Genomic DNA, 52,196 nt, shown 5'->3' with positions numbered 1-52,196 from the left:
TCAATGACGGAGACGGTAAAATTCTTATTATAACCAAGCTAGTAAATAAGGTAAAAATTTACGGGTCGGGATGTGACACTTCCTATTTATGGGAAACCCTTTTTGGGTGCCCTTAGTAAATTGGTTGATGTGTTAAAGGCATGGAAATTGTTTATGACTTCGATTATCGGTTGAGGTTTGGTTTGGAACCGAAGGAGTTTAGTTGCGAAGTTAATCGAAAATGACTATTAATTTCTGTTGGTCAAACGTGGGTCAAGCCTGGTCAATTCCTAGTAGACCTAGGAGATTCTAATCAAACTAGGAAGAAGTTGAATCGATAATTATTATGGGATCCGGTCTGACCGATTTGTTCTTTTGTTTATTATCAGACGTGGAGTTTGGCATGAATCTAATAAGCTTAACCCTAGAAAGGGTAATGGGTTAGATAGAAGAATTTTGAGTTTTATATTTAAGTATTCTTTTTCTGAAATTGAAGTTTGGTCCTAAACATGGTTATTGTGCCAGGATTCGAGGAGACCTCACTGGAGTGTATATTTGGATTTCGTCGGGCTTATGCGCAGAGTAGTGAGTGGACTTTGGTTTTAAATAATATGCATGCTATGGTTTATGGATGGACAATTAATTTTGTTGGAGCATTTGACGTCATTTTAATTTTGACGATTTTACTTCTCTTGGAGAGTTACCGAAAATGGGATTTTCGGTGAATATAAATATGTATTTATAAGGAGAGTATGTATATAAATGCTAGCTAGCCATATGTGTCTGTCCACCTTAATGGCGTAGTATCTAGCCGCATTATGGTGTGATGTGAGCGTTGGACGTGAGCGTAGTAGCCCTATATGAGTGTTTAATTCATATAGGGGGTATGGGCACATATTTATACACCCGTCTGTCCACCTTAATAGCATAGTGTAGCACCGCATTAAGGCATGACGTGAGCGTTGGACGCGAGAGTAGTAGCCCTATATAAATCCATACAATTTATATAAGGAGTATGGACGTGTGTAAATATATACATATATATTGTAGAGCTTGAGAGGCTAGCTCGATGTTTTTCTGAGTTGAAAGTTTTATCGTTTGAGGCATGCATTTGCTTCTCTTCGGAAATTAAATTGGGAAAGCATAAAGATATTTATTGCTCGTTTCTTTTAAATTTACTTTTGTCCACTTACTCTAACGTTTTCAAATGTTTTCCCCTGGGCCCTTCGTTTTAAAAATGCCCAGTATGCAGGTTAGCATAGTTAAGGTCGGGCGTATATGGAGAAGAGGCATATTCAATAGTATAGCTTTCGCTCATTTTTATATTTCTAGTTCCTTTCCTTTCAAATAGAGTTGCTCGGAACTGTGGTTGTTGGTTATGAGATTTTCTTGTTAAAGTTAGTAAATAAATTGGGAGATGTTATGATTTGGGGAGCACGAAGGTTCCAGGAGTTTAAGGTTGGATTTGGATTTTCAAAAGTGTTTGCAGGTATTATTAGGAAGGGTTGTCCATTTTCAAGGGAGGTTTTGCCGAATTTTCAGTAAACTTTCCTTGGAGGTGGTCCCCGCAGGATTTACTTCGGGTTTCAGGGTGAAATTCAGGGTGGGTCCTGATAACTTCGAGATCTAAACAGAATGCTAGAACAATTTGATAAGAGCATTAGAGACTTTGATCTGCCTGAAATGACAAATGAGCAAGAAGAGGGTCTGGGAGTGCTGAGGTGTATTGAAGATGAACTTTCTGTTAATGTCCCTCAAGAAGATATTGATGCAATTGGTCGGCTCAACAATGACCAAATGATCGCATTCAACACCATACTGGATGTGGTCGTGAGAAAAGAAACTACATTATTATTTGTTGATGGTCCTAGAGGAACTGGGAAGACGTACCTATACCATGCATTGTTGGCAAAGTTAAGAAGCATTAATCATATAGTCCTAGCAATTGCTTCATCCGGAATAGCAGCAGCTATCTTGCCCGACGGGAGAACAGCTCACTCTAGATTCAAGAAAAACAGTTTGCACTGGCACAATTGGTACGAGATTCCACTGCAATCATTTGGGATGAGGCACCTATGACAAATAGACATGCCTTTGAAGCACTTGATAGACATTATGGGCGTTGAAATTCCGTTCGGTGGAAAAATAATGATTTTTGGGGGTGGTTTTCGTCAAGTCCTTCCTGTTGTTCCTAAAGGAACGAGGTCTCAACTGATTGGAGCCTCCATTGTGAGATCAGCATTTTGGGCACAAGTAAGGATATTGAGATTGAGACAGAATATGAGATCCATAAATGACCACCAATTTGCAGAGTTTCTACTTCGTGTTGGTGATGGGAGTGAACAGGTCATCAATGACGAAATTGATGACCTGTTCACTCCCATCACCAATCATGCCAATTATACACAACAGATACCCATTCTTATCCTAATAAACAACTTCATTGAACCCTATTAAACCCAGTGGAAGTTTACTGCCCCCCAGTAAACTTTTACTGGGGGTCAGTAAACTTCAATACACTATGTCCCTTTCATAATCATGTCAATTATACACAACAGATACCCATTTCTACTCTAATAAACAACTTCATTGAACCCTAGTAAACCCAGTGGAAGTTTACTGCCCCCCAGTAAACTTCTACTTGACAAGAGTAAACAACAATACAGTATCTCCCTTTCATTGTCATGCCAATTATACACAGTAAATCTTTGAAAGAAAATCTTAAACAAAACTAATCTTAATCTGTAACAGTTATGACTAGAGAAACCCTATAATTTTCATGTTTTCATATTCATGGGTTTAGGGTTTAGGGTTTTAGGGTTTAATTAATATGGGTTTTATACCCATAAGCCTAAATTCAATAAAATTCAAAATGTACCTGTTTTTATGGTTTTCCCGAGCGAGGTCGAGTGAGAGCGATTGAAGCAGATATCGAAGGCGATATTCAACCAGAGAGTGACGCCGAGCGTGAGCGATTGAACGTGATAGCGACGCCGAGATTGAACCACAGATCAACTTCGATCGACTGAGATTAGGGTAGAGAGCGATTTCCTGCTCAACTGGGATTTATCTGCATGCGGAGAGCGACGGAGTCGACAAATATTTAACGAGAGAGCGATGTGGCCTGATCGATGGAATCACGGAGATCGTGAAGAACCCTAAACCAGAGATCGTTATCGAGTGTTAGAGAGAGATAGAGAGAGTGGGAGAGGTGAGAGTTCGGTTGATCGTGGAGAGTGGGAGTCTGGGAGAACGTGGTAATTTTTTTTTTTTGAACATCGGAGAGAACGTGTAATTAATTAATGCGATAAGGGTATAATATTAATTGTTAGAAGCGTTAAAACATTAATATGGGTTACTCAACAGTTTTTTCATTGAAATGGGCTTTAAAATTCTTGTTTTTTAGTAAATGTTTATTTTCCCAACAAAGTGTGTGTGTGTGTATATATATTTCTCTTGCTTTATTTTATTCACGATTTTTTGATTATATATTTTTGTTTCCTGTTATTATAGTGTACAACATGGACAAGAGCTAGATGCAATTAGAGAGGGGGTCCCCAGTTTATATGAGAGGCATTTTTTATTTTCTTGAGTTCGTGCGTCTACATAGTCCTCCAGACAAAGTTATTCACATATGTCCGTGCAACAAATGTCTCAATCGGACATCAGTAACATATGAAGACATGTATTCTCACTTGGCACTAAACGGTATTTGTCCTAGTTATACCACATGGATATGGCACGGCGAAAATCAACTTCAAATGCCTACACTTGCAGAAATTCAAGCACAACATAATCAGTAGGCATGATCTTCCAATGCTAGTTACGGGGACCCTGCTGTGATGAACCTCTTAAACGATGTCTTCCCGTTCGCCGTCTCAGGATATCAGCAAAATGTTGTTTATGACAACGCCCCTGACACGTTTCCTAATGTCTCACACGTTGACTACAGCAGTGATTATGATAAGTACAACAGGCTTGTACGGGAATTACAAACCCCATTGTATCCTGGCAGTGAGCATACTGTGTTGGGTATAGCCATGGAGCAAATGCAGATAAAAAACAAGCGGGGAAAGACTAACGCATGTTTTGATGACGATATTGCACTTATGCAGAAAGTGCTTCCTAAAGGTAACTGTTGTCTAGAAAATTTCGACAAGGTAAAAAGCATGTTGGCTGACCTCGGTCTTGATCACCAGAAGATAGACACTTGCGTCAATAACTGCATGTTGTATTACAAAGACAACAAGGATGAAGTTGAGTGCCCACACTGCTAAGATTCAAGGTATGAAGCTTCCACTTCATCTAAGGAGAAAAAGCCCGTTCCTAGGAAGGTTCTTCGGTACTTCCCGTTGGGTCCTCGTTTGCAACGTCTGTACATGTCTTCACATACGGCCTAACAGATGAGATGGCACCAGGCAAGGCACCAGGGAGAGGAGAGGATAGATCCGGATAATCTCACACACCCTGCAGGCGGGGAGGCTTGGAAGCACTTTGACCGTTCTTTTCCCGAATTTGCTGGAGACTGTCGAAATGTCAGACTCGGACTTGCAACAGACGGATTCAATCCTACTGGAAACATGAATTTGTCTTACAGCATTTGGCCTGTGATAGTATTTCTCTCCCAACATGTGTATGAGGAAAGAGTACAATTTCCTTACGCTTATGGTTCCAGGGCCATGTTCTCCAGGAAAGTGCTTGGATGTGTACATGCATGAGACCATTAATTGACGAGTTGCAGGAGTTATGGGAAAATGGACTCCCTACTTTTGATAGGCATGGTCAAACTTCATTCATGATGAAAGCAGCTGTTATTTGGACCATCAGTGATTTTCCAGCTTAAGGGATGTTGTTTGGCCAACAAACTAAGGGGTACAAGGCTTGCCCGGTATGCATAGATGACGTCAATTCTAGTTGGCACGCCGACAAAATTTGTTTTTTGGAATCTCGTAGACATCTTCCCAAGGATCACGAGTGGCGGTGGGATGCTGATGCATTTGATGGGACTGAGGAGCATAATCCGAAACCCCCAGGGAGGTCTGGTGAGTGGATTTTGGAGAGGCTTAACCAGCACTGGTACAGATATTTGAGCACGAGTAAAGAAGTAACTGACTTGAATCCTCCCACGCCTGATGAGTTTAAGTATTGGACGCACAAAAGTATATTCTTTGAAAAGTGTATTCTTTGAATTGCCTTATTGGTCGACCTTGAAAATTAGACACAACTTGGACGTCATGCACATAGAGAAGAATGTTTGTGACAGCGTTCTTGGAACAATTCTGAATCTCAAACATAAGAACAAAGACACCCCCAAAGCCTGTGTTGATCTTAAGATGATAGGTATACGCCCCCAGCTATGGCTAGTAGAGAGCAAAAAAACCAAAAAAGCCATAATGCCGAAAGCAGGCTACACAGTCCATCCTCAAAATAAGGCAGAAGTGTTTCAGTGGTTTGGAAACGTTAAGTATCCTCACGGGTATGCAGGGAATATCGCTCGATGTATTAAGATGGGGGAAAATAAGATTAGTGGGTTGAAGACTCATGACTGTCATGTTTTGCTGCAACATCTTCTTCCCGTGGTCATTAGACCGTATTTGCAGAGTGATGTGGTTGACACGTTAGTGGCTTTGTCAAAGTTCTTTCAGAGGATATGCGCTAAAGAGCTTAAAAAGTCTGACTGTTTCGGTTCATTGCAAGAAGAGATTGTGTACATCATATGCAAGCTGGAGAGGATCTTTCCCCCATTTTCTTTGACATCATGATTCACCTCATGATCCACCTTCCCGAACAAGTGTTGCTTACTGATCTGATACAGTATACCTGGTGCTATCCAAATGAGAGGTATGCACTCATATTTATTCTAATTAATCATCCTTTCAGATTAAGATAAATGGTATTTTAAATATTTATTATAAGAAGGTGTAAATACTTGTGACACCCTGTAGTTTACACCTAAAATCAGTTTTGTCCCTCACTTTTTTTTAAAACTGGTATACCCCTATACTTTGAATTCTCGACTGATTTGCCCTTTTCCCAGCTGGTTATGACTGTGACATGCTCATTAACAGTCTAAATAACCCTTCACTCTTATCTCTTCTAGCATAGTAATAGGGCGCTTAGACCTTGCTCTCAAAACCCAACCATTGAAGCTCTCACAAGCATTGTTAATGAGCATGTCACAGTCATAACCAGCTGGGAAAAGGGTAAATCAGTCAAGAATTCAAAGTATAGGGGTATAGCAGTTTAAAAAAAAAGTGAGGGACAAAACTGATTTTAGGTGTAAACTACAGGGTGTCACAAGCATTTACTCCTTATAAGAATTGCATATATATTTGTTTTGCAGGCAACTGGGGGATTTGAAGAAGAACAACAAAAACAAACGTTTCCCTGAAGGGTCGATCATGGCGGCATACATTTAGGCTGCAGCGCATATCTCAATGATGAAGACACAGTGGGGGAATCATCTAGAGCGGGTAGTAGCCGGCAATTCAATCTATCAGTTGTTTCCAATGATGGTGAACCGTAATGATGAGATCAAAGAGGCTTATTGGTGTGTCCTTCAACATTGCGAAGAAGCCGAGCAATACTTCAAGTCCCATTTGGAAAGGCAGTATGGTAACGAAGTCATACACAAGAGAGATTTTCCTGATTACTTCCCTATTTGGGTACCTTTCTATAGATATGTATATATGATGTTACATAAATTAAATATATGTTGTTTTTTGATGTTACGTAATATAAATATATATGATATATGTTACATAAATTAAAGATATGTTGCTTTTTGATATTACATAATATAACAACGTTGGTATTAAAATTGTTACAGATAATGCACATTCAGCAGCAGTTTCTTGCTTCTTACGACCCGGAGTTGCACTTGTTGGCTGGAGGACCCCAAAGCCACAGAGTTCGTGCTGGATGTTTTGTGAACGGTGTTATGTTTGTGACGTCAGAACGAGATGAAGGCCATGTCACCCAAAATAATGGAGTCATGGTTAAAGGTTTGGGTTTCAACTACTACGGGGTTCTTGTCAGTGTCATCGAACTAATCTACAGCAACCGTATGCCAGTCGTGTTGTTCAAGTGCAAATGGTTCAATACTGACCCAACTAGACGGAGGAGTACAATTCTGGATCGTGGCTTGTTATCAGTGGACTCAAACAGTGTATGGTATGAGAATGAACCGTTTATTCTTGCCACTATGGCGAAACAAGTGTTTTATCTTGATGATCCGGCTATGAGTGAGGGTTGGAAAGTGGTGCTGGTGATGTCACATAGGAATATTTGGAGTGTAGCTACACTGGGATGGGATGTTGAGAGTGGGCCAAGTGAACCAATAACAACTGATCAACCGAATGAACCATATCAAGAGGATTCTCCACATGTAGTCCTTGATACTGAGGACATTCATGTCAACAACCAACATGTTCCGGTTATCATAGGTTACCTTCCAGTTACACCATCTGAACTGAACTCGCTACAACCTCGCATCCCCAATCATGATGATGACAGCTTCATAGATGACGAATACATAGAGGATGATGAGTATTCTGACCAAACTGAGAAGGATGATGATTCAGACGACTCAGATTATCATGAGTACGATTAGTATATATTACGATTATTGTACGATTAATATATAGTATGATTATTCGGATGACTCTGATTATCATATGTATTTTTAAATTTATAATTAACCACTAATTATATAATATTCATGCAAATTTTCATTGTAATTTTTAAAATGCATATATATATGCATGCTTTTTTAAGTACGAATACTTACGCAGAGTTATAATTGGGTTTGGTTTGAAAAGTTACACGAAAATGCTCAGATGCAAATATAATAAAATTGTGGAAATTTTTAATAATATACTTAGTCGACGGAATTTGAATAATTCGTCGCCTAATACTCTTAAGGCGACGGAAAGTGGACTTTCCGTCGCTTAGGATACCCAAAATATTAGTCACATTTTAAAAATTTTATGTTACTTAGGCGACGGAAATTATATAAGTCGTCGGCTTGGTAAACCAATGCGACAGAAAATACATTTTCCGTCGTATAGGATCCCAAAATATTAGGCGGGTGAATTTTGCGCCTTTTTTTTCCCCGAAATTTCGTATTACTTAGGACACGAATGAATGTCTTGGGCGACAAAACCTAATTTAAAACCTATACTAACTCCCTCGCGCAATCCACAATCCCTAATTAAATTCACACCCACAATTCCCAAATCCCACCAGAGTCGCGCCACCAGAGCTGCGCCACCATACCCCATCCACGCATCGGCCACCGATTAAAGTGCGCGCATCCACCCACCTCCTCCACTCATTGCCACCGCATCCACCCGCCACTCCGATCTCTCTGCTCTCACCTTCTCACCGCCGCTACGATCTCTCTGTTCTCACCTTCTCACCGCTGCTCCTTTTGCAGGTCTGTATTCTATCTCTTCTCAGATTGATCTTGCTTGTTAGTTCTGAATCGTAAACGAATTACGTTGATCGTGTTTTATTATTATTATTATTATTTTTTAATTATCCAAAAAAAAAAAACGCAATATCACATTGTATCTTCTGCTTAAGTGGCTCACAGCTTTTGTTAGTGTTTTCTGTATCACCAATGCATGAAGTCTAATAAAAAATAAAAAAAGTGAAGAAATACAAGTGGTTTGATCAACCTGTATGCTTTTCTATAGACATTTTTCATAATCTTTATCTATTACTCACTCATTTACTAATAATTGTGTGTTATTCATGTGCAAGATATGGTGATCATGGGGAAGAGGAAGGGCCGAGCCACTAAGGCCAATGCTTTGATGGAGTCAATACGGCAGAGCGTCGGCTCAGCTAGCAGTAGCAGCCATCCTAACCCCATGCCGGCTGAGACAATACCACCAAGGGCTCCCCCCTTGATCGTGCGGCGCCCTACAGTTGACAGTTGTTCAACAGGATCACAATCGGCGTCTGTAACCGCACCCGAATCTGCAAGATGCATCGTCAGCAGCGCTCGAATCAAAGTTAGAAGCCAAACAGGTAAATGTATTAATTTACTGCCCCTAGTAAACTTCTACTGGGGGTCAGTAAACTTCTACTAGGGGTCAGTAAACTTCTTCTGGGGGTTCGTAAACTTATAATGGGGGTCAGTAAACTTGCAGTACAATATGTCTCTTTCATTTTCATGCCACTTACACACAACAGATATCCTCTTGTATATTAAGTATCATAATGTATTTTCACATGTTAATTGTAGCTCCGGCCCCGAAAAAGAAGCGGGGTTTTTGTTCTGGAAATAAGGCGGAGGATATCGTTCAACAAACAGGGCAGAAAATCAAGCTCGCGTATTGCCCCTGTGTAAAAGGCCCTAGCGTGAGGGGGATAAACAGCTTGGTGACACATGATATCGGTTGCGCCATACGGAGTCTGGTTGGAATGAGGGCAAGCATGTTCTACGACCTTGATCAGACTGAGAAGTGGAAGGTGTGGAATGCAATGTCGGTAAGTAACTGAAAAGTATATGAAAAGTAAATTTACTTAATTACATTTGTTTGATAACATATATATGATTGCTTATGTAATTGGAAGGCATGAACTTACTGAATTGACATCTCTCTGTTGATAAAATTTCATGTCTAAGGATATGTTTGCATAAGGAGTTTTCTTATAAAGTGAAAATGTTAAGGATATGTGTAAAGTGTGATTGAATATGTGTAAAGTATTGTGTGCTTATATGAATTGAAAGATGTGTTTTGTGATAATAATTGGGTGTGTTAATTTTTATTTTATTTTTTAGTGCTTAACATGGGAATTTTTGATTTATTTCTTACTTAGCCGAAGTACGAGTGGGATGAAAATGATGAGGCAATGTTCAATTGGATACTGATGAGAGCACAGGAGAGGTACAAGGACTGGAAGTACCAGTGCCACAAAGCTTATCTGAAGGAAGGGTCCTCTGGTATGCCTTCAGATTTCATTGGGAGAGAGGACCAGTGGGACTTTCTATGCCAGCACTTCGAGTTAGATGCATTTTTAAATTACCTTCATTGTTTTTTATTTTTATTTTTAAATTACATTCATTATTTCCCTTGTATTTTACTAATCTATTTAACATTTTTTTGTGTATATATTAGACTCTCCTTGGCAAACAAGCGGAACCGTGGGGAGAAGACTATGCACCACCACACGGGGTCTTCTCCTATCATCTACACAATGGAGGAACTCAGAATACAAGGGGAGCAGCTTCCAATTATCAAAGGTTTTGAAAAGACCTATGTCAGGGCCGGTGATGAAGATACGACCAAGAAATATGTAAGTGTCTTTCCTTTTACTTTATGTAAGCTTAGCAAATGCTTCAAGCATGTGTAAATCTGGCTATTGGTATATATATGAGACCATTAAGTTGAATCTAGGCACTGTCCAATTACAATGTCATGTTTTCTTGCTTCTTCCAAAACAAAAAAGAAGTGTTATTATCATTGTCAATAATTAATATGTATAGTTTTAGGGAGCAATAAAGTTGTTTACTACGGAGCAATTAATAAAGATGTTTATTAGGGTATCTGTTCTGTTGTGGGCATGAAACTGAAAAGGAGATAATGAATTGCAAGTTTACTGACCCCTAGTAGAAGTTTACTGGGGGGCAGTAAACTTCTATGGGTTTTCTAGAGAGCAATAAAGTTGTTTATTAGGGTATCTGTTGTGTGTTGTGGCCATGAAACTGAAAGGGAGATAATGAATTGCATGTTTACTGACCCCCAATAGCTTCTCTATTTATTATGCAACTAGTAAACTTTATTATGGAAACTTTATTGATGTATTTTAAATGCATGCAGAATGACATGGTTGATGAGGTCAATAAACGAAAGGATGCATTTAAGGAACAACACCCTGACGCGACGGAGGAGCAGATTATGGAAAGTGTTCAGTCCTAACAAATTGAGGTGTTGGGTACAGTGCTCAAAACTTGCAAAGGAAAGGAGATCAGAGGGATGGGACAAGGAGGCGAGCGAGACTTGAGCCATTCTTCAAATGGTTCCACTTCACATAGTCGTCCTCCTAGAGTTGATGAGCAGCAACTCCAAGAGGTGCAGCAGCGCTATGAGCACTAAAGGAATCAGAGGATCGTGCCCAGCAGCAGTTAACAGAGGTCCAGCAGCGTGCCCTACGTGCTGAGTCTATGTATAGTGCTGTGCTGTTCCAAGTTGCAGCCTTATATGAGCACCTAGGTATGCCACCTCCTCCTCCTCAACAGTTTCCTCCTCCACCTCCAGATGCTTCTTCTCCTCCACATGTTTCCCCACAAAACAATGATGATCTAGGCGATAATATAGAATTGGACAACGGACGGCCTTAGAATTATTGATTTTGTAGAAGATTCATAGTTTAGCTACATTGTATGAACAATTTTCTACCTAGTTAATTCATTAATTATTTTGTATATATGAATAATATTTGTCCATCTGTGATCAATATATGAAAAATGGTCCAAATCCAGTGCTTCCGGTATATATGTATCTGGATGTGTTTCATTATTGTTACTGATTTGTAATTTTTGGAAACAATGAAACCCAAAAAAAATAAATAAATAACAAAATTCAGTGTTTTTTCACCCTAATTAAAATCTCTTAGGCGACGGAACCAGAAACCTTCGTCGCCCAAGATATTTGTCTTGGACGACTAAAATAGTAATCTTCGTCGCCCAAGATAAACAACCGAAGCCACAGAACAGTAACATTCGTCTCCTAAGATACAATACCTAGGCGACGGAAATACTGGCATTCGTCGCTTAAGATAAACAACCTGTCCGACGAATACAAAGATCAATCGTCGACTAAGAACAGTTACACATAAGATAAGACCGATAATTCCTGTTTTAGAACTTAGTTCAGGGTTCGCCTCAAAACAATAAAATGCAAAATAGAGTAAATAAGAAAACACAACAATTCACAAACAATCAAAATCATAACTGAATCCTGCAAAAAGGATAGTTAAAGAATTTCACTAAAAATCACACATAAAATTAAAGAATCTCCTACATTAAGCATAGTTCAGGAGATACTCAAAACAAGGAATTTAAAAGACAACAATTAAGAACAATAATAAAACCACAAAACCAATACTTTTACAATATACATGTACCCATGAGTCCCAGATACCAATAAGGTATCTCCCATAACCAACAACAAACACATGTACCCATGAGTCTCAGATATTAATAAATACCTCTCATGACCTACAACAACAATTTATGTACCCATGGGTCCCATATACCATAAGGTACCTCCCATGACCTACACCGACAGACGGACTACAGCTCTATTCCTAACCGTAACCAATCACCCGGCTAAAGGCTTGGAACCCAGTTTGACTGTTCAATATCAAATCACAAAATAATAATAGCATCATAACTATAACCAATCACCCGATTAAAGGCTTGGAATCCGGTTTGACTATTTAAACAACAAATCACAATAGAGTAAAATCATCATAACCGTAACCAATCACCCGATTAAAGGCCTGGAACCCGGTTTGACTATCTAAACCATAAATCACAATATAATAAAATCATCATCAACCAACACAAGGAGCACATCATAAAAATTATATTATTCCACATAGATATATTTATACAAACAAACATATACATTCCCACAAGAATAATCTATCAATAGCCAAAAACATTATGATCACATGAAACTTAAAAATAATCATATAATAGGAAAACTTGTTTTAATTTACCTATGAGCCGTTGGCGATTAAGCTCATATATTTTAAAACAAACAAAAACATAATTTTTAAATTATAATCATCATAATCATCATAATCATCATAATCCTCATCATCATCATCATCATCATTTTATCATCATAATCATTATCATCATCACAATCTTCATCAAAATCATCATCACAAACATCATCATCATAATCATTATCATCAACACAATAATTATCATAAATCATCATCAATAAATAATTCATCAATAATTGGTCCCAAGTGAACCTTAGTGAGATGTTACTCACCTAAAAATCCCGCTGCGTCTTCACCAAAAACACCAAGAACAAGCTCACTAACAACTCCACAAGCTACCTAATTAGCACAAATTATTACCTTAGTAACCACTCAACAAGGATCAAAGTACCCTTAACCAACCCTTAGCCTAAAGGTTACCCAAAGGAGGGCAATTCTTCCTTCGAGACCTCCCGCGGTCATTGGACACTCGACAACAACCATGCTGCCTCCCAGTTCAAACTTTTAAAGTTTACAACCTAACTAACACAAATAATAACATAGCACCAAGATGTAAAACCTTATAAACACTTAGCCTTTACACACTAGCAACTACAAGGACTAGCTAACACAGCAACCAAAGCCTCTCACACTGCCCAGACACGTGCCGCCACAGGCGGCGGCGAGTGAGCCCCACGCGCCTCCACCAACTTCAAAATTTAGGGAAACTCACAACATGAAACTTGTAGAACACATCAAATGGAACACTTTTCATACCTGTGGCCAAAGCCAATTCGGCCGGAAAGAGGCCGGAAACGTCACCGGAAAGAAATAAGGAGCACTTTGAACTCAAAAGCTCAACGCTTCGAATTGGGCTTCAAGGCTGGTATCATCATGCTTAGAAGGACAAGAACTTCCAGAAATGGGTAGCCTCAAACCTCGATATCGCAGGAATCAGTCGGAGCTTCACCGCCGGCGGCAGCAGTAACTTCCGGGCCTTGCTGCGCCGTGCACAATGCTCCATAGGGTGTGAAGCTGGGATGAATAGAAAGAGGGGAGTGAGAGCTTTCCAACGATACCAAGCACGCCCAAATCCGTCGCTGGATGGCCGAGTTATGGCCGGAAGAAGTTTGAGGGTGAAAATGGAGACGGGAGAGAGAGAGAGAGACTGCATGGGTCATTCTGCAATTTTAGGGTTTCTGAAAATAACCCACACAATTTTCTATTTATACACCTTCCAAAATCGGAAACTATCTTCCTCTGACTATAACTTTTTCATACGACATCCGTTTTAGGCGTGCCGCGTGTCTACAAACTCGTATCGTCAAACTCTATAATTTTCATGAAGGAAATTTTTGAAAATAACTTATGGAAAATAAAGTCAACTTTTGGCCTCTTAAAAGTCAAAGCACCTTAAAATTTACTCTTAAAACTTCAACTTCGCACAACTAAAGAATTTCCACAAATAATCCTTCATTAATTTTGGAAATAATACAAGAAAAATAATATGAAAATTTGGGGTATTACATATCTGAATTTTTTTTTCAAGATAGGGTTGTCTATTTTCAAGGGAGGTTATGCCGAATTTTTCGGTAAATTTTCCTTGGAGGTGGTCCCCGCAGGACTTACTCCAGATTTTAGGGTAAAACTTGGGGTGGGTTTTGACAGTCTTTGACGCGCCTACTTTCTGCATTGAAGCTTTTAGCGTGGTGGTTGACATCATGCACATGGGGTTGTTGGGCTGAGTTGGCAGCTGGGTGAGTGGGTTGACTGGGTCATTTTTTGGGTCAATCAATTGACCTACAATCTCACCCAAACCTAAAGTGGCATGGGTCAGATTTGGAGCTAGCCCATTTTCATGGGTGGAAGGATATTTTTTAAAGCTGGCTCATTGTTTAGGTGTAAGTGACCTCGGTTAACAATTTTAGCAACAGGTGGATATGCTTTAAGGATTGAAAATGGGGCTGGGATTGGTTCTAGATTGTAGTGGAACTGCACAAGTTTGATACCCCCATAATGTTAGTAAACATAAATTTGAAGAAGAATTGGAATAACTCCCTAAGGATTCATTCCCTTTTCCCATTTGTTCTAAGTCAGAGATTGAAGGATGGGTAGGGCTCCATGTCATTATAGTCAGCATTCGTGATTACTGATGGAGGAAAGGGATGATGCGAGCATCATCAATAAAAGTTGGTGCCTATTCCAATACTTGACCCGTATGTTCAGGTTTCTAGGACGTCGTTTGTCTTGGTGGCGTATTGTGACAACGGTTGATTCTTTCGGCTCTAGCGTGGTGTGTCGTGGCAGCTGTTGCGTGGGTGTAGTAGTGCGTTAAGGGGTTTGAGTGCAAACTTCTTTTGTTGGGCCTCAGGCTGACTTTTCTCTTGCCTCTTGGCTTACACTTTAGTTAATTTTTTAAATAACTCCATATGTTTTTTACAGAGCAATACTTGTTAATACGTTGCTAGTGTAATTTTTTTTTTTTTTTTCATAATATAAAACTCTATTAGAAGATTATAAGGATTATATAAAGTACAAGAGCCACAAAGAAACCGCAGGATCGCTAGTGAGTATTGCTTGTCTATTTACTATGGTTTTTCATAGCTATCGACTTGTTTTCTTTTAGCGAGCGCTAGATATGTAATTTTAAGGACACTAAATATGTAATGACAGATTTACCCCTATGTATCACAATGGGATCTTCCCCACCTCTTATCTGTCTTGCTAATGCTAGCTTGATAACAAGGGATATGTAATGTCTATTTTAGATTTTAGCTTAAGTAATGAGAACTATCTCTCCATTTTTCAAAAATAAATAGATTAACAAAGATTATCCATGTGCTAAAAAAATGTGTATCTTCCAAGGGAGTTCTAGAAATTTCCTAGTAGAACGAGCAAGTTAATATCAATAATTATATGTGGATGACGCACCTATCCCTTAATCAACACTACAACGTTGAGATGAAAGTTAATTTATAGCAAAAGTTAACTCATCAACAAAGACGGTTCCAAACCAGCAATATTTAAAGACAGGGCTACAATTTTATTTTATTTGTATTTTTTTTTGATAAAAAGAGGGCTGCAATTAAGTGAAATTTTAGGGTAATGAATTCCACACTACCCATTTTACAATCCACACTTTATGTTTTTCTTTTTAGTAATTTAAATTTTGTCCTTAGTGATTTGAACTTTTTTCTTGTATGAGTATGTTAACTAAAAATGGAAACAGAGAGTGTGGATTACCATTTCACTTTCCAAATTTGAGTAAGGATAGGGTGTGTTAATGCATGTCGACATGTATCAACTCTGTCCTAAAGTTGTAAAATGAGTCATAAAGTTAGTAATATTAGTCCTCAAAGTTGTAATATGAGTCATTAAAGTTATAAAAATTTAGTTATCATGTGTTCTTAAAGTGGTAATCGAGTCCTCAAAGTTTCATCAACTTTTCTTTTTCACTTTGAGGACTCAATTATCACTTTAAGCACACATTTTACCACTTTAACAAACATATGAGGACTAATGTTATAATTATGTTTTTTACAACTTTAAGGACTAATATTACTACTTTGAGGACTCATGTTACAAATTTATGACATAATTGATGTATGACATGTATTAACTCATTGTAAAATTTTCTCCTAAAATTTATTACAAGTCACTGCTAAATGAACAAATACAATTAGACTCATATAATAAACAAGCATTTTTTTTTGTTCTATTCTTTTTTTTCTGCCAAGTTGAGATGAAAGTTATTTTATAGCAAAAGTTTGGCGAGAGAACACTTTCCGAACCTAATTTCTAAGTGCACTATACATGCACTTGTTCGATAAGTACAGAAGTGGTCAGATCCTTGAGCATGCCATGCTGAGTAGTGTAACCATCTTCATACTTGTAAACAACATCCATAACACATGCAAAATTAAGAATTCGAGTCAGCAGTGGCCTTGAAACATCATTAGGAACCAGGAACGATTCGCTTATCTCCTTCCATGCGTCACTTACTTTACTACGCAATTCGATTATTGTTTCTTCTTCTGTGGCTCCAAATTCTTTCATGTAGCACTCCACAGCTGATGCAACATGTCCTCTCTTTTGCTCAAACTACAAATGAAGACACATAAGTACGACATGATCAAGATTAAAATGCAGAGATTGAAATTGTTGGCGTGAGTCACGCACCCTTATGGTGCTACGAATGTACATATTATATTAGTAATATTAGTTTCCTAATAGGTTACTATGTATTTTTCCTAATAGGTTACTATGTCTCATGTATATTAACCATATTCTTAGGGATGAATGAATTATCAAAAAAATCCCTATCATTTCTGTTCTTTGTGACTTGGTATCAAAGTCGAGATCCTCTCGAACTCGGTTTGATTTTTTCCGCTGTGAATTCAGTTTTTTTGTTGATTTGGTTGGCGTGGTTCGTTTGGTCAAGTTGGTGATTTGGTATCTCTGTTGGTCCCTTTGTAAATTGATTTGTAATTTCTACAAATCAATTGGTCCCTTCTGTTGGTTTTTCTATTAGTCTTGGTTGGTTTCTTGCGAAGCAGTTAGTTTCATCCTTAATCATTAGTTTGTCCTATCTTTAATATTGAGACAGTCTGCACATATTGGAGGTTATTTGGGTTTGCTACAAAGTTGTAGGTTTCCCGGAAAAAAAAAAAATTAAAGTAGAAGAAGAAAGATGGTGGACTTGAAGATTATCGATGGTTCAGAATCTAACGTTACTTCCAACAAATCTGGTTGGAGAGGAAGCAATAACATTGAAGGACATGGAGGTCGTGTTGGTCCAAGCGACAAAGCGGCAATCTGATTGGTGCAAGAACCTGATTTCAGTGGCATTAAAGGGCAAGATCCTTCAACAGGTAATATTTCCTTGACTAAGGAAACTCGAGGTAAATTTGGTGTTGCTTTACATATTTCTAACTTTACTGGTGGAGATACATGAATTATTGATTCCGGTGCGTCAGACCATATGACGTATGATAAATCTTTCTTTGTGTCTATGTCTTATCCTCCTATTTCTCATTTCTCTAATGCAAATGGTGCATCTTTTCCAGTCTTAGGTATTGGGTCTATCCAGGTAACACCATCTATTTTTTTACATGATGTCCTTTATGTACCCTCATTGTCTCATCATCTATTATCAGTATCTCAGTTGAGTTCACAAAATAAGTGTTCTGTGACCTTTTATCCAATGTATGTTGTTTTTTAGAATTTGTGCAGTCGGGTGATCATTGGCAAGGGAGACCTGAGGGGGAGACTGTTTCATTTAGATTGCATGTACGCATGACAAGCACAAGCACCAGAACAACCTTTGGCCCTGACATTGAGTTTTGACGGTTGAGTGAGTTATGGCTGTGGCACAGGTGTTTAGGACATCCATCTTTTGGGGTAATGAAAAAGTCCATGCCTTCTTTGTTTTTTGGAGTGAGTCTAGTTTGCATTGTAAAACCTGTGCTTTGGCTAAGAGTCATAGGTCTAGCTATCCTTCGAGTTTTCATTCTAGTAGTTCTCCGTTTGAGTTAATCCATTCTGATGTATAGGGTCCTTCTAAAAATTCTACTCTTTCTAGAATGCGATACTTTGTGTTATTCATTGATAACTTTACTCGATTATCTTGGGTAGTTTTGCTTAAGTCAAGAGCATATGTTTTCTCTGCCTTTACAGCATTTCATAACCTTGTTCATACTCAATATGATGCTCATATTAAGGTCTTTCGTGCCGATAATGGGGGGGGAGTTTGTCAATCATTTTTTTCGTGAGTATTTCCAACACCACGGCATAATCCATCAAACTTCATGTCCATAGACATATGAGCAAAATGGGGTGTTTGAACAGAAAAATCGTCACCTTCTGGATATGGCTCGGTCTCTTTTGCTAAGTGTTAATATGCCGAAGTACCTTTGGGGAGAAGTTGTTTTATGTGCTTCTCATCTTATTAATTGCCTTCCCTCTGCCCCTCCTTAAGGTCGTGTCCCACTTCAGGTCTTGTCTAACTATGTTTCTATCCCTTCAACTAATAGTCTTCATGCTCGTGTCTTTGGTTGTGTTGCTTATGTTCATCTCTATAAAAATCAAAGGTCAAAATTGGATGCTAGGGCTCTTAAGTGTGTATTTGTTGGGTATGAATCTCATCAGATAGGCTACAAATGTTATCATCCTCAGTCCCAGAGGTTTTATGTCACCATGGATGTTACTTTCAGTGAAGTTGTATGTTATTTCTTGCCTCCTGTAACTCCTCGTTAGGGGAAGAGGTTTAATTATTATGAAGATTTGTTTGTTGGACAGAATAGGAGTGTGACACCAAAAGTCACAAGGGTGGAATGTGTAGCAATAGAGCTTGAAAAGAATGACAAAATTTCACCAAATGGTCAGCCCAACTCTACAGATCAGTCATCCGAGGTAGAAACAGAAAACAGTGGAATCAGTGACGCACCGTATCAATCTGACTGTCCGGTTAGAGAAGAATCTTTGGGTAGTGCTTTACCCAACGGTCAATTAGATCCAGAACAATCCGACCGATCGGCTAAGGAAGTGATTTCAGACGCTGAATCTAATGATGTGTTGCAGTCTTCTAGCGGTATTTTAAACAGCACTTCTGTCTCTCCCTCTTCTTCATTGGTTTCACAAGCTGAATCACACCCGAGGTATGTCCTAATCCTTGTTTTTCTAATAGTTTTTTGTGTCAAATAATGTTCCAACCAAAATCTTGCCTAGTCGTTCAACCCATGGTCAGCCTCCAAAACATTATGAACCTACTCTAACTGTTGAGGCTAAATATCTAGTTGCTAATTATGTGTCTACCCATAGGTTGTCTAAACCATATGTAGCCTTTGTGAATCAATTATCTTCTGTGTCTCTTCCTAGTAAAGTGCAGGATGCTATGAAGGATGAAAAGTGGATGCAGGCAATGAAAGTTGAGATGGATGCTCTTGAGAAGAATCATACATGGGAGTTAATGATATTGCCACCAGGGAAGAAGACAATTGATTTTCGATGGGTGTATACTATGAAATATAATTCTGATGGTTCCGTAGATAGGTACAAGGCAAGGTTAGTAGCAAAAGGCTACACTCAGAAGTATGGGGTAGATTATGATGAGACTTTTGCGCCTATGGCTAAAATAAACACAATTCGGGTACTTCTTTCGTTAGTAGCTAACATTGATTGGCAGCTGCAGCAGTTTGATGTTAAAAATGCGTTCTTGCATGGTGATTTGCATGAAGAAGTTTATATGGATTTGCCTTCTGGGTACAGTACTTCTACCGGAGAACAGATGGTGTGTAAGTTGAAGAAATCTCTCTATGGTCTGAAGCAATCTCCCAGAGCTTGGTTTGGACGGTTTAGCAAGTTTATGAAAAGAATTGGATACCATCAGAGCAACTCAGATCATACTTTGTGTCTTTAACATCGGTGTGGTAAGGTGATGATAGCCTTAATTATTTATGTAGATGAAATGGTTGTGACAGGTGATGATAGTGAGGAGATACAGAGGTTACAAGTACAATTGTCTTTTGAATTTGAGATGAATGATTTGGGTAGTTTAAAGTACTTCTTGGGAATTGAAGTTGCTCGTGGAAAAAATTGCATTGTTTTGAGTCAAAGAAAGTATATTCTAGACTTGTTAGCAGAAACATGTATGCTTAACTGCAAACCTGCTGATACTCCTATTGAGCAGAACCATCGGTTAGTAGAGTATTTAGATAAGGTTCCTACGAATAAAGCAAGATATCAAAGGTTAGTTGGTCGGTTGATTTATTTGTCTCACACTAGACCATACTTAGCCTATGTGGTTAGTGTCACACCCCGGTTCTTAAGTTATTTTACGGTTATTTACTTTGGTATCATTTTGGTCTTTTACCGTTTTAAGTAACCGTTTACTATTTTAAGACTCCAAAAGTTGACTTTTTCTTCCGTTTGGAATTTGAGAAAACTTCATTCATGAAAGTCGTAGACGACATTAATACGAGTTCGTAGACATGCTATGCGTTAAATTTGGAGTTTGCATGACAAAGTTATCAATTAAAAGGGTAAACATTAGTTGGTAAGGGGTAAATTTTTATTGGGTTTTATTTTGTGGGTGTTTTAAGTGTTGGACCAAGTGTGGAGAAGCCCAACACCCACATTCTCTTTCTCTCTCTCTTCTCTCTCTCTCCCGAGCCTTCCCCGAGCTCTCTCTCCCGTCGAAAACTTTCCCAGCATCGTCCGCCGCCGTCCGGCCACCAAAGACCGCCGCACCGGCCCCAAACGGTCGACCGTTGACCCAGCTCTCTTCTTGGACTGGTGGGAGCCACCCTAGCGCCGCCGTGAGGGAGGAAGAGCTCTTGGAAGCTCCGGCTGCGTGGTGGAGTCCCGACGCCAGAACTCGCTCCTCCGGCCACCATCTCCGGTGATTTTAGTCCCATTTGGAAGTGATCTTCATGTGTAACATTTCCCTAGAAGGTAATGATCCAATTCGAAGTGTGTAGGAGGATTTTCGGGCTAGGGTTTGAATCGGGGGATTTTTGAATGTTTTGATTTGATTACCCTAGTTAAGCTTAGAATTTGACTAAGTGCTAGTTATGAAAGTTGTTGTGCTTGATGAGAGGATTATTCTGTTAAATTTTAGGAGGCAATGGACGCCACCGGAGTACGGTTGCCGGCGGAGCAGGCGGCGGCGCCGCCACTTGGACGTTGTTTTTCAGGTTTTGGGTTTGTTATAATGAGAGGAGTCTAATGAAGTATAGTTTGGAATTTTTGGAGGAGTTTTAATAAGGTTTGGGATTTTTAAAAGATTAAGGATTTTGCCGGTTATTAGAATGAAAATCCGGCCGTTGGATTTCCTTGGTATTTATTATAGAATGTTAGAATTGATGAATTAAGGTTGTGGTGGAGTTTGGTGTGAATCCAGCGAGTTTAACCCTATTAAGAGTAGTGGGTTCAACGGAAGAGAGTTAGATGTTTTTATTCACATATTTATTTTCTGAAATTGAATTTTGGTCCTAAGTATGGTTATTGTGCCAGGATATGAGAGGACCTCGCTTGAGTGGCGATGCGGGTTTCGTCAGGCTTAGGCATAAATCTGCGAGTGGACATTTTTGGTTTTGAATTAATATGCATGCATAATTTTATAAGTTGCCCATTATATTTTCCAAGCTTAAATTGTAATTTCGGCTTAGGTAATGGTTTTTGAATTTATTTGATTTTGATGCATTGATTAATCTTTGCCATGATTTATGGAATTTATTTGAGATTGACATATTGGTTATATTTTCGATAATGAACTTATGGATTTGAGCTTGGGTTAGAGATTTGGTATTTGAGTTTTGATATTTTTTATGATTTCCGGATTTGAGATTATATCCAGATTTGCATATCGCCTGGTTTTCAAAAGATGATAATTATTTAAGTTAATTATTTCTTTGTGCATTTTAACGTGTGGGACACGTCGTTGAATTTAATTAATTTTTTTGCTCTTTGAATTCTTTGAGTACGGTTGGGAATCGTACTTATGCTTTAATTATGAGTTTTGGGGAAACTCACATGGATATATGTGTCTTTATTTATGTCATACTTGTCGGATAATATATTACTAATGCTAGCATATTGTTCCACCTTTCGAGGCGATCTGGCTTCCACGTTTTAAGTGGGGTTACTCAAGCCCTTTCCGCTTTCGGGTGATGTGATGTAGTCGACGACATCACGCAAGCCCTACACCCTCTCTGTTATCATAACTTGAAGGTGTAGGGAGTATGGGAGTACTTTTGCTTGGGAGGCACCCGAGGCTGGGAGGCTCACTTGTATAGCTATAGCTGCTTCTTATTTAATATTTATTGTCTTGACTAGCGAGGCTAGTCCATTTTTTCGATATTTCATTTTACAAAGATCTAAATATACTTTTAATGTTGTTCTTGACTAGCGGGGCTAGTCCATTATTTTGGGATTTTCTTTATGAAGGTTTTATCAACACTTGCATGCCACAGATTTCTTGATTACTGGAAAATGGGAAAGTAATTAAGTTGGGTTAGTTATTCTGCGATCAGTTACTTGATTATTTTTCGTCCACTCACTCTAACGTTTTTAAATTACTTTCCCCTAGGTCCTTTGGTTTTAAATACCCAGTTTGCAGGCTAAGCTTAATTGAGGTTGACCGTACATGGAGTCGAGGCATAGTCAGAGGCTGCTTCCGCTTATTCTCTATTCATTGTTTTTCTTTCATTATAGATATGCTCTGATAACCATTTGAGATAGTTATTTGTTAATTAAGGCTTGTTGTATTTTTGGGAGATGTGTTGAACTTGAGGAGCATGAAGGCTCCAGGTGTTGAGGCTGGTTTGTTTGTTTATAGAAGTGTAAGTTGGATTTTTCAGGTAAGGGTTGTCCATTTTCAAGGTAGATTATGCCGAATTTTCGGTAAATTTTCCTTGGAAGTGGCCCCCACAGGATTTACCTCGGGTTTCAATGTGAAATTCGGGGTGGGTCCTGTCAGTTGGTATCAGAGCTTAGGCTATCCGATTCCTATCACTACCTCATGTACTTGGTGATACTTAGTGTCTATAGAGTGATGGTCCGACCACGGTGGATCCATTAGCATTATATGCATCAGATGCTAGGTGTTTATTAGGTATATGAGGTAGTTGTTCTTGTCTTATTTATGAACTGTATTGTGCCATAAATGTCTTCATCTTCAAGACTATACCTCTGTACGCCGACCTCAAAGGGTATATTCCGAGTAATGGAAAGGTAAGTGATTTGCACCTTTCCTTTATGCTTTATTGTGGTTGCGAGATTCTGAGATCAATTATGAGTTGGGAAGTGGCCTGTATTTATGATGTTCCTTTGCTTTTACGTAAGGAGTTGTTGGACTATGATTAAGATGTAAGTTGAGCTCTTATGTGGGTATTAATGATAGAGAATGATTGAGAAATTTCTAAATAAGATTGGTATTGGGATAAGAGATATCATAGGGAGTTAAGTTGTCTTGCTTTGAGATAAAATGTGGAAACCCATTGCTTGAGCAAATAAATTGTGGAGATTAATTGATGTGTTATGTGGGGCTATTATGCGTATCTTTCGAAGTTTATGCATTGAGGTTTGGTTTCTGGGTCTATTTAGGGTTGGTATCTGTAATGTGGGATTGGCCCTCTTACTTATATTGTGTTTTTTTTTATGTGTAAGAGGCTTTGAAATGCAATGGTAAAGCGGATGCTTGATGGTTGTGGTTGCTTTGACTTTACGATAACAGATGTAGAATTTAGTACATGATGTCATTGGGTATTTGTGACGAGTCAAAAAATTTAATAAGTATCTACAATAATTTTCTGCTTACTCATCTAAATTGCTGGTTTACTATAAATATATAAATATGTGTTTATAGGTATAATTGTGATTCTACATATATGTGTTCTTTGTTTGATTTATTTAGTTAGGAAAATTATCCTTAGCCCATAAATTAGAACTTAGCCCAACACCATTTGACCCGACCCGAGCCCAAACTTAATAACCTTTCTTTTAGCAATCCTGTCGCAGATGGAAGAACAAGAACACGCGACATGAACTCAAACCTTTGTTTTTCCTGTTCATCGTGTTCCTCTCAACCCAGAACATTCTTGATTCGAATCCTTGATCAAACTCATCAGAAACCTTGCTAAGCCGCCCTCAAACCCAGATAATATCCTAGGAAAATCTTAAATATTAGCAGCCGACCATGCCAAGCAGGAGGTGTCAAATTCTCAGAGCTCGATCGATGTCTCCTTCAAGCTATTTTGCAGGAGCTGGAACCCTAGGAGCTAGCCTAGAGGTGGCGGGTCTAGGAGCTAAACGGGTAAGTACTCAGTTGAACAAATCGATTTTGCTTCATGTGTTCATATCTTAGGGATTAAGTTTCTAGACTCTATAAATAGTTGTTTTCAGTATTTTGGAGATAGGTCTTCTAGCAATCCTCATACTTAGAGTGAGGGAGAGATACCTTGGTGTAGGAACTCAGGTGTGATTCTATTTTGGTTTGTTTGTGAAATTGGATTGAGATCACTTTGAGACTTGTGTATGATTATTTCTTTGATTTGAAAAGTTCTCTGATTTTGTTGTTGTGAGAAGCTGTGTGTGGTAAGCATGATCATTGAATTCCTTGGTTAGCCAAATCAGTTCTCTATTGTAGAAAATCAAGTTATGCAGTGGCTGTTGTGGTTAGGATCCCAGGTTTTGGAAACTTGCCTTAAAATTTGAGATAGACTTGTATCAGCAAATTTTTTTAAAAACAAAAAAACTAGAGCTGTATCTGAAATTCGAAATTCCATAAGTAATTGTAGAAAAATCCTTCTTGTGTGATTCTAGTTCCAAATTGTTCTTTGGGATGTCTATTTCAAATGTTGTGAAGACACCATCTTTAAATTCCCAGCCAAACTATGTCGTTTTTAGCCTGAAAGTTTACTGGACAGAAAGTCAAGAAGTTATCTTGTGATATCAGAATTTTGTTGTTTTCAGTTGCACTTTTTGTTTCTTTGTAATCTTTGTTGTTATGCAATCGTAGAGGTATTGAATTTAGAATATTATGTTTGTGATTTGATTATGAAAGCAAAGGTAAAAATTAAAGGTTGAGGATGCTCAAAACTAGCTATAAGATTTAGAACTACTTTTATTGCTTCTTTGAGTAGTAGTGTGTTGTTTGAGTAGGTTCCTTTACACTAAAAGTCTATGATTTCTGTTTGTTTAACACCAAAATGTCTATAATATGTATCTAGAAGTGTAGTTCTGCATATAGTACATGGTTTTACTTTCAGATACTTTAAATAGGCTTCTAGCAGAAATTTTCCAGAAAAAAAAACTCAAAACTGAAGCTGAAGTTTGGAAATTCATAACTAATTGTAGAAAAATCGTTTTGGGGTGATTCCAACGCTCATAGTTTCTTCTGTTTGCCTGCTATAAGTCACTAGAAGACCTCGAAGTCAAATTATGAACACTTTTGTACAGTTTTCAGTCTGTTTGTAACTGGTACAGAAAATCATGTTTAAGTACAGAAATGTCACACCCCAATTTTCGAAGGATAATTTTCAAAAATTTGGGCATGATATAACTCAAAAATAAGACTCCAATACCTGCTCAACAATCCCAAACTAAACCCAAAAGCTGGAAATATATATATATCAACAAAACTCATCACTGAGTTATACATTATATCTCCTTAATTACATTAACTTCAAAAGTCTAAGAAAATAAGGACGCTCACATGCGCTTAAAAACAAACTGAATAATATACAATAAAATGTAAATCATCTAAAACCCAGCTACTATGCCTCTGCTTCAACCCTGCTGATCATTATCTACAGGTCTAACCCTTACACCATGAATTGGTGCACCGGGTTGTAAACAACAAACCCGGTAAGCTAAAAACCTCGTATGAGTAACTCTAAAAAATAATTCAATCCAACATCACATAAGATAAACCGGTAATTCCTGCTTTAGAACTTAGTTCAGGAATCCCCTAAAACAAGAATAATCAAAAGAGAGTAAATAAGAAAACACAATAATTTCCAAAACAATCAAAATCATAAGTGAATCCTGCAAAAAGGATAGTTCAGAAATTTAATTGACAACAAATAAGAACAATGTTAAAACCACATTTTCAACACTTTTACAAATAACATATACCCATGAGTCCCAGATATTAATAAATACCTCTAATGACCTACAACAACAATTTGTGTACCCATGGGTCCCAGATACCATAAGGTATCTCCTATGATCTACACCGACAGACGGACTAGAGCTCTATTCCTAACCGCAACCAATCACCCGGCCAAAGGCTTGGAACCCGGTTTGACTGTCCAATAACAAATCACAAAATAAAAATAGCATCATAACCGTAACTAATCACCTGATTAAAGGCTTAGAACCCAGTTTAACTATTTACACAACATTTCACATAAGAGTAGAATCATCATAACCGTAAGCAATCACCCGATTAAAGGCTTGGAACCCGGTTTGATTATCTAAACCACAAATCACAATATAATAAAATCAACGTCAACAACCCAATAGCACATCTAAAATTATATCATTCCACATAGATATATTTATATGCACAAACCTAGATATCCCCATAAGAATCATGCATCTATCAATAACCAAAAACATTATGACCACATGAATCCTTAAAAATAATCATATAATAGGAAAACTTGTTTTAACTTACCTATGAGCCGTTGGCGATCAAGCTCATATATTTTAAAACAACAAAAAAAACATAATTTTTAAATTATAATCATCATCAAAATTATTATCAAAAATCAATCATCATAATAATTATCATCATCATCATCCTCATAATCAAAATCAATCATCATAATAATTATCATCATCATCATCCTCATCAACAAAATCAATCATCATAATAATTATCATCATAAACAATTGGTTCCAAGTGAACCTTGGTGAGATGTTACTCACCTCGATATCCCGCTGCGTTTCCACAAAACACAATAGCCAAGCTAAACCACAATCTCACAAATCACTTAAAATTACACAATTAAAAACCGTAATAAAAACACAAGAAGGATCAAAGTACCCTTAACTTAAAGGTTGCCCCAAAGAAGGGCAATCCTTCCTCCAAGACCTCCCAAGGTCATTAGACACTTAACAACAACCATACTACCTCCGAGATCAAACTTTCTAAGTTTCCGACCTAACGAACACCATGAACAACTTAGCACTTAAGATGCAAAAACCTAATCAACACTTAGCCTTCACACACAATCAACACACTAGCAACTACAAGGACTAGTTAACACAGCAACCAAAGCTCTCACACTGCCCGGACGTACTCCCACGCGTCACCACAGGCGGCGGCGGCGAGTGAGCCCCAAGCGCCACCCCCAACTTCAAAATTTGGGGAAACTCTCAACATGAAACTTGTAGATTGAAGCATGGAGAGCAACTTTAATACCTGAGGTTTTAACCAATTCGGCCGGGATCGGCCGAAAAAAGCCCCGAACACCACACCGAAACCAAACTTCCAAATCTGCATAACCGGGGTTCAAACACTCAAAAACCTGATTCAATCTATGCCTAGTCATAACCAGAAGGAGGAGAGGACCAAAACTCACCTATGGTTGCCCCTTGTCGCCGCCGAAAGCGCCGGTTTTTCGGCGAGACAGCAGCAGCTCGGCCGCTCCGTGGCGGCTTCTAGGCGGCGAGACGGCGAGCAAGACTGCCCTAGAAATGGAGAGGGCGTCGTCCAATTTGGTGGCCGGATGAGGGAGAACTCGACCGGAGAAGAAAAAGAGTGTGGGAGGGTCGGGAGAGAGGAGAGAGAACCTAGAACTGGCTGCTGCAATTATAGGGTTTTCAAAAATAATTCCCACACATTTTTCTACTTATACCATTTCCAAAACCGGAAACTAATTTTCTCTGACCATAATTTTCTCATACGACATCCGTTTTAGGTGCGCATGTCTACGAACTCGTATCGACAAACTCTACAACTTTCAAGAAGGAAGTTTTCGAAGATAACTTACGGAAAAAAAAGTCAACTTTTGGCCTCTTAAAAGTCAAAACACCTTAAAATTTACTCCCAAACTTCAACTTCGCACAAACTAAAGAATTTCCATATATAATCCTTCATTAATTATGAGAATAATACAAGGAAAATTTATGTGAAAATCTAGGGTATTACAAGAAAAGTATGTTTTTGTAAAATACTGTTTTGGTACTTTATTTCTTGTTTCAGCAGTTTAGCTTAGACTTTTTAACTAATGATTCATCTTTTATTAGGAGCTTGAAACTTGAAGTAAGATCCGGCAAAGGTAGGAGGAAACTTGGGGAACCTCAATACTTGCTTTATATTTTGTTATGTGAATTACTTCTTTCTGTGAAATCGTTGCTTTCTTGTTGTATTCTGTTCATAATGTGGAGTGGTTTTTCATTTGTGGCATAAGGAAGTATTAGTGCTATGCATAAAGCACTTTGGGTAAAGAAGTTAAAAATTTTACTTTTGTGTAGTTGAGTCCATATCCTCAGCAGGAACCATATCCCAGGTATGCCCATGATGCGCAAGTAGTATAGGTTATGAAAAAGGGTAATTCGGGATTGGCGAAAGGGGAATGGGCAAAAGGACTAGCAAAAGGGGTTATGTGAGTGAGTGGGAGATAGTTCATGTAATTAAATACTCCAAGCCACCCTTGTGGTAAAAATACATGGTATGGGACATGTATGCTTGAAGTATTTTGTTGTATGAACTATATGGAGCAGATTATACATATGCATACATGTTGTCTCTTTTGACTGGTATTGTATTGTTTGAAGAGGTTTTGCCTCCTATTGGGCTATTTATGCTCACCCCTTTAAATATTTTGCAGGTAATAAACAAGTTGTTTGAAGTTGGTTTCTTGCAAAGATGTTTTTTTAATTTCCTGTAAAATATGTGTGCTGTTTGCTTTCCCTTAGAATAAAATATAGACTTTCATTAGTCTATCTTTGTAAGCTACTTTATGAACTACTTGGAAATAAAGAGTGATATTTCAGTTGAGTATCAATGTGTTCTTTTCCAATTTCTTTCATATTCTATTTATGGAAAATTTATTCCATATTTAGAATATGAGTTATACCTCAAAAAAAAAAAAACTGAGGTGTGACAGTATTCTAATTGTTACCTGAGACTGTTGCGTGGAGATGTTGAATTTATTTTGTTTTAAACAATATGTTTGTGGTCAGATGATTGAACTTGGGGAAATGAAGTGGAGAAGAGGGAAAGCACAGCTTTTGTGTGTAGATCTCAGTTTTGTCAATAGGTAAAAAGAGTTGTAGAACAATTCTGAATATGGAGACTGAAGTTGTAGAGATTGATTGGAGATGTGTAGATGGGTGTCCATATTTATTTCAAGCGCCATTGTTTTGGGTTAGTTGGTGTAAGCCTTGGACAAATTAGAGTTTGGAAGCGACTCGTTTCAACTTAGGTCTTTCGACTGTGGTAGGAGATTACAGACGAACTTCTATCGTCTAAAGGTAATCTCAATCTTCGATATCTTTAGTCATTGGTGTAAGCAAGGTTGAAGTTGTAGATTCGAAGTGGTGATTGGTTAGAAAATCGTGGTATCGAGTTGAATGATTGTTAGGAGAAGAGTGTCGGGATAAATTTGGATTGGTAATGTGTATGATGATACACACAAGGATAGTTTAAGCAGTGTAATTAGGGTTATTGATCTTGAAATAATTGTTTTTCGCTTTAGCTATTGTTAGTAGCTGATACAAATAATTCCTAAGAGGATGAGTGAGATGTGGATCTTGAGGTAGTCTTTCCCACAAATGTAGCTTCTGATTGGAGTATTACATTGGTGAAATTGACTGGTTCGGACATGAAGTGGTTGCCGAGGTTTTATCAGGTTCGAGCAATCCCATGCTTCCACTTGAGCATTACGCAGGCGATGATGTGGTTGACGCACAGTCTTAAGAAAGAGCATGCGACCATCAATTCTACGTTGCTCGAGGGTTAGCATATGAACTTAGGTGATTCGGGGTGTCTCACTTATATGAAGAGTGTGACTTGTTGTTAGAGTGCGTTTTTAGACCCCCAGATTCTTTGAGGTAACTACTGGAGCAGCGTGGCAATCGATGAGTATCATCGATGTCCTGGGGTGTGCTAAGACCGACTTGTTCTTGATATAAGTAAATTTTCGACATGAGTTGTAGAGTCGGGCCTTGCAAGGTGTGGTTCAACTCAGGATTGCCGATCATCATATCTTATCGAGAAAGGTGTTCTAGATTTTTGTACGCATTCGTACAATTCGGCATTCTACGAGGAGAAATATCTTTGGCATTAGCAGTTTCAGCGACTTGAGCATTGGATTCCAGTTTTGTGCTTTCATCTTCCTTGGACATTATGGACCTGCGTGATCAAGCTAGTTGGACCTAGCAATTAAATAGAAGAAAGGAAATCACTTTGTATCATATGGGGGCAACAAGAGAAGACTATATAGTGTTGAATGATAGACTGCCAACATCAGCTGTGCTGACACTTGAGTTGACGTTAGAGTTAATGCGGGATTTTTCGTAATTTGGCAACTATTATTTGCACGATTCATTTATGGGACTTCGACATTCGTTAACGATAACGAGGAATTCATGGGCAAAGCTTTACTTAGGAAACGCAAGTTGGTTTTCGTGATCTTTGGCATCTTTAGCAACGCATAATTATGCAGAAGAAGTATAACACAACGACGATTTTTCTTAACATTATGCGTAATGGCGGGGCCGTTACTTCAAAATTCTTGTTCATCGACTTGAGTTGATACGTAGTCACTATAATACATGATAATACGTGAGAAGTAAGTCATCAATTAGTGAATTTCCAATGGTGATCCTTAGATTTCGTTGACTGGCGTGAGACTCACTATTTTGATTTTCCTCCGTTCGATAAACTGGTATTATTAAGGTGAAGGTGATAATTGCAGACATATGTGTTGCGGTAATAGCAACGTAAAATGTTGCCGTAAATAGTGAACAACTCATCTCTTCTTATTCGTGGAATAGGTACTATAACCTAAAGACTAGTCTGCATGTAAGTTTGAACAAACTTGGTTCGTACGAGGAGATACTCGTAACTTCTAAAGTATCGTTATACGCCAAGTCATCGTATAAAGAATTTCCTCATTTTTGGAGGTGTCAGTTTCGGATATGTTGATCGATTTTGAGGGTGATATTTTTCTTGTGCTTGTAAGTCGTTGGTGGTGGCAACTGTTGAATTTATTATTGAGGGATGAGATTCCGATGATTATTATTGGTTGGTAATGATTAATTCGCGGGGCGTATTGTTGGAAATAATAATATGATTGGCTGGTGGTATAGCTTTAAGGAAAAAGATTCTCGATGACTCGAGAAATATTTTTAGTTAAAGCTTGTCAGTTCATTGGCATAAATGGTAAATAGTGGTCGGTCATGTTAAATGTTTTTCTTGTGATGAGTATTCATATGTGATTGTATTGTGGTGGGACCACTTTTGATCCATGTAGGACCTGGGAGGTCATTGTTGTATGGATATGATTTGAGATACAAGAGATATTCAGTATAGGGGTTTGGTAACATAGATCGCATTAGCATAATTAGGCGACAAGGGAGATATTCGCCAATCAACATAATGATTGAGGCCAACCACATAGGTGGTGAAGGTCCAATTTTGGTGTGAACGATTGAGTTCTGTCTTGATTAGTTGGTAACGAAAGTAAGATGGTTTGTGAATTAAGAAAGTTATTGACCATATTGACTTGGCAAAAGTCAAAGTCATCTGTGTGATTTGGGGTTGTGTATCATAATAATTAAGATCGGGCAAGCTATTCAATTAGTGAAAAATAAGTCAAGGAGCAAAATATATTGTGTGAGCGGTGCCATGTGGAACGTTGGCAGAGTATTTTAGTTAACCCTAAGTTCGAGATTTGTTGAAGCATATGTACTCCCATTGGGTTTGGCAAATAAGCTATTGATGTGCCAATGAAAGTGGAAAAGAATTCGGTTAGTTGTTTCCACAAGTGAAAGGGGTACTTTGTGGTAGAAAAAAGTTTGAAGAGCACTAATAATGGGACAATTTAGTCTAGCGTTTATTGGAGTCTGGGGTGAAAAGAAGTAACCTCTACCCCTTTGCACGATTTGAAATTTTTATAAGGAGGGGAGAATTGTCACACCCCGGTTCTTAAGTTATTTTACGGTTATTTACTTTGGTATTATTTTGGTCTTTTACCGTTTTAAGTAACCGTTTACTATTTTAAGACTCCAAAAGTTGACTTTTTCTTCCGTTTGGAATTTGGGGAAAATTTTTCTCATGAAAGTCGTAGAGGACGTTAATACGAGTTCGTAGACATACTATGCGTTAAATTTGGAGGTTGCATGACAAAGTTATCAATTAAAAGGGTAAACATTAGTTGGTAAGGAGTGAATTTTTATTGGGTTTTATTTTTTGGGTGTTTTAAGTGTTGGACTGGGTGTGGAGAAGCCCAACACCCACATTCTCTTTCTCTCTCTCTTCTCTATCTCTCCTGAGCCTTCCCCGAGCTCTCTCTGCCGCCGAAAACTTTCCTAGCGTCGTTTGCCGTCGTCCGGCCACCAGAGACCGCCGCACCGATCCCAAACGGTCGGCCGTCGAACCAGCTCTCTTCTTGGACCGGTGGGAGCCGCCCTAGCGCCGCCGTGAGGGAGGAAGAGCTCTCGGAAGCTCCGGCTGCGTGGTGGAGTCCCGACGCCGGAACTCTCTCCTCCGGCCACCATCTCCAGTGATTTCAATCCCATTTGGAAGTGCTCTCCATGTGTAACATTTCCCTAGAAGGTAATGATCCAATTCGAAGTGTGTAGGAAGATTTTCAGGCTAGGGTTTGAATTGGGGGATTTTTGGATGTTTTGATTCGATTACCCTAGTTAAGCTTAGAATTTGACTAAGTGCTGGTTATGAAAGTTGTTGTGCTTGATGAGAGGATTATTCTTTTAAATTTTAGAAGACAATGGACACCGCCGGAGTACGGCTACCGGTCGCCGCTGCCGGCGGAGCCGCCACTTGGAGGTTGTTTTTCAGGTTTTTGGGTTTGTTATAATTAGAGGAGTCTAATGAAGTATAGTTTGGAATTTTTGAAGGATTTTTGGTAAGGTTTGGGATTTTTAAAAGAGTAAGGATTTTGCCAGTTATTAGAATGAAAATCCGGCCGTTGGATTTCCTTGGTATTTATCATAGAATGTTAGAATTGAATTAAGGTTGTGGTGGAGTTTGGTGTGAATCCGGCGAGTTTAACCCTATTAAGAATAGTGGGTTCAACGGAAGAGAGTTAGATGTTTTTATTCACATATTTATTTTCTGAAATTGAAGTTTGGTCCTAAGTATGGTTATTGTGCCAGGATATGAGAGGACCTCGCTTGAGTGGCAATTCGGGTTTCGTCAGGCTTAGGCCTAAATCTATGAGTGGACATTTTTGGTTTTGAATTAATATGCATCGATAATTTTATAAGTTGCCCATTATATTTTCCAAGCTTAAATTGTAATTTCGGCTTAGGTAATGGTTTTTGAATTTATTTGATTTTGATGCATTGATTAATGTTTTCTATGATTTATGGAATTTATTTGAGATTGACATATTGGTTATATTTTCGATAATGAACTTATGGATTTGAGCTTGGGTTAGAGATTTGGTATTTGAGTTTTGATATTATTTATGATTTCCGGATTTGAGATTATATCCAGATTTGCATATCGCTTGGTTTTCGAAAGATGATAATTATTTAAGTTAATTATTTCTTTGAATTTAATTAATTTCTTTACTCTTTGAATTCTTTGAGTACGGTTGGGAATCGTACTTATGCTTTAATTATGAGTTTCGGGGAAACTCACATGGATATATGTGTCTTTATTTATGCCATACTAGTCGAATAATATATTACTAATGCTAGCATACTATTCCGCCTTTCGAGGCGATGTGGCTTTCACGTTTTAAGTGGGGTTACTCAATCCCTTTCCGTTTTCGGGTGATGTGATGTAGTCGACGACATCACGCAAGCCCTGCACCCTCTCTGTTATCATAACGTGAAAGTGTAGGGAGTATGCCCGAGCCTGGGAGGCTCACTTGTATGGCTATAGCTGCTTCTTATTTAATATTTATTGTCTTGACTAGCGACGCTAATCCATTTTTTCAATATTTCATTTTACAAAGATCTTTATATACTTTTAATGTTGTTCTTGACTAGCGAGGCTAGTCCATTATTTTGGGATTTTCTTTATGAAGGTTTTATCAACACTTGCATGCCACAGATTTCTTGATTACTGGAAAATGGGAAAGTAATTAAGTTTGGTTAGTTATTCTATGATCAGTTACTTGATTATTTTTTGTCCACTCAGTCTAACGTTTTTAAATTACTTTCCCGTGGGCTCTTTGGTTTTAAATGCCCAGTTTGCAGGCTAAGCTTAATTGAGGTCGACCGTATATGGAGTCGAGGCATAGTCAGAGGCTGCTTCCGCTTATTCTTTATTCATTGTTTTTCTTTCATTATAGATATGCTCTGATAACCATTTGAGATAGTTATTAGTTGATTAAGGCTTGTTGTATTTTTGGAAGATGTGTTGAACTTGAGGAGCAGGAAGGCTCCAGGTGTTGAGGCTGGTTTGTTTGTTTATAGAAATGTAAGTTGGATTTTTCAGGTAAGGGTTGTCCATTTTGAAGGTAGATTATGCCAAATTTTCATTAAATTTTTCTTGAAAGTGGACCCCACAGGATTTACCTCGGGTTTCAGGGTGAAATTCAGGGTGGGTCCTGTCAGTTAGTGTTGTCAGTCAATTCATGCATAATCCCAATGAGACTCATATGGATGTTGTGTTTCGCATATTGCGGTATTTGAAGTCTGCTCGAAGGAAAGGATTAATCTTCTCCAAACATAGTCACTTGGATGTTTCTGGGTACATAGATGCAGATTGGGCAGGTAACATCACAGATCGTCGGTCTACTTTTGGTTATTTTACATTTGTTGGTGGTAACTTAGTAACTTGGAAGAGTAAGAAACAAAATGTGGTGGCTCGTTCTAGTGCTGAAGCAGAGTATTGAGGAATGGCTAGAGGACTTTGTGACATGTTGTGGTTGAGACATTTGCTGAGAGATTTGGGGTTTAAACAAAGGAAGGCTATGCCTCTGTGTTGTGATAATAAAGCTGTAATTGAAATTGCACACAATCCTGTTCAACATGATCGTACTAAGCATGTGGAGGTAGATCGATACTTCATTAAGGAGAAATTAGATGAACAAGTCATTTATTTCCCATTTGTCCCTACAGAGGAGCAGTTAGTTGATATTCTTTTTCAAAGGCTCTCTCAGCTAAGGCCTTTCGTGACTCACTTGACAAGTTGGGCATTTGCGATTTGTATGCGCTAACTTGAGGGGGAGTGTTGGCATGAGTCACGCACCCTTGTGGTGCTAGGAATATACATATTATATTAGTAATATTAGTTTAATTCCTAATAGGTTACTATGTATCATGTATATTAAGTTATTAACCCTATTGTTAGGGATGAATGAATTATCAAAAAATTCCCTATCACTTCTATTCTTTGTGACTGAAATAGGTGCTGTAATCATATATAGAAGGAGAAAATTATGTGGTATAATTGTGTATGCAGGTACCTTGTGGGAAACTAAGTCGTCCATAAGTCGGGCAACAACTGCAGACCCTTTCACAGGTTTGGGATAAGTGGCCAACCAGTACGTCAAATGGGTCTTGTGTAGTAATTTCTCCCATGGTAACAAAAGTGGTGGTTATAAGCAGTGGATAGCCTGAGGTCAGTGATGATAGGGCAATATAATTCATCCATTGTCGGTATGTATTTCTGGTGGAACCATTTGGCTTCAAGATAGTAACTTCTAGCTTGCAGTTTCATCTATATAGGACACAACCATGACCAACTCAAATTATAATTATTCACTAACCACAAAATTTTTCTTTTACCGTAAATTAAACTGTGTACACACAGTTGTAGCTGTGAATGTGTGCATCTGTACTCAAACGTAATGGATGTATCGAACTTACAGCTTCTCTGGCATAGTGGCTCAGATACAACTTCCTCTCCTTTGCAAGCTCTTCTTCAACTTCAGTATACACGTCTAACGGTGCCTTATAACAGACTTTCATATAGTTTGGCAGTGCATCGATGACACTAATATCCCACCTAACCATATTCATATATTAAAGTAAATAAATTTAGCCAAAATAACATACAATTCTAACTTCATTGACGAACCCTAGATTATTATTTTGATGAAATTAACCCTTGACTAGTTCTAGCTAGCTTCAATTTCAATACTGCTTCTTCACTACTGGACGATCGATCAAGTTTAGACAAGGTAGCTGCAAATGAAAAGTAATTTCAGATTGGTAATAGATCGTAACCTCTCAATAGCTTCAGTAAAGAGCTCTAGTTCTTTGAGTGTGCCATACAAGTCATAAATGTCATCGAGAATGGAGGTCAGGGCAGTAACTTTGCATAAAGTCCTATTCAGGTTCAAAGCAGATTGATAAAGCCCAGCAGAAGTAAACCTCAGTAACTCTATCTCTTGTAAACGGCAGCTCAGTTCTCACATCCAAGTCCTTCCATCACCTACAATCAAATTACATTATTGATGAAGGATAATGTGTAGAGACAAAGAGATAGCAAGAGAATCATCATCTTATTCATTGATATGAGCCCTTTATATAGGGAATTACACACTACCAATATGGTAAGGATATGAATACATAGATCTAGTCTAACTACATATCATATTGGCATAAGGCCAAGGCACACATAAAGAATATCTAGAAAGATACAGAATATCCTAGAACACTTCTCCTTGTGCCGCGCGCTGATATGCCGATGGTGCTGATCTGTTGCCTCGTCAAAAACCTCGTCAAGTCACAAAAACCCTGTGGGAGAAAAACTGAACCTTGATCGTAGGAGAAAAAGAGTACAATGCACCCTTCACATTTGATAGTGACATGTATGTATGTGCTAGACTCCCCCTGAAGTTCACACCTCCTCCTGATCTTTACATCAATCATAGGGCTCTTCCTCATTTTTACTAATCATGAAAGTTTCAACAATTTAGCATATCAATGCTCTTTAACATGTCTTCAAATATGGCATTAGGCAATGATTAACTAAATCATGCCGTATTGTCCTCAAATGATCTTTTACAGTTAGATCTTGAGGAGAAGGCCGTTTGTGAACTCAAAACATAAGTTTGTGCAGGAAATCAGATTTCTGCGCAGCATGACCTTCAGTTAGTAGAACAGTTGTAACTTCCTTTAGGAAATACATATGAACGAACCGTAAACGGTTTTGGAAACTAGACTCATTTAGCTTTCCAACCGCATATTACACACATTCCGGTTCGTCAGGAGCTATTCACAAAGTCCTGTCGAAGTTGACTGTTTTGCCAAAATCAGATTCTCGGACAGATTCGTCCTACTTTACAAAAACGTCCATAACTCACTCAATATGACAGGTATGATCAAATGGTTGGTGTCCCTGGAAATTAGACACATAGACCTTTCCAATGGTACCAATTTCACCATTTTCCAGTGAGTGAGGTTTCCTGTAAGTCCCGTGGAGCTTGACCTACAAAACTTGGCATCATGTGCCCAATGACCTATCTCTTTGTTAATGCTGGATCGCATCTTTCCATTAGGCCAATCAACTAAGTTGATATCCATCAACGAAAGGTAGTTCGATAGTAGACTCATTATCCCACGTCCTCATGTACACTAGTGTAATACTTGTAGAGATCTCTATATGGATTGGATTTAACATTAAGGCGTCCCTCAACGATAATCACAATTTAGACTCCATGAGACAGATTTGAGTATCACTGATCAATAGATCAGGTTGTGCCAAGGTCGCTTTCTTCCTAGTGCGAGAAAGTATCAAACCTAAGGGCCTCCCTCCTTTTAGGGAGCCACAGGGGCTTGTGACACCAATTTTGCCACTATATGAAGTCACCATATCACCATCTATGTTGATGGCGTCAAGACCAACTCCTTTTGGTCGCGCCATGTCCTCTTGATAAAACATCAATCCTTGCAGACATATTTGCAGCATGTGATCTCGTCATTTTAACACTTTAAGCATTTGAGATCAAGATGAGACTTAGTGGGGACAAACCACGACAATTCACGTCGTTCCACTTGAACATTTGTGTTCTTATCTCCCCTAGCTCATCAAAGTGACCATCCGTAATATAGCGGTGAAAGAGATCGCTTGACAAGGTTTCTACATATGCGGATTATAGGTGGAGGTTCACATCCAACCTAAATACTTATTCATCTCAAATGACTCATCATTGTGCGTAGTGGTAGTGCGATTTGGTACCTAGAATAAACATCTAGCTAAGCTCAAGGATTGGAGATCCGTTTCAATCCTGCCGAGCTCAAGGATTGCAATTTTGTGTCAATCCTGGTACACAGTCACGAGCTGTAGTACAACAATATTCAATGATGGTGGGTCGTAGATGAATAGTAAAGCTGCATGCAAATATTGCATAGCCCCAAGACGCAATAGAAAGATTGGTGCGCATCAATAATGTTCGAGCGACAAGCTAAAGTTGCATGGTCATAGCCTCGGTGAGACTATATTGCGTGTGAACATGGGGTACAGGACACTTCAACTTACATCCCGATAAACTTCTTTAAAGAATGGGTAGTGAGCCCGTAGAAATATAAGCAACATAAGCAGTAGATAATAGTGTAACACGTGACCAGTGTGTTAACACTTCAACCAACACCATAAAGCATAAAAAGGTATCCGCAAGTTGGTTGTATCTATCTACATAGTTTGATGTAAGAATAGAATGTTCATTTTTGTGTCATTTAGCGTAGGAGGGTCTCACTCCTAATTTAACTAAAGAATAGGCTTTCAAAACAAGCAATGAGCATTGCAGGGGGCCAATGCGACATCGAGGGAAGGCCGGTGCATCTCAATTGCTTGAGGAATTGATCAGACGACCTCCAAGAAGTTGGAGTCATGTTCAGGTGACGACAATGTCCCCCGGGTCACTACCATGCTTCATGATGATGCTTGATCTCAAATGTCTTCGTTTTGAGCGGAAGAATAGATGTCCATGAGAATTTCTCAAAATTTAGACCATTATGTCTCTTCCAGGATGACCAATTTGGTCAAACCAAAGCCCATATGAGTCGGTGTCCCAAATATCATCTTTGGCGACAACATGGGATTCGATATTCGAATCGTAGTGACATACAGTCTACTAGATTGACTCATGAATTTCTCCAAGATGCGCTTCAGTCCGCATTCATGAGAAGGTATACACAAAAGAATTCTTGTTCATTCTCACAATGTGTTTTCAAATGAAAACTATTAGCATGAATGTCTTTAAAGCTCAATATGGTTCGATTGCCTCTCAATGCATAGAGGGTATTTGTGACATTAATCATGGTGTCATGAGGCATCAAGATTCAAGCTAAACCGCGTCCTTGAATGACCGGTATGATTCAATCATTGTAGTCACAAAAGATTTACAAAGGCACAAAATCCAAAGATAGTTGCCGGTTCCTTAGAATGTTGTGGATAGTTCCACTATCTGCGAAGCACTCAGTGCCTCGATGAGACATATCTACAAGAAGGAGTAGATAGGTGAGTTAATAGTTCCACTTGAACCATTTAGAAGGATTGAAAGAAGCTACGAAAAACTGCAATCCCGAGAGTGCATAAAAATTTCCGCGCAGAATGGCCTTTGCGCACTAAAACAGCCATAACTTCTTTGTTCAAATAGATATGGACGAACCGCGAAAAGTTCTGAAAACTAGACTCATAGATCTTTCCAATGATATAAAGCTCACTGTCTGGTTCGTCCGGAACTGTTCACAAAGCTCAAACAAAGTTGACTGTCAAGAAGGGACAGATTGCTGTTTTTCGCAGAATTAGCATGTGCGAAGCTACGAAGCTTGCAGGTTGCGTGTAGGCTTTTGCCTTAGCCAAAAGTGATGTGTGTATGATCAAAACCAAGTCCTTTCGGTCGTTCTAAGGTCGTAAACTCCATGACTAGTTAGCAAAAACTCCCTGACATGAACATAAACTAATTCAGAGGACCTAGACGATTTGATCATGATGATAATTTTCCGGTTTTGATAAGTCTTCAACGTCTTTTGCAAGACGGTAATTGGTTTAACAGCGTAGGGGGATCCAAAATCAAAAGGTTTTGGTAACTCCAAGTCAGTATGACCAGGCATGTCCGTTGAGGGTCGGTAGTGCGAGGCACACTTGAAACCACTATCTCCTTAATTTCAAACAATTCTAAGACATCACACTAAGCTTGGATGAGCCTAACTGAACAATTGATGATGAAAAATCCACGAAAGGGTAGAAGACTTAACTGGAAACACGTTAGCGATCCTTCTTGAGGATACAAGGCCGTGCGTCATCTTCACTTGGAAGAGACCAAAACGGCGCAATCTAACCATGTAGATTGTAAATATGCCATGCTTCTAAGGACAATGTAAAAATGTACATCTTGTTTGTAAATCAATACAAACCATAAGAGGAGAATAGTTTCATAACTTCAAAAAAATTCTCAAGGCATTCATTATTGCTAATGTGAGTATATCAAGGTCTCAAATAGACGAAGGACATTGATACAACACCTTAGTACATATAGCTTGGAACGAAAATCAATGTCTAGCCGATGACGTCAAAGTCATGGGTAGCTAGAGCAGGATCCAAATCTTTGAAATTCGCGATCATGAGGATGACGTTCTTGTCCTCATATTGATTTTCCGTACCTTTTTGTATGCAAACACAATTTGAAGGAGTTGGACAATTTTGAACCAGTGATCCGAAGATCCACAACGGTTGCATTGTCATGAGCTGACGTGAGTAGTTTTGACAAAATGGTGTCTAGACCAGGAGTGTCGTTATTAGAGCCAGTGACACCTCCCCCTCTTTTCTAGACATCGGCACGACCTTTTCTGTCGTTGCCATGACCCATATTGTTGTCCCCACATTAGGGGATAATCTCAAATAACTTTATCATATTAGCGTACACTACCAGAAGAAAGGCTTTAGCCGACGAAAATAAAAAAACCAGCCCGACGAATTTTTTTTTCGTCAGCTATGGTCAACTCTGAATAATTTTTTTCGTCGGCTATAGTCTGTGAACTTTAACAGACGAAATTTTAAAAGTTTAGCCGACGAAATTTTTAAACTTTAGCCGACGAAATTTTTAAAATGTTAGCCGACGAAAAAATATAATTTCGTCGGCTAAAGTGCCTTATATTTGCAGATCTAGACAACAACTCATCTGAGAAAAAAAAACTATACGTAGAACCTTCAAACGCAAAAAAGTTGTGAAATAAGATATGACCAGAATGGTGAAATACGTCTACGGTTGAAAAATCACAGTATTCCGGTAAAGTCTCGGTGCCGATAGTTGACTTACCCTTATTATTCACTATGCTACAGATTTGGCATTTGGTGTCTGATTAACTATTTTGATACCTTTCCGGAAGCGTAACGGCGCTACGAGTCAAACTCATCGCTTATGCCATGATGTATAGGCTTTTTTGGCCATCCGAGTCCGTTTAGGGCTTCAAAATGTAGTTTTCTTATTTTCGATTAGAGTTGACCGTTTCGATCGAGCCCTTAACGTTGAATTTTTTATCATAGACATCTTTCATCATAATGATCATATCTGACAGTCGAATTTTGGTTTGTGAATTTTAGTCATCGGAATCACAACATGTCTACTATTTACCGTTATTCGGGTTTATGGGGAGCCCTATCGTCGGAAGGTAAATGTCTCAAAATTTTTATATGGGCAGTTGCGTCTCATCTACGTGAGAGTTTTTTGTGTGGAAGGTTTGACCAAACTACGTAATATAGAGGGAGATATGAGCGTTTTTATGTGATAAGTGACGATGGATTATGGTTGACCGTTTCAATCGAGCCCTTAACTTTGTCGGATCCAGTTGAATTTTTTACCATAGACATATTTCGTCATAATGATCATATCTGACGGTCGAATTTTGGTTTGTGAATTTTAGTCATCAGAATCACAACGTGTCTACTAATGTTGTATAACTTGTTTAGTAGGTTATACAACTTTGTGAACCAACTCTATATAGGAAGCAAAATTATCAAAAATCTCGTGAAATAAGATGTGTTCAGAATGGTGAAATACGGCTATGGTTCAAAAATCACGTAAATCGGGTAAAGTCTCGGTGCCGATAGTAGCGGTTAACCTTATTTACCGTTATTATTCCCTATGGGGAGCCCTATCGTCGGAAGGTAAATGTCTCAAAATTTTTATATAGACGGTTGCGTCTCATCTACGTGAGAGTTTTTCGTGTGGAAGATTTGACCAAACTACGCAATATAGGGCAAGATATGAGCGTTTTCGTGAATTTATAGACTTTAGCCGACGAAAATATATGAAAAGTCGTCGGCTAAGGTCAAAAAATTTCAAAATTTTTTAGGCGGTAAACCAAAGTTGGAGGAAAATTTTCAAAGGACTTTAGCCGACGAAAATATATGAAAAGTTGTCGGCTAAAGTCGAAAAATTTTCAAAATTTTCAACCAAAATTTTTTGGTGGTCAACCAAAATTTTCAAAAAAGTTTAGCTGACGAAAATAAAGAATTTCGTTGGCTAAAGTTCTTTATATAAGCGAAGATGGATGGTAAGAAGTCTATTATCTGCCAGATTTTCTTCTCGGCCTAGCTCCGCCGTCAAGCCACCGGAGACCGCCACACTTGTCCCAAAAGCTTCGCCGTCGTCTCTACTTCATTGCTGGATAGGTGGTGCATCAAGTGGCGCCGCCGTGAGGGAAAAATCGAGCTCCAAAACTCCGCCGGTTCGGATTCGGTGTCGATCGAATTTCTCCTTCCTTAGGTCACCATTTAGTGAGTTCTATATATGGATAAGTTGAGTTTGATTAGTACTACATTCCCCTAGAATTTCGTAGCTCGATTCGGTGTGTGTGAAGAGAATTGAAGATTTGAAGTTTTTAGGGTTTAAAATTGGGGATTTTTATATTTTCAGTCGATTGACCTGTTTAGGTTTAGAATTGAGCTTCGACTTCTTCTAGAAAGTTGTTCGAAATGTTGAGAGGAAGATTTTATCAAATTTTGGTCGTGGTTAGAGGTGGCCGAAAGTTTCTGCAGTTTTTTTCAAACCCAGCAACTTTAGCCGACGATATTTAAATACTATATTCGTCGGCTATAGTTATTTTTTAATTTTTTATTAAGGTTTAGCCGACGAAATATAGTATATTTCGTCGGCTATAGTTATTTTTTATATTTTTATAAGGTTTAGCCGACGAAATATAGTAAATTTCGTCGGCTATAGTTATTTTTTAATTATTTATTACACACTTTAGCCGACGAATATCTTAATTGTTTCGTCGGCTAAAGTCTGGGAAAAAAACCGACGACATGTTTTTCGTCGGCTAACTGTGGGACTATAGCCGACGAAAAAAAAATTTTCGTCGGCTAAAGTCATCACCGACGACCTTTTCCTGACGACACTATAACCGACGAGCCTTCGTCGGCTAAGATCTTAGCCGACGAATTAAGATAACAGGCCGACGAAAATCTTTCGTCGGCTAAAGTGCTTGTCCTGGTAGTGGTATATACAATTCTCGTTTGTATGATCAAAATCAAGTCTCGTTGGTAATTCCAAACCAACTTGGAGGACCTAGAGAACTTGATGATGATTGAATCAGCTAAAGATTATGGATCATGATGCCACAAAAGATCATCGACAATATGTAGTAGGGCTGGGCATGGGACTAGGGGTGGGTTCGGTTTGATTCGGTTCGGTTTTTAGCCTAAACCGAAAACCAAACCGAAAATAAAGTTCGGCCAGGTTCGGCCTGGTTTTCCATTTTTAGATATGTCAAATCGAAAACCAAACCAAACCGCCGGTCCGGTTCGGTTTCGGTTTTTTTCGGTTTTTTTTTTTTTTTTACTTAAAACTTTGTACCTGTAAAATTTTATGACCATGATTTAACTGTAACCAAAAATTAACGGCTCCTCCACCTTTCTTGCTTTTACCATTTCAAAACACTACTAACCAAATGTATACAAAAGAAATCAAAAATTTTAAACACAAAATAGTTTGAATGTCCATAGTTAAAGTCCATACATCTTAAACATAAATTATAAAGTTCATACTCCATACTTCCATATGGTAAAACTCAAAAGTCCATAAAACTCAAAACTCAAAAGTTCATGCAACATCATCTCATGCTCGAAAATATGTTTGCTTCATTTTAGGAGGCAACATACCACTCTTAACACTTTGCACATGTGACAATGATAGCATCTCCAAAATTTCTATATGAACAAAAAACAAAATAGAAAAACAGAAAATTAGATAAGAAAACCATATATGTAACATAAATTAAAAAGAATTTACTCAAATCAAATAATAAAAAGAAACTATTACAATTACCTCTTTCCGCTTCTTCACATATCTCAATCTCCTCACTAGTGGGCACATGATGTAAAGCAATAGTTTCACCTCTAAGCCAACTTTGTGTACATATCAAGGTTTTCACCATTTTTGGACTTAGAGAGCTTCGATGTGGATTATTAACCCTCCCACTAGTGCTAAAAGAAGATTCCAAAGGTATAGTAGACACCGGAATAGCTAGAATATCTTTTGCAATGCGGGCCAATATAGGGTATTTGGAAACCCCATTCACTCTCCACCAACCCAACAAGTCAAACTTTTCAACATCTCCTTCAATAGCATCACTAATATATCTATCAACATCATTGTGTATGATCTCGGCTTTCATTGCTTTTCTTTTCAACTCCTTCTCCTTCAATTTCCTCTCAAACTCGGTAAGACCCGAGAAAAAAGAAGGTTCAACCTTAACAATAGATGCTTGAGACCCTTCAACCCCTCTAACTTCATTTTCCTCCGCTTCATACACTTTGTAAATGTCACACAAAAGAGTTTTCACATCCTTTGTGACAACTTCCACCCTTTGGTATTGATCTTCCTCCCCATAGACAACCTCTAAATAATCAATAAGCATCTCAAACTTTTTCCGTGGATCAAGAACAAGAGTAAGAAACACATATTGATTCAACTCATCAAAATCACCCCAATATTTTGCATATTTTTCAACCATTGGAGGTACAATATCCACCATCCAAGTATTACTTGGTTTCTCAATTTCTTCTTGCAAGAGACTATTTAGATGAAGCAAATCACCAAAAGTTTGATGAATGATAGGTACATTAGAACAACACACCTTTAATGTAACTTCATAAAATGGTTTCAAAAACTCCGAATACACTTCGGCATTCCTCCAATCATTTGAACATGGTGGCCCTTCCTTTCCAATTGATTCACCTAAGTTAAATATGCGGCATAATTACATGTATCATCTTGACTTAGTCTATCAAATGCTTTTTCAATTTTTAAAGCCGATTCCAACATCAAGTATGTGGAATTCCACCTAGTAGGGACATCCAACACCACAAGCCCCTTGCACTCTATCTTCACTTTCTCTACACTTCTTTTGAAGAGTTCAAGTCTTTGTGGAGAGGATCTAACATACCTCATCGAATTACGAATAGCATCAATAGATAAATGCATGGGTTTCAAACCATCATTCATAATCAAGTTAAGAATATGAGCTACACACCGCATATGCATATTTTTCCCCTTATTCAAAATCATATTAGGTAGTTTCCAAGCATCTACCCTCTTGATTAACTCTCTTATGGCAACATCATTTGCCGAAGCATTATCAACGGTGATTGTTAGAAGCTTCTCTATGCCCCACTCTAACAAACAATCCTCTAAAAGTTTAGCTATAGAATCTCCCTTATGATCTAAGATGACACAAAAGTTGATTACTCTTTTATGCAACACCCAATCATCATCAATAAAATGTGCGGTAACAACCATATAATTGATGTTTTGAATAGAAGTCCAAGTATCGGTTGTAAGACACACCCTTCTACCCTTCAATTCACCCATTAACTTCTCCTTCTCCCACATATATATACAACTTAAGCACATCCTTTGCTACGGTCTTCCTACTAGGGATTGTCCAAAAAGGTAAAACTTTTTCCATAAAACGCTTAAACCCTATGCCCTCAACATGAGTAAAGGGTAGCTCATCTAGAATAATTTCTCCACACATAACCTAGTGAGCTCTTCATTTGTCAAAGAAGAGGTATCCAACTCCCTAGTATATTTTTTAGGACACAAAATCTTTTGCCTTTTAGCTTTCAACATTTCTATATTAGGAGGATACTTGGGGCATTTATCAATATGACTAAGAAGGGTTGATGTACCATTTATTTCCGGATCAGCATAATATTCTTTATTGCAATAAACACAATTACCCTTAACTCTACCCGCAACCATTTTTCTAGTATAATGAGCCCAAATATCTGACCTTTCTTTGCCTTCAAGGAGGCCAAATATTCTTCCTCGGTCATTTCCTCTTCTTGGTCTACCGAATCGGGTGGAATAGGACCGGTACTTGCTTGTGATCCACCCATACTAGGAACCGGTGTCGGAGTTGCCGATTCACCAACACCAACACTATCAACTTGCATCTGCATAAAAAAAATAAACCAATTTAAACAAGTTAAGTATTACAGACCAAATCGCAGCAAGAGAAAAACTGTTAACTTCCTGACAGTGACCAGCAGACCTTTTTGGCTAAAAATAGTATAGCTTGGCTAAGAATTTCAGGTTAGTCTCTTCATAACAATTTTAAAAGACAATCTAAAGATTATTTGAGAACTGGAATCGCAGAAAAAAGAGTTTTGTACAAATACTTATGATTTTCCAAAGTTCAGATACAGTAGAAAAAAACTGCTAACTTCCTGACATTGACCAGCAGACATTTTTAGCTAAAAACAGTATAGCTAGGCTAAGAATTTCAGATTGGTCTCTTCATAACAATTGTAAAAGACAACCTAAAGATTATTTAAGAACTAGAATCGCAGCAAAAGGAGTTTTGTACAAATACTTATAATTTTCCAAAGTTCAGATATAGTAGAAAAAAACTGCTAACTTCCTGACATTGACCAGCAGACATTTTTAGCTAAAAACAGTATAGCTAGGCTAAGAATTTCAGATTGGTCTCTTCATAACAATTGTAAAAGACAACCTAAAGATTATTTGAGAACTGAAATCGCAGCAAAAGGAGCTTTCTACAAATACTTATGATTTTCCAAAGTTCAGATACAGTAGAGAAGATGAGGACATTCTGAAAAGAAAAACATATATACCTGAGAAGATGAGGACGATTTGTTCATTGCATTGATTGCAGCAACACGACCACGGCCACGACTAGTGGAGCCAAGCGATTTTGAGGAACCCCGCTTCGATGGATTCAATTTACCCCTCTTCATTGTGATGGTCAGACCGAGAGGGAAAGAGGAGAGTAGAGGAGAGGTTAGAGGATTGGAGTCCGGTGGTGGAGTGTGGAGATGAGATCGAATTAGAGAGGAGAGGAGGCGAGTCAGGCGACAAAGAAAAAAGGAAGAGAGGTCGAGAGGAGGCGAAGACTGAGAGTCAAAGACTCTACAAATAACCAATACTCATTAAGTCATTAGGGTTTTACGAAAAAAAAAAAAAAAAACCCCCAAAACGACCTCGTTTTGAAACTTTGACTGCAGAGGAACGTTGACTTCGGTTTCTCGGTCCGGTTCGGTTTCTTCTAAGCTGAAACCGAAAACCAAACCGAACAAAACTGGTTCGGCCCGGTTTTTTTTTCGGCCCGGTTTTTTTTCTGCTCGGTTTTTACGGTTTCGGTTTGGTTTTCGGCTCGGTTTTTTCAGTTTTCGGCTCGGAAATGCCACCCTTACATGGGACGGGACGGGACGAGATTAGGCTAATCCCGTCTCGTCCCGTACATTACACACGAGACGGGACCGGGACGGGCCTTGCGTTTTGAAATTTGATCCCGAGCAAGTCCCGTCCCAGACGGGATCAGGACGGGATGGGACCAATCCCGGCCATCCTGCCCAATTCCAAAACTGAAGAAAAAATATATCCTAATTGCCTTCTAGCCCATAACATTTATAAATTCATATTGCATCATTACATCCATAATAGCCGATGCATTACAAGTTCATACACAATACAGTTTAACAAGAAAACAAGAAAGTACTGTAACAATTTGCTTTTGCCATGCTTTCGCACCATATGCAGACTACCAATAAAATTACCCAGAAGGAAGTAATTTCATCTTACCCAATATCAAACTTAAGAACAATTTCTTCTTTCCCGTAACCATATTCTCAGAAGAAAAAAAAAAATACAATAGACCAAAACCAAACTGATCTTGATTAGTTTCTGACCAAACCCAGATCAAATTACTGATCACCAACGATCCCAAACAAGATCACCATACCTAGTTGTACCTTATCGTCGCTCGACGCTATCAACCTCAGAACAGAGTGAGATTTCAGACAAAAGATTCAAAGAAATTTAATTCGCCGAAGAAGATGAAGAGCCCTAACCTATCAAAGGTCGTACTGCCATCGTCGTCATCTGCTTTGGCCGACACATGTCTCGTCGGCTTCTGATCGCAGCAGCTTCAACGTTAGAAGGCAGTAGCAGAGTCCCATATGAGGGGAAGAGCAGAAGAAGAACGATTGAGGGTTTGAGATTTCAAGTTCGCATCTTCGATTTGGGGTTTGGATGGATTGATGTTAAGAGCAATTTGCCGATTTGGGTCTCGCATTTTGGGATGAAGAGTGAGAGGCTACTGTGATTGTTTGAATGAGATGAGGTTAGGATTAGGGTCTAAAATTAACAGGTGAGATGAAATCATCTAAAGAAAACAACGATTGAGATTGCTCTTTATTAATACACGGGACAGGACGGGCCTTACGGGCCTCAAAATTTCAGTCCCACAGCTCATCTTTCAGGACGGGACCGGGACGGGATCGGAATTTCGGTTTTTTATGCTCAGCCCTAATATGTAGTCAATTAAGGTGGTAAGCAATCCACTTAACTAATAACTCAACAGATAGAGTTATATGAACGTTTCAAGAAACGCTCCATGAGTGCATTCCACAATACTTTGTGGTCATTACTTTTTGCACAGATTGCCATTGAAGGCTTTTGTCGATGGCGCTTCAAAGACTTTGAGCGCATGAGATGTGAAATCTCGGCATCTAGGCTTGTTAGCCTGGGGGTCCAAACATGTGGTTTAATCCTTTCAAATGAAAGGTTCCACAGATACCAAGAGAAGATCCGCCTTAGGCATCTAGTACGTCAAAACTCAAAGGAGCAGAATGTTACATTGCTCTTGCATACAAAACCAAGCTGTTATGAGACTTGATAGAGATCATAAACAATGCTTTTAATGGTTTGTCCTTCGGATTGATCACACACAATCCGAAAAAGCTGCGAATTGATCAAACACAATTCGGAAAAAGTCCTTGGATTGATCAAACACAATCCGGTGATAGGTCGGGGTTGATCATATACAACCCGGACAAAGAAACAAGAGTGATCAAACACACTCTTGACCCACGAATAAAATTCCTGGATTTTTGGTACCTGCAAATACACTGACCCAAACATAGAATGGAGTAGAAGAAGGGGAGAAAGCACTTTATCTCCCCCGAGGTTATTGAACTTGGAAGAGTTTTAGGGTTGTAAAATAAACATACCGTAAACACTTGGATGCTTGATCGGATGAAAAGAAAGCAGCGGAGTGGACGGCCGGGAAGTGACGGCGGCGGCGGCCGAGGCAGGGCCGAGAACCTCCGATTTTGGTTTTAGGGTTTGGAAAAAAATAATGGTGGGCTATTAGTTCTAGGGTTAGAGCAAAATGCATGATAACGTGATGAAGAATAAAGTGTAGAGACAAAGAGATAACAAGAGAATCATCATCTTATTTATTTATATGAGCCATTTATATAAGGAATTACACAATACCAATATGGTAAGGATATGAATACATAGATCTAGTCTAACTACATATCCTATTGGCATAAAGTCAAGGCACACATAAAGAATATACAGAAATATACAGAAATATACAGAATATCCTAGAACAATTATGTAATTGTTACAATAATATATCATTTATCTATCTAGTAGATACGTACGTATATATGGACGTGGTTTGATGGTTAATTAACCTTGTAATTTCACAAAGTTCCTTTTGATGAAAGAGACAAGGTATGGTACTGGGATGTATATCCTACTTTTATTTTACATATACTTGAACAAAATTGAACAAAAATTACAATGTTATGAATCAAATTACAACATTGAGAAAAAATTTACCAAATTTATTTTCAATATTTACATGAAGATAAACAAAATTACAACTATGAGAAGAATTTGTTCAAAAAGTTGTAAAATGGTTGTATATTTTATAATTACAATTATTAGAACAAGATTACAAACAATACGACTCAGCATTACCATTTTGACTACAAATATGTTGTCACATTTGTAAATGTAGGTATCACATACGGGTAGGTACCATAGAATTTCCCTTGATGATATGAAATTGCTGCAACAGGTTGAAATCCAACTTGGCAAATGTCAAGAAAGTTTCATTATGTGAATCGCATTCGTGATCTAAGTAATATCTTGCTTCCACCCTGGTGATGCCCTTTCGGAAGGGCTGATGATTCAAGGAATGGGTTACTTGTTTTGAAAGTGAGGGGATTAAACTGTGTTTGATCGACTCAAGATGAGTTATGGTGAAGGCTAGTGCCTCTTCGAGTATGTCTTCTCCATGTACCCTAAGATGGGTGGCTTCGTACAAGCTTAATAGTCCTGATGCAGCACTCTGAATAGTTTCCTTAAATTTCTGATCATTTCCTTAAATTTATGATCATTTCCTTCCTTGAACTTGTTGAATATATCTGCATCACCAGCCAATTCATTAGATGAGCCACTACATATCATGGACTTTATTAGGTGATATACGAGTTTAAGCCCGAGTTCACTTCCTAATATATTAATGGACAACTTACCGCAAAAAACATTACAACCTTGTTGTCTAAGCAACCGAAAACGTAGAGCAGTAGTATAAAGATCATCATCATTTTCCATATCACTACTGTGAGAGGCTAATTTGAATACAATTCACGCAAGCGAAAGTATCGTTGTCAAGATAGGGAAGTATAAGTGCCCAAGTTATCGTACCATGGGGATTAGTGGCTAACCCATAATCCTAGGCTAATCGGAACAAAAAATCACTAAGCAAACAAAGGAAAAGAAAAAGAAAATAAGGAAAATGCCAATCTAGGCACCAAGCCTTAGTAATGCTTGGCTCTAGTTCTCACCAAAAGCCTAATCAAAACTAGAAGCCTAGTTATGGTTATCTACAATGAGTCGAAATATAAAATAGAGATTGAATGGGGAATTAACTAAATTGACGAAAAATTAAATGAAAAATAAACTACTAACTAATAAACTAGAGAATGAAGAGAACATAGGAGTGTCGGGTGATCCACACTAACTCATTTGCAAACATCGTTACCTAATCTCACAAATGCATACCTTATTGTGTTAAGTCCTGTATCTAATACCGGTTAAGGCTGCTAGACCAATTATCTTTTCGGTGTATCGATTATGCCGGTTAAGGCCACAGTTAACTCTCTAACTTAGGCATTACGCCGGTTAAGGCCGCAATATCTAAATTAGAGGCCTAGTGTCACACCCCGGTTCTTAAGTTATTTTACGGTTATTTACTTTGGTATTATTTTGGTCTTTTACCGTGTTAAGTAACCGTTTGTCACTTAAGGACCCTAGAGTTGACTTTTTCTTGTGTTTGGAATTTGGGAAAACTTTCTTCATAAAAGTCGTAGAGGACGTTATTACAAGTTCGTAGACATGCTATGTGTTAAAATCAGAATTAGCATGAAAAAGTTATGATTTAAAAGAGTAATTTTTGGAGATGGTAAAAATGTGGTAAAAAAAAAATGTAGTGGGTGTAAATTTTTTTCAGTTGGGTTGTTGATGGGCCAGCTGAGGAACAGCCCAACGACCCCC

The 52,196-nt window shown here is 38.4% G+C and overlaps 1 pseudogene; it reads right to left on the bottom strand.

Moving 5' to 3' along the window:
* Positions 1–16,515: 16,515 nt before the first annotated feature.
* Positions 16,516–51,254, bottom strand: LOC101291688 (annotated as a pseudogene).
* Between the last annotated feature and the right edge of the window lie 942 nt (positions 51,255–52,196).

Source organism: Fragaria vesca, unplaced genomic scaffold, assembly GCF_000184155.1.
Source record: "Fragaria vesca subsp. vesca unplaced genomic scaffold, FraVesHawaii_1.0 scf0512888, whole genome shotgun sequence".
Lineage (NCBI taxonomy): Eukaryota > Viridiplantae > Streptophyta > Magnoliopsida > Rosales > Rosaceae > Fragaria > Fragaria vesca.
This window is presented reverse-complemented; position numbering and strand designations above follow the sequence as displayed.